Here is a 72089-nt window from a genome sequence, read left to right as displayed (position 1 = left end):
ACAGAAGGCCCGTAGGCCACACACAGTAAGCAGGGCAAGGCAGGTCAGAAGACCCGTAGGCCACACACACATAGAAGGCCCGTAGGCCACACACCGTAAGCAAGGCAAGGCAGAGAAGGCCCGTAGGCCACACACACACAGAAGGCCCGTAGGCCACACACCGTAAGCAGGGAATGGCAGGTCAGAAGGCCCGTAGGCCACACACACACAGAAGGCCCGTAGGCCACACACTGTAAGCAGGGCAAGGCAGGTCAGAAGGCCCGTAGGCCACACACACACAGAAGGCCCGTAGGCCACACACCGTAAGCAGGGCAAGGCAGAGAAGGCCCGTAGGCCACACACACACACACACACAGAAGGCCTGTAGGCCACACACCGTAAGCAAGGCAAGGCAGAGAAGGCCCGTAGGCCACACACACACAGAAGGCCCGTAGGCCACACAAGGCAAGGCAAGACAAGGCAAGGAATAAGGCCCGAAGGCCGCGCAAGGCAAGGCAAGGCAAGGCAAGGAATAAGGCCCGAAGGCCGCGCAAGGCAAGGAATAAGGCCCGAAGGCCGCACAAGGCAAGGGAAGGTCCAGGGACCAAATGCACAGCAAGCAAGGAAGGCTAGAGCAGGGAGCCCAGGCGAGCTCGATGCCGAAGCCCTGAGGGAACTGTCAGGCAGGGTTATAAGGGACAGCCCAGAACATAGAGAGGAGAAGGGAGATGGACTGGGCCTGTCAGGAGATCCAGCTCTAGAGGGACCCCTGGTGGTGAGGCAGTTGCACAGCAGCCATAGCCGTAACAGTACCCCCCCTCAAGGCCTCCCCCTCCTCCTGGATCCCATCTGTGCAGGAGGTAATCAATAATAACGTGAGACCACTCCGGGGGTGATGCGGCAGGTTCAACTCCTTCCCGAGGCAGGAAGGCAGTCCATAACCCCACCTGGGGTGATAAGGCAGACACAACCCCAACCTGGGGCAGCAAAATAATCCATAACCCCTCCTGGGACAAGGCGGCAGGGTTAGACCCCTCCTGGGGTAGCAGAGGCGGTACAGATTTCCATAACCCCTCCTGGGGTGACAAGGGGAACACAAACCCCACCGGGGGCAGAGAAATAGTCCTTAACCCTTCTTGAGGCGACAGTAGGGCTGGTCCGGACCCTTCCAAGGTCGGCATCAGGACCGGTACAGACCCCTCCAAGGGCGGCAGCTGGACCAGTACAGCAGGCTCAGATAGTTGAGTAACAAAGTCAGTTGGTAGGCCCGGTTCGGACCCCTCCGGGGGCAACAGCAGGACCGGTACGGACCCCTCCAGGGGCAGCAGCAGGACCGGTACGGACTCCTCTCGGGGAGGCAGCTGGACCGGTACGGACCCCTCCAGGGGCGGCAGCTGGACCGGTACAGCAGGCTCAGATAGTTGAGTAACAAAGTCAGTTGGTAGGCCCGGTTCGGACCCCTCCGGGGGCAGCAGCAGGACCGGTACGGACCCCTCTCGGGGAGGCAGCTGGACCGGTATGGACCCCTCCAGTGGCGGCAGCTGGACCGGTACAGCAGGCTCAGATAGTTGAGTAACAAAGTCTGTTGGCAGGCCCGGTTCGGACCCCTCCGGGGGCGGCAGCAGGACCAGTATGGACCCCTCCAGGGGTGGCAGCAGGACCGGTTCAGCAGACTCAGATGGCTGAGTCAGGAAGTCTGTCAATAGGACTGGTTTGGACCCCTCCGGGGACGGCAGCAGGCCCGGTTCGGACCTCTCCAGGGACGGCAGCAGGACCGGCTCGAGCCCTTCCAGGGGCGGCAGCAGGACCGGTTCGGACCCCTCCAAGGACGGCAGCAGGACCGGTTAGGCAGGCTCAGATGGCGGAGTCAGAAAGTCTGTCAGTAGGACCGGTTCGGACCCCTCCAGGCAAAGGAGGTCCAAAACCTCCAAGGGACATACCGGCACCAGAGCCAGAGCTGTTAGCCCCTCCGGTGGAGCACCCTGGTCCACGACAGGGCTTGTCACACTGAAGGGCATACAGGTGGCAGAGGGAGTGCATCTTTCATCCATGAAATGCATTGCTGGGGATGCCAGCAGAAAATGTGGTTATGAGGTATGGCCTCAGCTATCACAGGCTATCACAGAATTATATCAAATGTTAGAGGGGATCTGGATCCTGTCACAGAAAGATGCCACACTATACCAGGCCTCACCAAACTATTGTGCGTGCTCCATTTTATGGCATCTGGCTCCTTCCCAACAACAGTCGGGGTCATCAGGGTTATGTCTCAATGTCTTTATCCTGCTGTCTGCTCTAAGTTATAATAACTGTAAGTAATCACATTAATTATTATACAAGATTCCCTCGTGAAAGGCAGGACTTGCTGGACTTGAAGAGCTGTTTTCTTGCCATGCCAACTTTCCAAATGTTCTGGGAGCTATTGAGTGCACTAAAGTTGCCATCATCCCACCCCATGGCAGTGAAGAGATCTACCTCAACAGAAAGGTCTTCCACGCCATCAATGTGAAAGTTGTCTGTGATGCTTAACTGCACATCCTTCACATGGTCTCCAGGAACCTGGGAGCTGTGCATGATTCCTTTATATTGAGGCAAGCTGGCTTGTTTGAACTACTTGAAGACGACCTCTATGATGACAGCTGGCTCATAGGTAAGAGCGGTGCCTCTTACTATAGTCCCTCTCTGGCTATATGTTTACATCAAATGATACTGACACAGACGGCTGCCAGGCATGTGACTGCATCAGTTATATGCAAGTGGCTTGTGCAGTTAGGTCAACTAGCCATAGTGCCAGGTCCCAGCCTTCTCTCATTATGAGGTAGATGCTTACTAATATTATGTGTCCCTAGCAACCACTATCCACTAAAGTCAGTGTGTGTCCAAGCACTATGGACTTTCAACTGATCAGTTCAAAACCTCTCTCTTGGAGCTGTTGAAAAGTAACTTGTCTACCCAAACCTTTTTGGGCACATGATGCAGAGACTCCCAGGTCAGGCATGCCTCATTACTGCTGTTGGCTCTTGGCTAATGGTGCCCATATTGGTATCCTGTAGAGATGTGAATCGTGTGATCGATCGTCTTAACGATCGATTTCGGCTGGGAGGGGGAGGGAATCGGATCGTCGCCATTTGGGTTTTTTAAATATCATGAAAATCGTGAAAATCATGTAAATCGAAAACCGGCACACTAAAACATCCCTAAAACCCACCCCGACCCTTTAAAATAAATCCCCCACCCTCCCGAAACCCCCCCAAATGCCTTAAATTACCTGGGGTCCAGTGGGGGGGAGGGCAGGAAAACCGGCACACTAAAACAACCCTAAAATCCACCCCGACCCTTTAAAATAAATCCCCCACCCTCCCGAACGCCCCCAAAATGCCTTAAATTACCTGGGATCCAGAGGAAGGGTCCCGGTGTGATCTTTTACTCTCGGACCTCCGGTGCTTGTCGAAATGGCGCCGGCGCTACCTTTGCCTTGTCAAAGGTAGCGCCGGCGCTATTTTGTTTTTTGTCCCCCGAGGTCAGGAGCGTAGGAGATCGCTCCCGGACCCCCGCTGGACCCCCAGGAACTTTTGGCCAGCTTGGGGGGGCCTCCTGACCCCGACAAGACTTGCCAAAAGTCCAGCGGGGGTCCAGAACGACCTCCTGCAGTCGAATCGTGTTGTCTACGGCCGGCGCCATTTTGCGCAAAACGATTCGCGGCAGGAGATCGCTCCCGGACCCCCGCTGGACCCCCAGGGACTTTTGGCCAGCTTGGGGGGGCCTCCTGACCCCCACAAGACTTGCCAAAAGTCCAGCGGGGGTCCGGAACGACCTCCAGCAGTCGAATCGTGTTGTCTACGGCCAGTGCCATTTTGCGCCACCATTTTGCGCAAAATGGCGCCGGCCGTAGACAACATTTGACTGCAGGAGGTCATTCTGGACCCCCGCTGGACTTTTGGCAAGTCTTGTGGGGGTCAGGAGCCCCCCCCAAGCTGGCCAAAAGTCCCTGGGGGTCCAGCGGGGGTCCGGGAGCTATCTCCTGCCGCGAATCGTTTTTCCGTACGGAAAAACCAAAGGTAGCGCCGGCGCCATTTCTACAAGCACCGGAGGTCCGAGAGTAAAAGATCACACCGGGACCCTTCCTCTGGACCCCAGGTAATTTAAGGCATTTTGGGGGGGTTCGGGAGGGTGGGGGATTATTTTAAAGGGTCGGGGTGGGTTTTAGGGTTGTTTTAGTGTGCCGGTTTTCCCCGCCCTCCCCCTTCCCCTCCCCCTTCCCCCGATTTACGATTTTTTGACGATAAATCGGGGGAATTGTTATTGTATCGCGGCTCTAACGATTTTTGATGATTTAAAATATATCGGACGATATTTTAAATTGTCAAAAAACGATTCACATCCCTAGTATCCTGTGTGCATCTCTTCAGCTCTGACAGTCAGGATGTCAACCACAGTTTGTCTTCACCATTACAAGGGTATAGGGGTTCAATGGAAACTCTGGGACTTGCCTTTTGGAACAGTCCTATTCAGTGTGTTATTTCTGACAAACGTGTATCTCTGGAGGGCATGCTGCTGAACAGCCAGGGACATAAACAACAATATCACGAGGTTGATGTCTTCTGCAATGAAATGTGTGGCAGCTGTGATGTACAGCTTCAGTGTTACAGGAGTGCTAGAAATAGGTAGAGATTGCTTGCTTGTGAATGACATGTATACCTTTTGAATGCACCCTAGACAGTGACACATGTTTCCATTCATGAAGATCTGACACAGCATAACAAAGTATTTTAGCACATATAGTGTTCACGTAAAGGGTGGCATGGACTAATCATTTGAAAATAGTTTTCTATGCTTCATGTGAACTAGAGCTTTACTTCTGGTGTCTTATAGCATGCTGTGAGTTGGCTGCAAGATAACTAAGTTATGGCAGTTTGAGTGATGTTGCTGTTCTCTCTTTGGTACAGTAGATTCCAGCTATGGTTGCATGAATTGGCTTCTTACACCCATCATGCTTCCAAACACACCAGCAGAGATGAGGTACAATAAGGCATTTTGTTCAACCTGCTGTGTCATAGAATGCTGCTCTTTCAGAGTTCTCAATAGCAGATTTTTCTGTTTGCACAAAATGAAGGGAGTTTTAATGTATGCCCAACCCAGAATTGTTGAGATAGTGCTGTTCTGCTGTGCATTCCATAATCTGTCTCTACAGTATGGCATCCCAGTACGCATAGTTCCAGATTTACATGAAAATCCCCCATATCCCCCAGCAGAAACTGGCGAGACCATACAGACTGGTAGCCAGCTTCAGCAAAGCATTTTATACCATTCCATTGCCTGTTAGTTATCATCTAGTCCTTCTCCTTCCAGGGAAGAAAGCGCAATGGAGTGGTTCTTCAACAGCAGGGGTTCTTCAACAGCAGGGGAAAAGAAAAAACTGTTACTTCACACATCCAGCAGAGCTCTCTGCTTAAACGGCAGGGGAGAAGAAAAAAAGGGTTCGCACTCACAAAGCGGGGAGTAGCTGGCTTGATACGGCGGTTACTACCCCAAACCAAATGTACCTGATACTTCACTCTCGACGCATATCCAGCATGGCTCTCTGCTTCAACGGCATGGGAGAAAGACTGATACATCACAAATTTCCAGCATAGCTCTCTGCTTCAACGGCAGGGGAAAAGAAAAACTGATACTTCACGCATATCCAGCATAACTTCAACGGCAGGGGAGAAGAAAAAAGGATTCACACTCACAAAGCGGGGAGTAGCTGGCTTGTTACGGCGGTTACTACCCCAAACCAAATGTGCCTGATACTTCACTTTCGATGCATATCCAGCATAGCTCTCTGCTTCAACGGCAGGGGAGAAGAAAAAAACTGATACCTCACGCATATCCAGCATAGCTCCCTGCTTCAACGGCAGGGGAGAAGATAAACAACCAATAAGGGCTGTATAACATAATCTGGGTAAAAACAAATAAGCATGGGTGTAGCTTGCTTATTGCGGCGGTTACTACCCCTACTACCTCTAACTAATCAAGCTAGATATTTCACTTGGATGCAGCTCCATCACCGCTCTCTACATTAATGGCGGGGGTGGAAGGGAATTAGAACCAAGAGCTAAGAGAAACAGATAAGTATGGGAGAAGAAATGAGGGAAGCTTGCTGGGCAGACTGGATGGGCCATTTGGTCTTCTTCTGCCGTCATTTCTATGTTTCTATGTTTCTATGTTCTAGTTGGTCTCATCTCTATCTTTCTTATACTCACAGGTCTTCTGTCAGTGTGTAAAAGAAACCAGTTAGGCCTAGTTAGGCAACATGGTGATAATGCAACAATAGGTGCATTAGACAGTAGCAGACAAAGTAGACACAAATTAAACCTAACTCCAGAGGTGTGGTTGTCTTAATGTATTCAGATTATCAGGCCAAAAGAGACATGTCTCACCATAGTATTCATGTAGCTTTGCATACACAGTGTACCACAGCTTGCCATAACTTGTGTCTTCTTGCTTGCCTCTGCCAAGTCTTTGATCCTGTCCTCACTCTTACATGTTGGCAAGATAGTTGCATAGGTATGATGAAACAACACCAGTGCCTATGACATTGAGCAAAGTTCTCTATAAGAACTGTAACTCCTGTCGGTCGCAGACAGCTGCGACCTCTCTTGCTCACCTCTCTCGTTACTTCCCTGAATCCGTGGATTAGACTGGCAGCTGCCGCCAGCTGCAGACGGCCTGCTTACCATTCCCAGGCCCCCTGGGGCGGCCCGGACGCCGCCGACTGCCATCTTGCTGCCAGTATTCCATAGATGTGCGCGCGCGCTCACTGGCCAATCTTAAAGCCATCATAGCGGGAACCTCGGGGGCGTCCCCTCCAGATGACGTCATCCCTCCAGGATATTTAAGCCAGCTGGCCCTGCCTACCGATGACTTGGCAAAGAGTTCCCTTCCTTGCTAAATCCACCTCGCTCTCTGAGGACCTGCATTCCAGTTCCTGCTTCCAAGCACAGACTTCTTGGGTACCCGCTCCTCGGAGACCTTCTCCTCGTCTTGGCTATCCGCTCCTCGGAGGGCCTACCGTTTGGTACTTCTGCCTGCACTGTTCCCTGGGGCTTCCCTGGAACCTCCACTACTCTTCCTGTGAGTACCCAACTTCGCGGACTACTTCCTGCTCTACCGAGGATCCCTTTGGTGTACCCCGCTCTGCGGACCATTACCATCTCTATTGCGGGCCTCGCTGTTGTACCCTGCCCTGCAGACCACTACTATCTCTATGGAGGATATCATCGGTATACCCCGCTCCGCGGGTCATTACCATCACTACTATGGACCTCATCAGCACACCTGCTCTGCGGATCGCTATCATCACTACCGAGGAACCTCTCCGGTGTACCCTGCTCCATGGGCCACTAACATCTCTACGGAAGTCATCATCGGTATACCCTACTCTGTGGGTCAATACCAACGCTACGGAGGTATCTCCTCTGGGTATTCTCCAATCCTTGGACCTTGTGTCTCTGGGTCTGTGAGACCTCTTCTCTGGCATCCCCCGCTCCATGGGTGGTGTCACTCCTTTCTCTTTAATAAAGACTCTAGCCTGATACTGTGTCTGACGTCACTGAGACCTCACCTCCTGACGGTGAGGCTCACGGGGCTCCTCCCTGTGGGCGGTAACATCTCTCACCTTCGTCCAGGGCCCACCCACTAACTAATCCTAACAAAAACTTAGAAATAACAAGCAACTCAGCTGCTTAAAAGCACAGCCTGAAGCTACAGGTTGACAATTAAAACCATCAATCACAGACTCGACATGTTGCAGCCAGATTCCCTAGCTGATATCCATGTGCATCTGAATATATCCACTTGTACATTGGATGCTTTGTGTTATATGAGCTTGCAAGACTGGTGTCAGCACTGCCTCAGCTGTTTCAGAGGCCGTGCTGACAACTTAATGCTCACATAGCAGTCCTTCACTTACAGCTTTTTGGGAAGCACATGTCAAACATCGTGGCAATCCCAAACTTCTCACAGATCATTGCAAGTTAGCATATCTCGTAGGGATTGCACACAACCATGCACAGCTGCACCATGCTACTATCATAAACAGATGGTGAAGGCCTTGGCTCTTGGTTTGTCATGTTGATTATATTAGCTACTAGAGATGTGAATCGTGTGCCAGATCGTCTTAACGATCAGATTCGGCTGGGGGGGGGAAAATCTGATCGTTAAGATATGTGAATTGGAATCGTTTCCGATTCCAACTCACATTGCTAATTTTTTTTTTAGGGAGGCCGGTGCCGCTAAAAAAAAAAAAAACGCACCCGACCCTTTAAATCGACCCCACCCTCCCGACCCCCCCAAAACCTTTTAAAATTACCTGGTGGTCCAGGGGGGCCTCGGGGGGCCTCGGGGAGAGATCCAGGGGGGCCTCGGGGAGAGGAGAGATCCAAGGGGGCCTCGGGGAGAGATTTCCCGTTCCCAGGCATCAGCTGTTCTAAAATAAAATAGGATCCGATGCCCCTTTGCCCTTACCCTGTCACATGGTAAGGGCAAAGGGGCATCGGCACCATTTTTTTTTAGAACAGCTGATGCCTGGGTACGGGAAATCTCTCCCCGAGGCCCCCCTGGAACACCAGGTAATTTTAAAAGGTTTTGGGGGGGGTCGGAAGGGGGGGGGGGTCGATTTAAAGGGTCGGGTGGGGTTTTTTTTTTTAGCGGCGCGGGCCTCCCTAAAAAAAAAGGGTTGGGAGGGTGGGGGGTCAATTTAAAGGGTCGGGTGGGTTTTTTTTTTTTATCGGGCCATCGGCGCCATTTTAATTAGTGGCAGCCAAAATGACGCCGATGGCCCAAGAGCGGGAGATTGCACCGGGACACCCCCCCCCCCCCACTGGACCACCAGGTAATTTAACATTTTGGGGGGTGTTCGGGAGGGTGGGGGAGGGTAAGGAATTGGTTTTAAAGGGTCGGGGTGGGTTTAGGGATTGTTTTGGTGTGCCGGATTTCCCGCCCTCCCCTAAATAATTCCCGTGCCCTATTTAACGATACAATACAAATGCCCCTGATGATAAATCGGGGGCATTTGTATTGTATCATGCACTCTAACGATTTAGGACGATTTTAAAATTATCTGACGATAATTTTAATCGTTCAAAAATGATTCACATCCCTATTAGCTACTCAGGGAGGATGTACAAGGATGCTGGTATGAGTATCTGAATGCTGGATTGGCAATAGGATAGTGTCATGCATTCACCTGTTGTTGAAATTCACCAGTGAATCAGAATTTATTTAGTGATGCCTATAATCATACCCTGATGTCACATAACAAAAGCTTCACCTTATTGAACCCAAGACAAAGCTGTGTTTGAAGCTATTAATCTTGCTTGACCTGTCACAGCTAGCCATTGGGAAATATGGAGATGTCAGGGTGCTGTAAGACCATTGGGCTTGTTTACATATTCGTGTTGCTGCTCAATAAAGAAATCCTGTTTGGACATCTGGCTGCTAATCCTGTTTTGTTGCCCTCACGGCTTTGTTAGACAGCCTTCCTTGCTGTTTCTTCAGTCCTGCTTAATGTAGGTACATAGAAAATCTGCAGAGTAGTTTATTTGTTCTGATTGCCAGTAGTAGTTACAGTCCTTATCCTATCTGTGGCTACCTTAAAGCACATAGGCTAAGGAATTCAGAGGAGACAAGCTTGAGATTGGTAACTTTCCAAGCAGAGCAAGACCATTTGCACTGTTCTGTTCGTACGTCTCACTCTGTATGTAAAAGTGGCCCCTAAGCCCTACACTACTAACTAAAGCTCACCTCGAGTTACTAGGCAGGCCTCCTACAGTAGCATAAATAGCTGCTTGCTATGCTAGTGTTTCAGAGGCTCTCTCTTCTTCCTTCTCTTTGTCCCTTCTTTTCCCCTTACCCAATGCTCTTCCCCAACCTAAAAATACCCAAAACAGCATTTGCAAAAGAAAATCACAAATTGTATCATAGGGATTTCACATAACATTACACAATTAAAAACAAGTTATTTTCAGCATTAAAACTATGCAATATCATGCATTATTGCTTTGCAAAACTAGCCCCCTTTTACAGAATTCCCACCATGTCTCCTCCCCACTCCCTCCCCTTTTAAAAATTTGCATTGGACCATGCATTGTGGTGGTTTTTGCATGCATTAAGGCATTTTGATAAATGACCCTATATGAAAGTTTAGGGGTGAATTTTAAAAATCCTGCACTTACATCAATTGGAGGTGCGAGCTGACTGAATTTTAGAATGACTCTAGAATGAATGACTCTAGAATGAATTTCAAAAAGTTCATTAACGCTACAACCAAAGAATGCTTCTTTAAGCTACAGGTCCTGAAGCAGCTAAGACCGCTCTTACACTTCCAGGATTTCCGTTCAGTGCTTCAAGCCATACTGTTTTCAAAGATCGACTATTGTAACGCTCTACTACTCGGTCTCCCCGCCTCTTCTACTAAACCTCTACAGATGCTGCAAAACGCAGCGGCCAGGATCCTTACAAACACATGTCGTAAGGACCACATCACACCAATCCTAAAAATCCTACACTGGCTACCCATCCAATATAGAATACTCTTCAAGGCTCTCACCATCATCCACAAATCCGTCTACCAACAATCCACACTCCAACTCGCCATCCCTCTCGAACTACATACTTCCGCAAGGCCGATCAGAACCGCCTACAAAGGTTCGCTCAAGACCCCCCCCAAAAAATCCTCGGTCCACAACTCTATTCACAAGCGAGCACTTTCGACAGCAGGTCCGCTCCATTGGAATTCGCTTCCCCCAGATATACGCCAGGAACAATGCCATCTCTCCTTCAGAAAGAAACTGAAACCTGGCTGTTCACACAAGCTTACCGTTGAAGGAACCTCTATCAACCAACATTGACTCTCACCCTTCGACCTCTTCCCTAATCCCTCCCCCCCTCCCCGTTTCCAGTGCCTGCCCTGACTGCTCACCTCCCCATGTCTCCTCCTCCCACAGGATATATTATGTTAATAATCGCCTAGGATAAATCTCTGTTTATGTCTCGCTACTCTATTGTTTTTCGTTGATTATTTTATCACTCTCTAGTTGTTATCATTTAAAATCTTTCCTGTCTTCCATCTCCCATGTTTTCGCTCCCTGTTTAATGTAACTTTACCTTCTACTTAGTTGTTAATTGGTTTCCCCGGTTCTATTGTAAACCGGTACGATAAGACCTCGTCTTGAGTATCGGTATAGTAAAAGAATTTAAATAAATAAATAAAAATAAATAAAAGCTCCTAGATATGCGTGTATCTCGTACTGTACATACATGTCAAACTTCTATAAAAGAGGCAGGAATTGGTAATGGGCTGGGTGAGGTGTGATGTTTCAGGGTGTGGCCTTGAGATGTGTACATAAATAGTTATGTGCCTGAGTGCATGCCTAGATCCAGAATTGTGTAAGGGATGAGGTGTAAGTTAAAAAATAAACAGAAAGAGTCATTTCTCATGAGTTTACAGGGGCTGCAGTAACAGGGGGTAAGGGGGTGCAGACCATGGAGTTGGAGGACCTAACAGCTGAGTGAGCTGGTGGATGAACTGGTGAAACTGGCAATGGTATGGATGTGCGCCCCTTTTATATTTCATGGTTTAAATAGTAGAAGGGATATTTATGTGCATAGTTTCGTGCCCAGTTAAAATTGTATACACATATGCATGCAGTGAGGCTGTTTTTATTACATTCACTCATATACATTGTGATGAAGCGCAGGCTGTCTCCGGGGAGGAAAACCCGGTCCGATCACCTCGGGGAGGGCCCGGAGTAGAGGCAGAGAGCAGAAGCTGTCTGCGAGCCAAACAAAAATTACCCTTTCCAGGTATCTCCCCAACATCCTCTTCAGTAAACACCAAAGCAAAGAAATCATTTAATCTTTCCGCAATGGCCTTTTCTTCTCTAAGTGCCCCTCTAATCCCTCGATCATCTAACGGTCCAATTGACTCCCTCACAGGCTTTCTGCTTCAGATATATTTTAAAAAGTTTTTACTGTGAGTTTTTGCCTTGTGCAAGCCCTGTACATGGACCAGTGGCCCACGTCGGGGTCGGAGGAGCTAATTGCTACTGAGTTTTCAGAAGGGATCCGCCGGGAAAAGAAGCATTGGTGGTCCAGAGCAGCTGTGGATCTTCCTGGGAGTAGAGAACCTTCACAACATGTACAAGATATAAAATGGAGGCGTATCTAGTGCATGATGATGCACACACCCCAAGGAGAGTCCACATGTCAGTTTGAAAGTTACCTTCTTATTATTGAGAAACACAGGTCCAAATCACCCAATGATTTCAATAAATGATAGAAAAGACAAGCCCTAACATTCTTCCTGCCTTCTAAATAATCTAACACAAGATTAAAGTCAAATGTAAGGGAGTTATACTACAGTGCTGCTTGATGACTAAAAGTGGTTTGTTGAGTGGTCTCTAAAGAAATCTTAATAAGTGAAAATTGATTTAAACCCTGTTTGGAAGAAGAATAATCCTTTATCAGATCAGAAAAATATGTTGGCTGACCTGTGTGCAATACTCACAATGGATGTAAATTACATAAATGTACATACTTGGCAGACCCAGAATATCTAAATTTCTTTCATGCATATTCATTGTGGATATTTTGAAACCAATGGGCTGAGGGTCACCATGACAAGTTTAATAAATTCTGGTTTACAGGATCAGAGAGAAAACTGGCTGTGAAGATGGATGAAATGAACGTCAGGATGTAATCCAGCACACACAGGGTCTGAATAAGATTTATCTTTCAGAGATGCCATCAAGCTTTATAAATTTTTAGTGAAGTGTTTGCAATCTCTGGCAGCACTAGATTGGAGGAGATTATATTAATTGTAATTCCTAATGTTCAACTTTACGAGGGGTGATATTTTTAGATCACCTGTCAACCAAGTTCTTTTCTTATTTTCTAGGGCTACTGCTTCAAGCAAAATTATTTTCAGAAAACAGGATTACATTATATAAGCTCTGATATTTATTAACCAATATGCTACAAGGCAATTACTTTGTTTTCTTGAGGCTCCCTGTGGCTTTCCCCATTAGGAATTCCTTGGTGTTCATGTCTGGTCTGATTAGGATGATATAACATTTGGGGAAGAATATACAACCCAACAACCCAGCACTGGAGGACAAAATTGCAAATATTTCCACAGCCACTGTATATTTCCCTGTTGTGCTAAGATAAGCAGGAATGAAAGAGAGCCAGACAGCAATGAATATAAGCATGCTGAAGGTGATGAACTTAGCCTCATTAAAGCTGTCGGGCAACTTTCTAGCTAAAAACGCTACAATGAAGCTGATAGTAGACAACAAGCCCATGTATCCCAGCATGCACCAGAATGCAACCAATGACCCTTCATTACATTCAAGGACTATCTTTCCCATCTGGGATTTCATGTTCATTTGGTAAAATGGGGGAGCCACAATCAGCCAAGTGACACAGATGAGGACCTGGACCAGACTGCAGGCTAATACTAGGATGTTGGGCAATCGTGGTCCCACCCATAACTTTAGGTTGCTGGTTGGCTTGGTGGCCTTGAAGGCTATGACCACCATGATGGTTTTGGCCAGCAGGCAAGAGATGCAGATGGCAAATGCAATGCCAAATGTCATGTGTCTCACCATGCAGGTCAGTGATGTGGGATGGCCTATGAACACTAATGAGCACCCAAAGGACAGAATGAGGGCTAATAACAGGAGGTAGCTGAGTTCACGGTTGTTTGCTTTTACAACTGGGGTGTGGCGGTTTTGGATGAAAACAACAAGGATAGCAGATGGCATCAGGGCACCAAGCCCAGAGGTAACAGCCAGAACCATACCCAAGGGTTCTTGATAGGACAGAAATTCAATGGACTTCTTCTGGCATCCATCTTGTCTCTTAGTGGGCCATTGGTCATCGGGGCACTTCATGCACTCTGTGGCATCTGCAGGAAGAAGAAATGCCAGATGTGGCTTTGAGAGAAATCAGAATGGGAGTATCATTCACCTTTAGAGATTCTTTATCTTTTCCCATTTTCTTTGTATCTAAGATCATGTTGAAATACAAGATATAATCTATGTACCCTGATTGTGGAGGCATTAATGTTTTCTGTATTATTTCTTATGAGTGTACTGATTAGAGATGTGTTTAGTTTTTGCATATCAGCTCTGGCGACCCATGGAAAACTTTATTTTTCAACGGGTCCTTTTTTTTTTGTTCAGTGATTTTCTTAAAAAATGAAAAACCCACCCCAACCCTTATAATTTAGTTTATTGCAATCCATCTACCCTCTGGACCCCCCAAAAATTGCCTACAATCTGTGGTGGTCCAGCGGGGGTCTCGGGAGAGTTCTCCTGCACCCAGGCCGTCGGCGACCCCCACTGGACCACAATGGATTGTAGGCAAGTTTTGGGGGGGTCCGAAGGGTGGGGGGCTGCAATAAACTAAATTGTAAGGGTTGGGGTGGGTTTTTTTTTTTAAATAAAGGTCCCCCCCCCCCCCACGTTAACCTGAACAACGAATTTTCCTCATAGTTCGAGGAAAATCCGTGTCGGGGTTCGGGTTACCCGAACCAGGACGAATTAGGCAATTTTGTTGAAATTGCCTAATTTGTAATAAAAGAATGCACATCTCTAGTACTGATGTTGTATTGTTTTGAATGTAACTTGCTTGTGGAGGCTTTGCTGTTTTGAATCCAACCTTCAATAGTCATTTACAAATTGAAAAAGAGTTTGTAAATCAGTAAATTATATTACACTTTGGCAAGTTAATAAAGGCTTATTGTCCAGCCTGGTGAAATCCATACAATAAAGGCTAAATGAACACATTATTCTTGATCATGAGACTTTTACCATAGCGTTTCACATAAATATGGCTTGCAATAATTCTTCCCTTACCAGTCTCATGAAAGGCAGAATACTTTCAAAGTTATGTTCTATTCACCCATCTAAAGAAACTGTTATAGTTACCTGCTGACACCCTTTGAACATTCAACAGGTAATAATTATGATTGAACCCAGCACTCTTGTCCACCCCCCTATCTGACCCTGAGCAGGCTCTGAGCCTCAGACTCATTCTCTATCTCTCCACATATTTGCAAGTCTGCTGACGTACTCTCTCATGTACCCTTCCAGGCCCCTTTACTCTAGTGGTCATTGCCACTGTGTTTCCTAGGGATGTTCTGTCTTGCATAGTTTGTGTGTCTGATGATGGACATTGCTCCATGATGGCTACCTGTGTATCCATGCACACAACTCAACACTCCCTACCAACAGATAGATAACCCCATGCATATGATAGATATAGATTGTTAGCTTCCAGGTCATCATAGGACTCTTCTTGAAAATTTCACATCATAAATTACTTAAGATCTACGAACCATTGAGGGACTTGAACTTAGGAAAACATCACCAGGGATATAAGTATGATTTTATGCTTTCAAACTCACAGAAAGATAGTATAAACCTTATTTTTCAGGCAAGCTTTAGTCGATGAATAGGGATTAATTTCCAGTTAGTAATTAAGGAATAACACCTTCCTTCAGTCTTCCTTTTACCATCAGGGTATGTAGACTTGGATTCTTTTGATAATGTTGTCTGTGCTTCTTCTAAGTTAGTGTTGCGGTCACCAGCCGCAAACCTCCACAGCCGGATTTCCTCACCCTTTGCAGCAAGACACTTGCTTCCATGCTGGCCAGGCATGCTCCATCCCGCCAACAGCTCCGCGCTCCAGTCACGTGGCAGGGAGCAGCCACCTCCTCCTCTGATGCTGCCACTGCTGTCTCCCTCGCTGGCCTAACTATGCACACACGCGTGCCTCTCTCCCCAATTTAAAGGGCCAGCAGTGGGAAAGTTCCCCATGGCCCCAACTGATGACGTCTGGCTGGAGGACTATTTAAGCCCAGTCGTGCCACTCCTTCCTTGCCTCAGCAGCAAGTCTCACTCTTAGAGAGTAGCTGGTTGTTTCTTGACTTCGTGCTCCTGATTTCTGGATCCTGTTTCCATGTTCCAGGTTCCTGTTCCAGTGCTCCTGGTCCAGTGTTCCCACTCCTATGCATCAGATTGCTTTTCTGGCTCTGACCTCGGTACGTTTTCTGGACCCTGTGTTGTCTGCTTCCTGCCTTGACCATCTGCCTGTTCATTGGATCTCATCGTCTTGCTGCCTGCCATGACCTCTGGCCTCCAACCGTACTTCTCGCCACCGGCCTTGACCTCTGGTATGTCTGACCACGCCTTGCCTTCTGACTCTGTGGGATTCTTCACTGACCGGAGACCAACACCTAAGTCCAGCCAGCCCTGGTGAACAAGGGCACAACCTGCAGGGAATGAGGGCTGGTATTGGTGAAGGTCCTGTTGGGTTTCCACACCAACAGTTTCTGCCTCCCAGTGATGAGGACCTGCAGAGGGGTTACTGCTTGCAGGTAGCACCAACCTTATCTTGGCACAGGGGTTCACCGATAAACAGTTTTCTGAGGCCATGGACCAGGTGGATATTTCCTGACTGCAGGCCATCCCGGGCCTAGCCCAAAGGATACAGCAGCATCAACAGTGCCTGTAGATGCTGGCCAGTACCATGGCAGGTACGCTAAAATAGTGCAGTGCCTCCGTCTATATCACAGATAAAGTATACAATCAGAGGTCCTATACGCAGTACTATATTCTACAAATAAATCTTTTTTATTAAACATATTCAATATAAATCATCCTCCTCTAATACATAGGAACTCCTAACTAGACGATAGTTAATAAAAACCACTCACTCATTCATTACCCCCAATCATACTTTCCGCACACATACCATTCTCTAAAAAATACCCCAACGTGATTAATATGTTGACAAATATCTTATGAACATTTCACATAATATACAACGCTCTCCCTCTCAGTATATACCACATAGAGTATTAAATGTCTATTTATATGTTCAATCACCCGACGACGATCTTGTTTCGTCCGCCGTGGCAGACTTCCTCAGGGATGTGTTCATAAACACGTTAATCCATCACGATGAAGTTGAATATTGCACCTCCCGATCACCATAATAATCACCCTAGTTCTTCTCGTAACCCTACTCCTTAAAGTGCCTTCCCACGCCTAGCAGGAACTCCATATCTAATAGCGAAGTGACCAAATACACTCCTTTCACTTCTGTCTCCGTATGTTCTGTAAAAGCTGTTGGTATTCACAATACTCCCAGTCTTCTTCAATTGTGACTTCCCTTCATCTCCTTTTGCTTAAACCAACAAGCACATCTTCTTCTTATATGCCTCTTAAAACCGACAAGTTGTCTTCTTCCAATTCGGCACGCTAAGCATACGTTTAAGCATAGCGTGCCGAATTGGAAGAAGACAACTTGTCGGTTTTAAGAGGCATATAAGAAGAAGATGTGCTTGTTGGTTTAAGCAAAAGGAGATGAAGGGAAGTCACAATTGAAGAAGACTGGGAGTATTGTGAATACCAACAGCTTTTACAGAACATACGGAGACAGAAGTGAAAGGAGTGTATTTGGTCACTTCGCTATTAGATATGGAGTTCCTGCTAGGCGTGGGAAGGCACTTTAAGGAGTAGGGTTACGAGAAGAACTAGGGTGATTATTATGGTGATCGGGAGGTGCAATATTCAACTTCATCGTGATGGATTAACGTGTTTATGAACACATCCCTGAGGAAGTCTGCCACGGCGGACGAAACAAGATCGTCGTCGGGTGATTGAACATATAAATAGACATTTAATACTCTATGTGGTATATACTGAGAGGGAGAGCGTTGTATATTATGTGAAATGTTCATAAGATATTTGTCAACATATTAATCACGTTGGGGTATTTTTTAGAGAATGGTATGTGTGCGGAAAGTATGATTGGGGGTAATGAATGAGTGAGTGGTTTTTATTAACTATCGTCTAGTTAGGAGTTCCTATGTATTAGAGGAGGATGATTTATATTGAATATGTTTAATAAAAAAGATTTATTTGTAGAATATAGTACTGCGTATAGGGCCAGTACCATGGAGCATCTTGCAGCTCAATTGGACACTACCACCTGGTTCTTCTTCTCTGGCTCCTCTCGCTCCTCCAGCTGCGAATATGACACTCCATCTGCCGGCCCCTCCTTGGTATGATGGAGATCACAAACAGTACCAGGGTTTTCTTAATCTATGCTTTATGCATTTCTCCTTCCAGCCAGCCCAATTCCCCAGTGACACGATCAAGACTACTTTTATCCTCTCTCTGCTGGATGGAAAGGTCTTGGCCTCTCCTCTGTGGGAGTGAGGAGACCCATTGTTGCAGGATCTGCAATGCTTTATGCAGACCTTCAAACAGGTCTTTGATGAGCCTGGACACCTAACCACTGCAGATTTTGACATATTCCATCTACGGCAGGGCTCAAGGACCCTAGTGCAATATGCCATAGAATTCCGCACACTGGCTACAGAGCTGGGCTGGTGGGAGGATAGCCTCTGAAGCATCTTCATGGAGGGCCTATCCCTCAGGTCAAAGAAGAACTCACAGCTCGGGAACTCCCAGAAGACCTGGATGCCCTTATTGACCTTGTGGGGAGAATCGACCATCGACTTCAGCAATGGCTCCGGGAATCCCAAGTGCCCCACCAACCGGTAAACATTACACCTTCCTTCTCATGTCCCCTGATGCAGAACTCTCCCCCAGAATCTGGTCTGCCTCACTTAGAAGAACCCAAGCATTTGGGCTGAAGCTGTCTTATGCCTGAGGTGAGACAGTGGAGGTGCACATTGGGGCTCTGCCTTTACTGTGTTGGGAAAGGTCACCTCCTAGCACAGTGCTCCAAGAGGAAGGGAAACTACCCATCCTTGGTGTCAGTGGGGAAGATGACCCTAGGCTGTGCCACTCCTGCTTCCCAATGTACAATTCCCGTATCCATCATTCTGTCACAACACACCTTTCCTACCCTGGTGCTAATTCACTTCGGCACCGGAGGGAACTTCATCCTGAAGGATTTAGTTACTCAGCTATCCCAACTAACGCTACCTAGGACTCTACTCCCCTTGAGGTCTCTTCCATACTCGGCAACCCTCTCCCTGGACGGATCACACAAATCACTGCACCGGTGTTTCTACATACCGGCGTCTTAAACAAAATGATCATCAGCTTCCGTGTCCTTGAAAAATCTGTGCACATTATTGTTCTGGGGCTTCCATGGCTTCAGCTACACTCTCCCAGTATCGATTGGGGAACTCTGCAGCTAACTTCTTGGGGGTCCCACTGCCAGTCTGCTTGTCTTCTCCCAATTCAATGACCCTCACTCCCTCTGGCCATGGTCTCATAGAAACATAGATATGACGGCAGAAAAAGACCAATCGGCCCATCTCCTCTACCCAGCAAGCTTCCACACTTGTTTTCCCATACTTATCTGTATCATCAACCACCAAGTTCAGGGCCCTTGTTAGTAACTGTTTGATTCAAATTTCCTGCCATCCCCTGTCACTGATGCAGAGAGTAATGTTGGCGTTGCAAAAAAGGTGAGCATAAGGCTTAATGGTTAAGGATAGTAACCGCCACATCAAGCAAGTTACTCCGATGCTTGTTTACCCAGACTGCACAGATCAATGCCTTGTTGGATGTTGACTGAATTTAAATCCTATTTTCCACTTTTCCCCTTGCCATTGAAGCAGAGAGCAATGTTGGAGTTGCATTAACTGTGCAAAGGATTATTGAGTAAGGGTAGTATTACCAGGTATAGTAATCCACTCCCATGCCTCTTCTCTTCATTCCCATCCACTAGCCTTTATGGATCCACAGTGTTTATCCCATGCCCCTTTGAAATCCTTCACAGTTTTAGTCTTTACCACTTCCTCCGGAAGGGCATTCCAGGCATCCACCACGCTTTCCGTGAAGAAATACTTTCTTACATTGGTTCTGAGTCTTCCTCACTGGAGCTTCAAATCGTGGCCCCTAGTTCTACTGATTTTTTTTCCAGCATAAAAGGTTTGTTGTTGATCATGGATCATTAAAACCTTTCAAGTATCTGAAAGTCTGTATCATATCATCCCTGCTCCTCTTCTCCTCCAGGGTGTACATATTTAGGTTCTTTAATCTCTCCTCATAAGTTAATTTATGTAGACCATCCACATTTTTGGTCGCCCATCTCTGGACCGCCTCCATCCTGTCTCTGTCCCTTTGGAGATACGGTCTCCAGAACTGAAGACAGTACTCCAGGTGAGGCCTAACCATGGCCCTGTACAAGGGGATCATCACTTCCTTTCTCTTACTAGATATTCCTCTCTCTATGCAGCCCAGCATTCTTCTGGCTTTAGCTATTGCCTTGTCACATTGTTTCGCCGACTTCAGATTGTTAGACACTATCAGCCCAAGGTCTCTCTCCTGCTCCATGCACATCAGCCCTTCACCCCCCATCAAATACAGTTTTTTTGGATTTCCACACCCCATATACATGACTCTGCATTTTTTGGCATTGAATCTCAGCTGTCATATTGTCGACCACTCTTCCAGTTTCCTTAAATCCCATCTCATTCTCTCCACTCCTTCCGGCGTGTCCACTCTGTTGAAGATCTTAGTATCATCCTCATAAAGACAAACCTTACCTTCTATCCCGTCCACAATGTCGCTCACAAAGATATTGAACAGGACCAGTCCCAACACTGATCCTTGCGGCACTCCTCTTAACACCACTCTCTCTTCAGAGTAAGTTCCATTTACCATCACACATTGTCTTCTGTCCATCAACCAGTTTGCAATCCAGGCCACCACCTTGACACTCACTCCTAAGCTTCTCATTTTATTCACAAGCCTCCTGTGCGGGGCCGTATCAAAAGCTTTGCTGAAATCCAAGTAGATGACATCGAGCACTCTTCCTTGATCTAATTCCCTAGTCACCCAGTCAAAAAAGTCAATCAGACTCTGGTCCAGCAATTCTTCCGACTGTAGATAGTTCACTATTCTTTCTTTCAGCAGTGTCTCAATTACTTTTCCCACCACCGAGGTGAGGCTAACTGGCCTGTAGTTTCCAGCCTCCTCTCTGCTCCCACTCTTGTGAAGCGGGACCACCACCGCTCTTCTCCAATCATTCAGCACCACTCTTGTTTCCAGGGATCTATTGAACAGGTCACGTAGTGGACCTGCCAGCACATCTGAGCTCCTTCAGTATCCTGGGATGAACCTCATCAGGCCCCATGGCTTTGTCCACTTTTAGTTTTCCCAGCTCTTCCCATACATTCTCTTCTGTAAATGGAGTTACATCTACTCCACTCCCCTCCAGTTTCTTGTTAACTAGGGACGGTCCTTCTCCAGGGTCCTTTTGTGAACACCGAACTGAAGTATTCGTTTAATATTTCTGCCATTTCTTTGTCTCTTTCCACACATTGATCCTTTCATACTTTCAATTTCACTACACCACTTTGAACTTTTCTCCTTTCTCTGATGCATCTGCTGCACATTGCTAAACGCCAAAACATGCTTTATGACGCTTACCCAGGGATACAACACCACTTAGATTTTTGCCATCCTGATTACTTTCTTCGTCTCCCTCAGTTCCACCAGATATTCTTCCTTGCGCTCCTCCCTTTGGGATCCTTTATATTTCTTGAATGCTGTTCTTTTAGCTTTTATTTTGTCAGCCAACTCCTTTGAGAACCAGATAGAAAAGTAAAGAAAAGCAAAAGAAGAATGAAACCTAACATATAGATCAGTTGCCTTGGTAATTGCTCCTTTTAGTTTGGTCCATTATTGTTCCACATCTCTCTTGTTCTCCCAGCCTTCTAGTCCAGGTACTTCCCCATTTCATCAAATTCCGTATTTTTGAACTGCAAAACTTGGGTCTTCATGCTTCTTCTCCATATCCTATTTGTGATATGAAACCATACCATTTGATAATCACTGGTGATGAGGTGGGCACCCACCTGGATATCAGAGACATTACCTCCATTAGTGAGCACTAAATTGAGTATAGCTCCCTCCCTCATGGGTTCCATTACCATTTGTTTGAACAGAGCCCCTTTCAGGGCATCCACTATCTCTCTACTATTATTTGATTCTGCAGAAGGGATTCTCCAGTCTCTATCCAGCAGATTAAAATCACCAACAATCACCACTTCTCCCTTCTTTCCCATCTTTTGGATGTCTTCAACCAGATCTCTGTCAAGCTCTTCCATTTGATTTGGAGGCCTGTAAACCACTCCAATAAAAATGGATGCCCCATCATCTTTTTTTAGGTCGGCCCATAGTGCTTCTTCTTTGCCCCATCTTCCTTGCAGCTCAGATGCTTGGATATTGTTTCTGACATAAAGAGCCACTCCTCCCCCTTTCCTGTCCTCTCTGTCCTTCCTTAACAAGTTATAGCTCGGTATTGCCGTATCCCAATCATGAGATTCCGTGAACCACGTCTCCGTGACAGCAACAATGTCCAAGTCCGCCTCTACCATTAGGGCTTGCAGATCTGGGATTTTATTGCCCAAACTATGAGCATTTGTGCTCATAGCTTTCCAGCTTTTCTCTTCAGGTTACTGCTTTCTTGGACTCCTTTTGTGACTTATTTAGTTGAGTTTTGTTCCACTTCACCCTTTTCCATTGCATTTGTATTTCGTGGGTGACATTCTAATTTCTTACTGCCACCCCCGGCATCTACTTTAAATGCCTTATGACTTAGGATTTGAATTTATCTCTTTGGATCCTTTTTCCTGCTACAGACAAATGTAAGCCATCTTTGACAAAGAGCTTTTTACTGTTCCATACACGGCCCCAGCCCCCAATAAATCCAAAACTTTGATCATTACACCAGGATGTAGTGTATTTGGATTTTCAGAAGGTGTTTGACAAAGTCCCTCATGAGAGGCTTCTTCGAAAACTAAAAAGTCATGGGATAGGAGGCAATGTCCTTTCGTGGATTACAAACTGGTTAAAAGACAGGAAACAGAGAGTAGGATTAAATGGTCAATTTTCTCAGTGGAAAAGAGTAAACAGTGGAGTGCCTCAGGGATCTGTACTTGGACCGGTGCTTTTCAATATATATATAAATGATCTGGAAAGGAATACGACGAGTGAGGTTATCAAATTTGCGGATGATACAAAATTATTCAGAGTAGTTAAATCACAAGCAGACTGTGATACATTACAGGAGGACCTTGCAAGACTGGAAGATTGGTCATCCAAATTGCAGATGAAATTTAATGTGGAGAAGTGCAAGGTGTTGCATATAGGGAAAAATAACCCTTGCTGTAGTTACACGATGTTAGTTTCCATATTAGGAGCTACCACCCAGGAAAAAGATCTAGGCATCATAGTGGATAATACTTTAAAATCGTAGGCTCAGTGTGCTGCAGCAGTCAAAAAAGCAAATAGAATGTTAAGAATTATTAGGAAGGGAATGGTTAATAGAACGGAAAATGTCATAATGCCTCTGTATCGCTCCATGGTGAGACCGCACCTTGAATACTGTGTACAATTCTGGTCGCCGCATCTCAAAAAAGATATAGTTACGATGGAGAAGGTACAGAGAAGGGCAACCAAAATGATAAAGGGGATGGAACAGCTCCCCTATGAAGAAAAGCTGAAGAGGTTAGGGCTGTTCAGCTTGGAGAAGAGACGGCTGAGGGGGGATATGATAGAGGTCTTTAAGATCAAGAGAGATCTTGAACGAGTAGATGTGACTCGGTTATTTACACTTTCAAATAATAGAAGGACTAGGGGGCATTCCATGAAGTTAGCAAGTAGCACATTTAAGACTAATCGGAGAAAATTCTTTTTCACTCAACGCACAATAAAGCTCTGGAATTTGTTGCCAGACGATGTGGTTAGTGCAGTTAGTGTAGCTGGGTTCAAAAAAGGTTTGGATAAGTTCTTGGAGGAGAAGTCCATTAATGGCTATTAATCAATTTTACTTAGGGAATAGCCACTGCTTTTAATTGCATCAGTAGCATGGGTTCTTCTTAGTGTTTGGGTAATTGCCAGGTTCTTGTGGCCTGGTTTTAGCCTCTGTTGGAAACAGGATGCTGGGCTTGATGGACCCTTGGTCTGACCCAGCATGGCAATTTCTTATGTTCTTGTGATTTGAGCCATACATTGAAGATACGGCTTAGTCTCTCCTTCTCTTTCCATGAACAGGTAACACTTCTGAAAAGGCAATGGTTGTCGTCATGTGACTAATCTGCTTCGCTAGAGACTGGAAATCTCTCTGTACCTCTTGGATGCTGTTTCTAGCAAGATCCCCCAGTACTCAAAGTTTGAGGACTTGTTATCGAAGAAAATGGCTAAGACACTTCCGGAACACCAACCATTTGATTGTGCTATCAACCTCCTGCCAGGTACCATGCCACCCCGGAGACCAAGGCCATGTTACAGTATATTCATATTCAGGAGAACCTGGAGAGAGGTTTCATCCGGGCTTCCCTCTCTCTAGCAGGAGTCAGGTTCTTCTTTGTTGCCAAGAGGAATGGTACACTCAGGGCTTGCATCAACTATTGGGGCATGAATACCATAACTAAAGGGGACCGGTATCTTTTTTCCCCTTATTCCAGAGCTCCTGGACTGACTGCAGGGAGCCAAGATCTTTACTAAGCTGGACTTCTAGGGGGTGATGGGTGACAAGTGGAAGACCGCATTCAACACAACAGACGGCCACTATGAATACCTAGTCATGCCATTTAGTCTGTGTAATGTCCCCACAGTTTTCTAGCTGTTGCGCCCATCTGTTGTAGGTGGCTGTGACCTTTGCTGCTCACCTCCTTTCTATATGCATCTCCGAGTCTGGGGAGAATGGTGGCCTCCGCTTCCACACTCCGACCCTCATGGCGTGCCTGGGATGGTGTGGACGCTCCTGGCAGCCATCTTAAATCTGGGTTCACCTAAGTCATGTGCATGCGCGACTGCCCTCTTCTTAGTCATGTCATGGCGGGAACCTCGGGGGCATCCAAACCGCATGATGTCATCTGCTTACCATACTTTAACTCAGCTGAACTCTTGCTATACGAGTTAGCAAGGCTATACGAGTTAGCAAGGCTATTTCTGCCACGTTGGGACTTCGTCTCTCTGAGAGTCCTAGGTACCCGCTCCTCGGGGGCCTTGCCGCACTCAGGGCTATCCGCTCCTCAGAGAGCCATTTCTCTCTCACTCATTCCAGTGAGTCCTGCATCATTCCTGGACGACCCTCGCTGTTCCTTAACTGGATCTCCTCGGTGCCTGATCTTCCATCTACGTCTACAGTATCTGTATGAGTACAGAACCTGCTCTACTACCTTTGTGGCACGAATTCTCGGGTTACTCCGCTTGTGGGCCACACCCGGATCCCCTCTGTCTTGTGCACGCCACTGGCTTCCGGCCTGCCCCACACTGCGGACCACTACTGGAGGTGCCAGCACAAGCTACGCCTAGAGAAGGTATTCACCGGACCACTCTGCACTGCAGACTACTATCTGGATTGAATCCATTGATCCACTCCTTGGATCACCATAGGCGGTATAATAGTTATTCCTCTGTTGTCCATTACTGCTGAGACTTTGCCTGTTGTGGTAAGGCCCACAGGGCTCCTCCCTGTGGGCGTAGTCTCCACTCTCCACTACCCAAGGGTCCACTTCTTGTTCAAAGACACACCGAACATAACAGTAGTCTTCAGGGACCTGTTACACACAAGTGTCCTAGTATACCTTGATGACATCCTCATCTACTCTAAGGATCTCCACTCTCATCGGCAGGCATGTACTCCAGCGATTGCAGATCCATAAACTGTACACCAAATTTGAGAAATGTCTGTTTGAGTGCGAATCGCTCCCCTTCCTGGGATATATTATTTCCTGTACTGGATTACACATGGACTCAGAGAAGGCCTCTTGTATCCAAAGGTGGCCCCAACCATCAGGCCTTCAGGCCCTGCAATGATTCCTGGTATTCACGAACTTTTATAGACATTTAATTCCACGGTACTCCCAACTTGTCGCACCACTCACCAATCTCACTAAGGTGGTGATCAATTCCAAGAAGTGGCCTCCTGAAGCAGTTACAGCATTCAATAATTTGAAGCAAGCCTTCTTTCAAGACACTTGCTTCCGTCATCCGGATTCCTCATGTCCACTTATCATGGAGGTGGATGCCTCCTCCAAAGTGGTGGGCTGTGGTGCAGAGTCAACATTCTGACAAGGGAACCCTACGTCCCTGCTTCTTCTTCTCCAGGAAGTTCTCCCCGCAGAAAGGAATGATGTCATTGGTGATAAAGAACTGCTAGCCATCAAGCTGGCTTTTGAAGAGTGGCATCAGTGGTTGGAGGGCACACAGCATACTATTATGGTATACACTAAATCACAAAAACCTAGAGTACCTTCGCCTCACCCAGCACCTGAACACCCGCCAGGCCCGCTGGTCCTTATTCTTCGCCCGCTTCAATTTCGTACTATGCTACTGGCTGGCTTCCAAGAACACCCGGGCAGACGCACTCTCACGAGCATTTGAGACAGGATACAATTGATTCCCCAGGCTACATCATTGACCCAGCTTGGGCACATCTGACCATGGCCCTGCTGGCTCCTCCTGGGAAGACAGTAGTTCCCCTGCCACACTGCCAGAATATATTGGTGTGGGCCCATGACTCATGCATCGCGGGTCATCCAGGAAGGCTGCATGTGGAAAAGGACATCAGGGCATTCATGGACTTGTGTCCTATCTGTGCCCAACAAAAGCCCTTGATAGGATGACCTTGGTGGCTGTTACAGCCGCTGCTGGTCCCCAAAGAACCCTGGACCCAACTGTCCACCGATTATGTGTTGGACCTTCCCCACTCAAGTGGCTGCCATGTCATTTGGGTCATCATAGACTGATTCTCAAAAATGACCCATTTCACTGCTCTCCCTAGCCTACCCTCAGCTCCTGAACTGGTGAAGCTCTTTATCACTCACATTTTTCACCTGCACAGACTTTCACTTCATTTTGTCTCTGATCGAGGGGTTCAATTTACTACCAAATTCTGATGCTCATTTTGCTGCAGGCTTAACATTCAGTTGGACTTCACTACTGCCTATCACCCTCAGGCAGTAGTGGCCAAGTGGAGCAAACTAACCACACCTTGAAGACCTTCCTCCACTCCTTTGTGAGTGACTGCCAAGATGACTGGGCCTCCCTTGGGCTGAATTTTCACAATAGTTGCATATCAACTCAGCCACAGGGTCTTCTCCATTTCTTATAGTGTATGGGAAAAAGTCTGCACCACCACTTCCTATACTGCTCTCAGTACCTTCCCCAGCACCTTAGTTGACTGCCCAAGTACTCAAGGAACTTTGGATTTGAACCAAAAATATGATTCAACCCAGGGGACAGGGTCTGGCTCAGCACTCGCCACATCAGACTCAGGGTGCCGTCCATGAGACTGGCTCCCTGCTATATTGGAGTGAAGGAGTAGCCTAGTGGTTAGAGCAGTGGGCTATGAACCAGGAGACCAGGGTTCATGTCTCACTGTCACTCCATTGCCTCAGGTACAAACTTCACCTATCATACCTGAATGTAATCTGGACATAAAAGTCATGGATGTGAGGCGATGCCATAAGAGATGGGAATACCTGATTTCCTCTGAGGGCTTTGGGCCCAAAGAGAACACCTAGGAACCTGCTTAGACAAAGACCTGCTCAGACACTTGCACAGAGAAGGGGGTGTAGAGGTCGCCTGCTGCAAACCTCCGTCGCTGGCTTCCCTCACCTTTTGCAGCAAGACACTTGCTCCTGTGCTGGCCAGGCACTCTCCATCCCGCTGACAGCTCCATGCTCTAGATGTGCAAAAGGGAGATGCCGCCAGTGCCCTCTCCCTTGCTGGCACTCCTGGGCACATGCCTCTCTCCCCAATTTAAAGGGCCAGCAGCAGGAAAGCTCCCCAACTGATGATGTCTGTCTGGGGGACTATTTAAGCCCAATTGTGCCGCTCCTTCCTTGCCTCAGCAACAGGTCCCACTCTTAGAGAGGATGCTGGTTGTTTCCTGACTCCTGGATTCTGTTTCCAAATTACTGGTTCCTTGGTGGGTCTCCACAGAGACCCAACAAGTTTCCACCTCCTGATGACGAGGACCTGCTGGGGATTACCACCTGCAGGTAGTGCCAACCTCGTCTCAGCACAAGGGTCCACCGACCAACAGCTATGGTTTCAATTAAGTTTGTCTTTTCACTTATTGATATCAATTGGAAGATATATTTCATTTTAATTATGTATGTTTCTTGAACCGTGCCAAGAATAAATAAAACACAAGGCAATTCTTCACTAGGAAATCTACTTTTTAAGATTTTAATATATATGCTGGTATTTGATTGTCTATGAACATTTGCTCAGAACTGTAGCTGCATACCCTGTAATGCTTTTGTCCACTATACTGACCTAGAAGGAATCATTGAATCCTCTAATAGAGATGTGAATCGTGTCCTCGATCGTCTTAACGATCGATTTCGGCTGGGAGGGGGAGGGAATCGTATTGTTGCCGTTTGGGTGTGTAAACTATCGTGAAAATTGTTAAAATTGTGAGCCGACACACTAAAACCCACCCCCGACCCTTTAAATTAAATCCCCCACCCTCCCAAACCCCCCCCAAATGCTTTAAATAACCTGGGGATCCAGCGGTGGTCCAGAACGGCGGCGGTCCAGAACGGCCCCCTCAATTGAATCCTGTTGTCTTCAGCCGGAACCCCCGCTGAACGACCTCCTGCAGTCGATCTCCTGCCGGCGCCATTTTCCGTACGGAAAACGATTCGCGGCAAGAAATCGCTTCCTGAACCCCGCTGGACTCCCAGGAACTTTTGGCCAGCTTGGGGGGGCCTCCTGACCCCCACAAGACTTGCCAAAAGTCCAGCGGGGGTCCGGAACGACCTCCTGCGTCGAATCGTTTTTGTCTATGGCCGCCGCCATTTTGCGGCGGCCATTTTGCAAAATGGCGCCGGCTGAAGACAACAGGATTCAATTGAGGGGGCCGTTCCGGACCGCCGCCGTTCTGGACCACCGCTGGATCCCCAGGTTATTTAAAGCATTTGGGGGGGGGGGTTTGGGAGGGTGGGGGATTTAATTTAAAGGGTCGGGGGTGGGTTTTAGGGGGTTTTAGTGTGCCGGTTTTCCTGCCCTCCCCTTCCCCCGATTTACGATTTTTTAACGATAAATCGGGGGAATTGGTATTGTATCGTGGCCCTAACGATTTTTGACGATTTAAAATATATCGGACGATATTTTAAATCGTCAAAAAACGATTCACATCCCTATCCTCTAATACCAACCCCCCAATGTACAAAGTATGCTCACTACTGAGTGGACTTCATAGCACTCACCGGTTTGGTTACTAAACTCTTCTTTGGAGCAGGGGATGCAGTCAAAGCAGCAGGCAGGTTGCCCTTCCAGAATGGCCTTCTGGAACCCAGGACCACAGCTCTCACTGCAGATAGAGACAGGAGCCTTAACAGAGACAAATGTGGAGGGGGACAGAGCAAATTTATCTATTAATAATGTACCAAGAGTCTATTTCAGGCAAGAGAGGTGCATAAGGTAAGACACACTGGGAAAGGTTAAAAAAAATGAATACTGGTAAAGAGATCTGAGGGGATGGAAGCAGCAGAGAAAAGGACTACTAAAATGATAAACTCTACAAAGAGGGGCTTAAGACATGCAAAATGGATGTGCTGGAGGAAAGAGGGCTTATGCTAGAAACATCAAATATTTGTCAGGTTTCAATAGTACAGGATGGTGAAATGTTGCATAGAAAAAGAGCTTCAAGATTAATCTCCCTCCTTTGTGTGTGGCAACCCTCCCGCTTTCCATGGCTGAGTATGACAATTAAATCTTTTCGGATGTTTCAGCTTGAGTACCACTGAATGTTTCACACAAGGATGGGCAGTAAAGAGGAAAACTCTCCTTCCAGTTGGGGCAACTATCCAGCACTAAAGTATGAAAACCCACCCTAACGTCCCTCAGGGGTAGAGGGGGAAGGCAGAGGTTTAATAAGAAGTAATCAGATGATAACACAAGTATTGTAGGGTAGATTTTCAAAGACGCGTGTCTGTCCATCTGCGTGTGGTTCCCGGCACGTGCACGCATCGCTGTGCACATATTATAAAATAGGATTCCCGCGCACACATGCGCACCAGATTTTTATATCGGCGCACTCATGTGCAGGGGGGTCGCAGCTCACGTGTGCAAGGGGGGGTGATTTTAGTTAAAAATGTGTGGCAACATGATCAGGCCTACACCAGTTGCCTCCCAGTCCTTCCAATTAAGGAGCAGACTGGGAGGGATCTTTCCTTACCCCCTACCTTACCTTCCTCTCTCTTCCCCTCCCCTCCCCAACCCCTAAACCTATCCTAACTAACCTCTTTAATTTTTATTTTTGAACTTAGCTGCTCCTTCGAGCAACAGGAGGTTTTGAGCTCCAGCCGGCTCCCAGTGCAGGCTTCCCCGGGACAGGGCCTAATGGTTCCTGTCCCGGTCAATCTCCACTCCATCCCGCCCCCGACCTGCCTGTTTTACAAAGCCTGGCACTTCTGCACATATCAAGCTGTTGCAGGGGGGCCCAGCCATGCGCGTACTTCCCATTATTTGCGCTTGCCAGACTTTTAAAGTTTGTCCTTGTCTGAATTTTTCTTTTTTCAACAAACAATACATTTTTCTAATCATATTTTCAAACAATACATTTTTCTAATCTAATCAATCGTCGGCCTCTATGACATAGTGAGGGCAAAGGTAGCGCCGGCGCCATTTTGAATACTGGCAATACGGCCTGAGTGCTGGAGGTCGCTCCCGGACCCCCGCTGGACTTTTGGCAAGTCTTGTGGGGGTCAGGAGGCCCCCCAAGCTGGCCAAAAGTCCCTGGTGGTCCAGCGGGGGTCCGGGAACGATCTCCTGCACTCGGGCCGTATTGCCAATATTCAAAATAGCGCCGGTGCTACCTTTGCCCTGTCACATGGTAAGGGTAAAAGGCCATCGGCGCCATTTTTTTTAGCGCAGCTGATGGCCTGGGAACAGGAGATCGCTGCCCGCGGCCCCCTGGACCACCAGGTATGTGTAAAAAGTTTTTTTGTGGGGGTCGGGAGAGTGGGGGAGGCTAAGGGGGTAATTTTAAAGGGTCGGGTGGGGTTTTTTTTTATCGGGCCATCGGCGTCATTTATATTAGTGGCAGCCAAAATGGTGCCGATGGCCCGAGAGTGGGAGATTGCGCCGGGACCACCCCACTGGACCACCAGGTAATTTAAAACATTTTTGGGGGGTTCGGGAGGGTGGGGGATTTGTTTTAAAGGGTTGGGGTGGGTTTAGGGGTTGTTTTGGTGTGCCAGTTTTCCCGCTCTCCCCCCTCCCCCGATTTACCATTTTCACGATATATCGGGGGAATTTCTATTGTATCGCGACTCTAACGATTTTTGACGATTTAAAAATTATCTGACGGTTTTTTTTAAATCGTCAAAAAACGATTCACATCCCTATTAAATAGTATTATGGAGAGAGTAGTAAGGCCTAGGAATTGCGTCAGGGGAGAGGTGAGGATGGGGATTAGGGATTTGCGTAAGGTGGGGGGATAGTGGGCATGGAGGGGAGGTAGTCTGGCGAAAGGATGGTGGATGCGAGGGATAGGGTATGTTGCCATTTGAGGAAGCAGGTAGTACTGGTGGGGGCAGACAAGGGAGGATGTCTCGGGGGAAAGTAGCTGAGTAGGAGATGTTGAATACAGAGAGAGAGCTGTGGATAGAGTATAAGATGGTACAAGAAGGTACAGCAAATACAAGATTTATTTATTTATTTATTTCGGTGCTTTTATTTACCGAGGTATAGCAGTTAGCCTTCACCCCGGTTTACAGTAGAACAACTTATTACATCGAAACCAGGACATGGAACAATGAGAGGTAGAGAATACATCGAACTGGTAACAGAGAAACATAGAACAAAACTTAAATGCTTGAACAGGGGTGCGGCGTGTTTAACTTAAACTTTGCATTGCAGGAAAGCACTGGGAAATGGGTTCATAGAGAACAAAAGTACAAGGTACAAAGTACAAAACTCTTGTGTAGCTTATTGAGTTCATCTAGGAAGGGAAGTTCTGGTGGAGGGAGAATAACATTTAGCCCACGCTGTCTCTGAAAGTTTGGCTAAATAACCAGGTTTTCAGTTCTTTTTTGAAGGGTTTGCAGTCGGATATCAATCTTAGGTATTGGGGGTAAGGTGTTCCTTAAGAATGGGCCAGTAATAGAGAAGGCTCTGTTTCTTGTACTCGTGAGTTTCGATGTCGGGAGTGATGGTATGTCGAGAAATAGTTTGCTTGCCGATCTGGTGTGACGTTGAGTTTTTTGTTGGTGTATCATGTTGCTGAGTGTGTTGTTATCCGTTTTGTATAAGGCGTTATGTACTAAAGTTAGGGTCTTGAATTCGATCCGTTGTTTGATTGGGAGCCAGTGAAGACTTTTTAGTACAGGGGTGATGTGTTCCGTCTTTTTTTTGCCTGTTAGGATTCTGGCTGCGGCATTTTGTAGTAGCTGGAGTGGTTTTAGTGTAGATTTGGGAAGACCTAATAAAAGCGAGTTGCAGTAGTCAGTGCTGTTGAAAATTAGTGATTGAAGAATTGTGCGGAATTCCTGATGATGGAGAAGTGGCTTTAGATTTTTCAGGACATGCAGTTTATAGAATCCTTCTTTGGTTTTGGTAGCGATGGTTTTTTTTAGGTTGAGATCTTTGTCAATCCAGATGCCGAGGTTCTTTGTATCATTTTTTATCGGGATGTTAATGTTTTCAATTGTTAGGGAGTGTGTATTGAAGGTAAGATCTGTAAGATTTCTTCCTATGAGGATGCATTCCGTTTTGGACATGTTTAGGCATAGTTTCAGATTGTTTAGCGTGTTACTAATTGAGGTTAGGTGGTTTGCTGTAGTGGCGAGAGCCTCTTCTAGTGTGTTGGAGATTGGGATGATGAACTGGATGTCATCGGCGTATATATAGTAAGAAATTCCGAGGCTTGAGATGAGGTGGCATAGAGGGAGAAGATATATGTTGAAGAGGGTTGCAGATAGTGCGGACCCTTGAGGTACACCGGTCTCGAGAGGAAGGGGGTTAGATGAATTGTTGTCCATGGATGGTACAAAATGGTAGGGATGGTACAAAATGGTAGGGATGTGCATTCATTTCATTCGTTTAATTCATTTCATACGTTTCCCATTACATGTCAATTAGATGTGCATCCGTTTCATCCGTTTCATATTACATGCTTGTATAGGAAACGTATGAAATGGATGAAACGAATTCACATCCCTACAAAATGGTGCAGCAAATAATACTGTGAGAGCTCTTGGCATTGAATTAGCGAGGAAGGAGAGTCTGCGTAGAGAGCCAAAATTAGATACAAGTAGTTACAGATTGGTAGTGGGTAAGTCCAGTTGCGATGACGTCCAGTTGGTCGATGCTGGGCTTGTCGTAGGTTCTGAGGTAAGGAATGGCACACTAAGTGCTCACTAAGGGGTGCAACAAGGGGCAGGCCCCTTTGTCGCGCACCTTCGGCATGCGACGCCAGGCGCGGGGCGCCTGCGTCCAGCCTTTTATAGGCCTGTTCTTTCCAGGGAGAAGTTGGAAGTGCCATGGGTGGCTCTCTCAGTGGCAGTGCGGGCGGCCTGGTACCTGCGGGGAGTTGGCGGCAGCAGCGTTGGGTAGTGGCGAGGCAAGGCTGGCTGGATAGAGGCAAGGCAGGAGGGCTGTCTGGCAGGTAAGCCCGGGACCCCGGCGAGTCAGCACCGAATGCGTGGGGCCGAGACGGGGTGAGAGCGGAGGCAGAAATCTGTTAGGAAGTGCTAGGAGAGCGGTTCCACTTTCCAGGGGTTTGTGTGTTCTTGGACCATGTCTCGACCCCAGAGGAACTCCGAAGAGGTGCCGAGGCAGGCGAGGCATGCCCGAGCATGGGCTGGATAGGAGCAAGGTTGGACTGAAGACAGACAATGGAATCCGGAGCAGGAACAAGTCTGGAATGAAGACAATGATGACCGAAGGTACTGACCCTCCACTGGACCTGCATGCTTCGGAAAGACCAACAATGCAATGGTGGTCCCTTGAACAGTCCTTCGACCCTTCCAAGCCCTTTCAGACCTGCCACTGGGTAACAGCAAGAAGCGGCAGGCCGGACGGAGGCCAGGGCAAATGAAGAACTTGGATGAAGACTCAGGCGAAGATGTGGGTACTTGGATGAAGACTCAGGTGAAGTCATTTGGACAAAGACGAAGGATCATGGTACTGTAGACAAGGTGTCAGGAGTGAGGTTCAGTAGATAAGGAGTCAAGAGTGAGGTTCTGTAGACAAGGAGTCAGGATCAAGAGCTGGGTTGAGACTGCGACGCAGCGCGCCCTACACAGCCCACCCACAGGGCTGGTCACAGAACACGCTGGAACCAATGTAGACTCTAGATGAGAAAATGGAATAACTGAGAAGAGCATGTTGCAGAAACTGTAGAGGCCTGCACCGGGGTGCACCCTACTCAGCCGCCAGTGGCTGGTTGCGGACCACGCTGGAATGGAGCAGGTTCAAACAGAGTCTTAGACATGGACGGGCGCAAATGCAAGGGGCTCCGAAGACCAGGACAGGATTCAAGCTCAGGATACAAGATACATGATTCTCAGACAACTCGGGGTTCAAGACATAGGAGGAGAATATGGCCTTGTACCCTGAGGCGCCCTACATAGCCCATGGTATGCCAGGAAAGGTGGCGATGAGGAACCAGGGGTTCAGGACATCTGGACTGGAGGATGGACATCTAGACTGGAGGATGGACATCAGGGATTTTTATTAGCAAAGTTATCATACATTCAGCCACAAGTATCTGTGAATCAATTAACATTTTTTTTTACAGTTGATTGACTTTTACGGGTTTGGAGAACATCATGGTGGCAGAGCCTGTGGTCACCGAGTGTCTCTCTTTCAAGCATGACTTTAGATCCCTGTTGCTCACATTACCCACCTCCATGGTGGGCATGTTGAGTTCAGCCAGTCTTCACATGAACTCTTCTAGCCTTTGGGTATCTTCTGGTGCAACAGAGCTCGAGTCTACGTAGCCTCACAAACCAGGATGAGCAGGATAGAGTCATCGACGGGTGTTCCCTTGCACACATCCTGGTGTTACCCTGCCAGGATGCCACATTCTTATGCCATGACAGTTTATGAAGCATCCTTGAAGGCCTCAAGAAAGAATCGTGACTTACTGGGGTAAATCTGTTTGGATTATATAGTTATTTGTAGTTTATCTCTAGGATTCTTAAAAAGCACTATGTATTTAGTGTTTAAAGTGATAGTATGGCTTGTTTTGCCTTAATAGAACATTTTCTGGACAATATGTATAATACTCAAGTTTTTCTGATGCACGTACCTGGTAAATGCTTTCTCAATTTCATCACTTTTATAAGCAGAGTCCATCAAATCTTCTACAATAGCCATGTTTATGTTATTGATTTGAAACAGACAATCATCATTAAAAGTTTCAGGTAAAGAATTCATGAGGAGGGTTCCATGATGACGCGAAAAGGAACGGCCGTTTAAGATCTTTGCTCCTCGGAGGTTGATTTTAATATTAATAAGTACGGCAGTTTTAAAAAATATTTTTCATCTTTAAAATAGCTGCAATAATAACTATTGAATATCACTAGAAAATTAATGTGAAAAAAATGGCTGGAAAAGGCAAGAAATCAACAAATGAAAAGACTTTACTGCTGGATCCAACGGAAACTGTTTCAGAGCCGTTACTGCGGGAGCTTACAAAAGCTGTTTCAGAGGCAGTGTCTGTGACTATACAAGATAAGCTTCAAAAAATACATACTTCTCTTGAAGAATTACATGAAAAGTTATTGAATCAAAATTTACTGGTGACAGAAATTGATCACAAAATGGAAAAACATGAGGAAACTTTAGAGCTTCTTAAAACAGATTTAATAACTTTGAAAAATAAAAATAGAATCCTTGAAGAAAAAATTGAGGATCTTGAAAATAATAACAGAATTAATAACTGACGTATTTTGGGATTACCAGAGAGTGTGAATGGTGAAGCTTTACTGCAGTGGTGTGAGAAAGATCTTCCGGGACTACTAGATATTGAATCACATGATCGGCACTTGTGGGTGGAGAGAGTTTATCGGCTGGGTCCTTTATTGCAATCAGCTCAAAAACCAAGACCAGTAATTGTTAAATATACTACATTTTTTAACAAATTGAAGATATTAAATGCTTATAAAAAGAAACAAAATGCATTAAAGTATGGGAATAGTAAAATTTTGATGTTCCCAGATTTTTCTAATAAAGTTATTGCAGCACGAAGAGAATTAACCCCTTATTGTTCACAACTGTTTAAGATGGGCATAAAGTTTTCATTACAGTTTCCAGCGAGGATGAAAGTTTATTATAAGGGAGAAACTAAGGGCCTCGTTTTCTAAAGTATCGCAGTCCTGCGATACTATAGGGAATGAGGGGTGGGGGGCCAAAATGGGGGGCGGGTCTGTGCTAGCCGGCAGCAATCGCACTGTCGAGGTGTGATCGCTGCCGGTTTCGCACCCAATAGCGCCACCATAGAAGGTGTAGCTATTGGGCGCGAACTCTGACGCAAAAAGGGCTTTACCTTTTCATCGTCTGTGGCGTCTTCGCGGAGTCGGCCCCGGTGACGCCCCGACTCCTCCTCTTCCGGGGCCGACTCCGCCCCCATTTTGGTATCGCAAGCGATAAGGGACTTTTCGCGTGCGAAATGTCCCTTATCGCGTGCGATCCGTTTAGATAATAAGGCCCAATGTGTTTTTATTTATTAAAATAGCAACTACTCTCTGTCTATTTGTATATGATGCAAAATAACATTGACCTACCCATTCTCTACACAATTTTTGATGTTCAATATCTTATAAAAGTACAATGTTTTTTAGAAAAAATGTTAAATACCAGTATTGAATGGTCAGGTAAATTATTGTATTTACACTTATGTGGAACACATTAGTACAATGTCCAATGGGGAAAAAAATGTTGGGGTAGATTTTATAAATAAACGCCCGCGCGTACTTTTGTTCGCTGACCAGGCGCAAATAAAAGTACACTGGATTTTATAAGATACGCGCGTAGCCGCGCGTATATTATAAAATCTTGGGTTGGCGCGCGCAAGGGGGTGCATATTTGTGCACTTTGCATGCGCCGAGCCCTGCACGCGCTGCCCGTTCCCTCCAAGGCCACTCCGAAATCGAAGCGGCCTCGGAGGGAACTTTCCTTCCACCCCCACCCCCCCGCACCTTCCCCTCCCTTCCCCTCCCTAACCCACTCCACCGGCCCTATCTAGACCTCCCCTACCTTTATTCGAAAAGTTACTACTGCCTCCGGGCAGTAGTAACTTACGCGCGCCGGCTGTCTGCTGGCATGGCAGGCCCCGACACAGGCCGCTGTGTTGGGGCACTCAGCCACGCCCCCGGACCTCCCACATGCCCCCCGAACACGCCCCTGAGCCGACACCACACCACCTGGCCACTCCCTCAACCGCCCCTTTTTGCAAGCCCCGGGACTTACACGCGTCCCGGGGCTTGCTCGCGCCACTGAGCCTATGCAAAATAGGCTCAGCGCGCGCAGGAGCGTTTTAAAAGGGTTACGAGCGTACCTTATGGGCCGGATTTTAAAAGGGTTACGCACATAAGGTACGCGCGTAACCCTTTTTAAAAACCCCTGCGCGCGCCGAGCCTATATTGCATAGGCTTCCGGCACTCACAAAGTCCCGGGACACGCATAAGTCCCGGGGCTTTCCTAGGGTGGGCGTGTCGGGGGCGTGATGCGGCCGGCACCTCATGGGAGGGCATGTCGGAGGGCGTGACACGGTTGGCGCATCATCCGGGGGCGGTGCCGCGGGCGTGGTTTCGGCCTAGAGTCATTCCGGGGGCATGGCTGTGGCCTCCGGACCAGCCCCTGGACCGGAACATGGAGCACGGCACCCGGCCAGTTGCGCACAAAGTTACGCCTGCTTCGAGCAGGCATAACTTTCGTGATAGAGCTGGGGGGGGGGTTTTAGATAGGGCCAGGGGGGTGGGTTAGGAAGAGGAAGGGAGGGGAAGGTGGGGGGAGGGTGAAGGAAAGTTCTCTCCGAGGCCGCTCCAATTTCGGAGCAGCCTTGGAGGGAAAGAGGCAGGCTGTGCGGCTCAGCGCACGCAGGCTGCCGATTTTGGGCAGCCTTGCGCGCGCCGAGCCCGGATTTTAATCGATACGCGTGGCTATGCGTGTATCTATTGAAATCCTGCGTACTGGTGCGCAAACAAAAGTACGCATGTGCGCAGATTTATAAAATCTGCCCCTATGCGCATAACCCTTTAAAAATCCGGCCCTTTATGTTTATAACTTTTATTGGCTAAAAAAAATATATTAATGTCTTGGAAAGAAGAAATACCATTATATGAAACATGGATAAAATTATTACACCATACTGCATTATATGAAATTCAAAGAAGAAAAGATATTCAAAATCCTCGTCAAAAAATAAAACTTAAAAAATATTTCCAATTATGGAAAAATGTTATGCTATGTGTTACTTAAATATATTTAAAGGAGAATGTTTATAATAATTTATACATTGTTTAGAATAGAAAAATATATTGATGTTATTTATTTAGAACCAATTCTTTAATATAAATATAAGGAAAAGTATTTAGGGAAAGTAGATGGGAGGATTTAGTAATAAAGGGGGGAAATAGTTGGGTGGAATTAGTAATAAAAGGGGAATAATAGTTGGGAGAATTAATAATTGAGAAAGAATTACAAATTATATTTTAATTGTAAATTTTAAAGAAAATTGTTATTAATTGTATTTATATGTAATTTGTATATTATGAAAATTTCAATAAAAACATTAATCACAAAAAAAAAGAATTCATGAAGGTAATACAAGAATATTTAGACATTTCATTATACAAAGGTTGCCAGCAGCTACAACACCAAATGATGTTGTTGGGGTGGCGGTCAGCATACAGTCAGCATGTTCTAAGAGTTTTTTGACAAAGAAACTCTTTCTGTTATTAAAAGACCCCACTAGAATACAGGAAAAATGACGCTGCCTGTACAATTCGATTGGGGTCAGTAACCATAAGTTAGCATAAGGTAGCCGGAACACAACATCCTTTTATCATAAATGACTCTTTGGGTTTTCTTGAGCTCTTAGGTCATAACTGCCACACCACATTGTTCCTCATAATCCCCTTTAGCTGTGTAGTTATACAGGGAGATTTACTTGAAAGAGGCCCCAAATATTCTGTAATAACTCTCACTAGGATGAAGCAATCTGAACGAAACAACATGCAATGTGCTCATCAGTATATGAAGCTTCAAACAAGCTGGGATGCCCCCACGTTGGGCACCAGACAGCTGTCGCAACGTTTAACCTCCATTTGCAAGATGGAGCAGCGTATCACACATCGTCAAATAGCATAGAAGAAATTGAGTCCTTTCTTGGCAACAGGGTAATTTCAAAGGGGCTTTGGGCACTACGGTCGCTGGTTCTGACACCACCAGACTTCTTCCTTTGGGGTATGCTCAAGGGAAAACTCTATCGGAACAAGCCTCGCATTGTGGAAGATTTCAAGGAAAACATCCTGTTGCGGTTCTGGCTGAGAGCGCCGCGACCAGACCCTTACCTCCGTGCTCCTGGACCTACTCCCGCTTCTGGAGGCCTGGTTTGCGCCCTGTTCGGCACCCCTGAAGGTGAAAGCTTCCCATGGACGCCCTGCTTCTAGGCACGCGTGCGCCACTTGGACGCTTTTCTAGGCCGTTTCCCGCCAGTGGTGACTCCGTCCAGTTCCTGACGTCAGACACCGCGGCCTTGATAAGCCGACCACGGACACTCAGTCTTTGCCTTGCAACGGACTTACCTCCTGGTTCCCTGTTGCGTCGTGCCCCGGAGTGAGTTGACTTGCTGCTCGCTCCGTTCCTGCTTGCCTGCTACAGTACCTGCTTGGTTCCTGCTTGCCTGCTACAGTTCCTGCCTGGTTCCGGTACCCGAGTCCTGCTACAGTTCCTGCCTGGTTCCAGTACCCGAGTCTTGCTACAGTTCCTGCCTGGTTCCAGTACCCGAGCCCTGCTACAGTTCCTGCCTGGTTCCAGATCCCGAGCCTTGTTACAGTACTTATCTACTGTCCTAGTCTGGTTCCAGTTCTCAGTCCTGATCAACAAACCGCCTAAGTCCCAGTGGCCGGGCCCCTATGGGCTCCTCCCGGGGGGGCTTCAGCTTCCAAGGGTGAAGCCGCCTAAGTCCCAGCGGTTGGGCTCCTACGGGCTCTTCCCGGGGTAATACCAGCTTCCAGGGTGAAGAGCACCTCTACGTCCTGCCTGAACATCTGCCTCCCGGCCTGCCACATACTAGAGACATTGACTACCTTTCCCAGTCTCTTGCAGGTCGGCCTAAGGGTCCACTAAACTGAGACACCATAACAGACTGCAAGGCCATGGACTCTGCGGATGTGCCCGCTCCCTCGGATCTGCCCGGGATGGCCTGACAGATGCTACAGCACCAGAGCTGCATTGATACTCTGGCAGCCACGATGGAATGGCTATCCTCTCGCCTGGAGTCCTTGCCTCCTGCTGGCGGGGTCCCCGAGGGACACAGCTCTTCTGTGATTCAGCTACCGACACCCTCCCGCTATGCTGGAGATTTAAGGACCTGCTGCGGCTTTCTGAACCAATGTTTCATACGGTTCTCTCTGTTGCCTCGGCAGTTCCCCTCGGATGCAGTGAAAGTGGCGTATATCCTGTCCCTGCTTGATGGGAAAGCCTTAATATGGGCTTCTCCCCTTTGGGAAAACAATGATCCTTCGCTAACGAACTTACAACAGTTAATCTCGAACTTCCGACAGGCCTTTGATGAGCCCGCCCGAGTAGCCACGGCTACATCTGATCTGCTGCAACTCCGTCAGGGGGCTCGCTCCTTGGCAGATTATGCTATGGAATTCCAGACTTTAGCCCAGGAAGTAGGTTGGCAGGATGGTAGTCTTAAGGCCATCTTCTTGGAGGGTCTCTCCGGATGCATAAAGGATGATATTTCTGCTCGAGATCTGCCGGAGGACCTCAACGCCTTGTTAGAGATGGCTGTCCACATTGACCGCCGCCTACAACAATGGGCCAAGGAGCAGCGCTCCTCTCGCCACAGTCCTGCTGCCGTGTCGGCGAGACCTGTGCCTTCTCCTAAGACTTCTCGTCCAGATGCTTCCACCTGCGAACCCATGCAGCTAGGTCGGGCCCCGCTCTCTGCTGAAGAGAGGCATCATCGCCGTTCATTGAAGTTGTGTTTGTATTGTGGTCAGAAGGGCGACTTCTTGGCACGCTGCCAGGAGCGTGCGGAAAATGCCAAAGCCTAGGAGGTCGGGAGGAGCTCCTCCTAGGCTGTGCTAGAGCTCCTCAATGTACCGTGCCTGTTACCCTGGAATACCCTGGAGGGTCCATTGAGACGATTGCGCTCCTGGATTCTGGAGCCGGAGGTAATTTCATCCTGCAGGACTTAGTCTCCCAGTTGTGAATCCCTATGCATATACGGGAGGTCCCGTTACACATTACCTCTATCCAGGGGATGCTCCTTCCAGGACCTGTCCTGATGTCCACGGCACCCATTACTGTCCGTACCGGGGTGAGCCATTCGGAGGAGATAGCCTTCTTAGTGTTGGATAAGGCTGTCCACCATGTGGTGCTAGGGTTGCCGTGGTTACAGAAGCACTCGCCCATGATTCAGTGGGATACTCTACAGATTATCGAGTGGAGCCCTTTCTGCCTAGCTAACTGTATGAAAGTGCCTAGGTCTCCCGCACTACCGTTGATGCACTCTGCCCTAGGTCCTCCTGCACCTTATTAGGAATTTACGGACGTATTTTCTAAGGCCAAGGCGGAGATCCTTCCTCAGCATCGTCCGTATGACTGCGCTATAGACCTGTTACCTGGTATTATGCCCCCCGAGGAAGGGTGTATCCCTTATCATTACCTGAAACCCAGGCCATGTCCGAGTATATTTCAGAGAATTTGGCCAAGGGGTTCATTTGCCCGTCCAAGTCGCCTGCAGGGGCAGGCTTCTTCTTTGTCAGCAAGAAGGATGGCTTGCTGAGACCGTGCATAGACTATTGAGGCCTAATTTCCATTACTAAGCGAGACCATTACCCGCTCCCGTTAAACCCGGAGGTCCTCGATAGGCTCCAGGGAGCGAAGATTTTCACAAAGTTGGACTTACAAGGTGCTTACAACTTAGTCAGAATTCATCCCGCAGATGAGTGGAAAACCGCTTTTAATATCAGAGACGGGCATTACGAGTATCTTGTGATGCTTTTCGGCTTATGTAATGCTCCGGCAGTGTTCCAGCACCTTATGAATGAGGTGTTACGGGACCTTCTGAACACCTGCGTAATCATTTACCTCGACAATGTGCTACTCTACTCCCAGGACCTGCCTTCACACCGTCAGCATGTCCGTCAAGTGCTCCAAATACTTAGGGTGCATGGTCTGTATGTGAAACTGGAAAAATGTAGTTTCGAGAAGACGTCCCTGCCATTCCTGGGCTACATAATCTCTGCAACTGGCTTCCATATGGATCCTGAGAAAGTGGCGGCAATTAAGAATTTGCCCCGGCTGAAGGGCCTTAAAGCGTTGCAACACTTCCTCAGCTTTTCCAATTTCTACCGTCACTTTATTCCTAACTATTCCCGTATTGTGGACCCCTTTGACTGCCCTCACCCGAAAGGGGGCCAACGCGGTGGATTGGCCTGTTCCCGCCTGCTAAGCCTTCAAGGCCCTTAAGGAAGCATTCTTGTTAGACACCTGCCTTCGTCATCCGGATCCCAGCCGGCCCTTTGTGGTGGAGGTCGATGCCTCCAATGTGGCCGTGGGGGCTGTGCTGAGCCAGTACTCTGATTCTGGTCAATTGTTACCCTGTTCATATTTCATGAAGAAATTCTCCCCAGGAGAGAGCAACTACTGTGTTGGTGATAAAGAGTTGCTAGCCATGAAACTTGCCCTGGAGGAATGGAGACAGTGGTTGGAGGTAGCTAACCATCTGGTTATGATTTACACCGACCACAAAAACTTAGCATTCTTGAAGCAAGCCCAACGCCTGAACCCAAGGCAAGCCCGGTGGTCACTGTTTTTTGATCGGTTCGACTTTACCTTACGCTATCGACCTGACTCTAAGAATGTTCGAGCCGACGCGATCTCACGCTCCTCTGAGGTCAAAGAGACTCCTGACTTGTTGAACCAATTCTACTGGTGGCCGACAGTGAGACAGGACGTCCAAGCTTTTGTGGGCTCTTGCCCTACCTGCGCCATTCAAAAGCCGCTCATCGGAAGGCCCAGGGGCCTGTTGCAACCATTGCCCATCCCGGTGGAGCCTTAGACACACATCTCCACCGATTTTGTCATGGATATTCCCGTCTCAGGAGGTAATTTGGTCATTTGGGTGACCGTAGACCTATTCTCCAAGATGGCGCACTTTGTCCCCTTGCCAAAGTTGCCTTCTGCACCTGATCTAGCTAACCTCTTCACTCAGCATATCTTTAGACTTCACGGTCTCCTGCAGGATATAGTCTCTGATCGAGGACCACAGTTTACTGCTCGATATTGGAAAGCACTTTGCAAACGCTTCAATGTGCAACTTAGTCTTTCGTCTGCGTTCCATCCCCAGAGTAATGGGCAAACGGAATGGACTAACTGAACCTTGCAGACTTTTCTCCGTTCGTTCGTGAATGAACGACAAGATAATTGGGCCAAGTTACTCCCATGGGCGGAGTTCTCGTATAATAATCACACGCATGCTGCTACTGGAAGTTCGCCTTTCCTTGTCGTCTATGGGAAACAACTTTGACCGCCCTTGCCTTCGCCTGTACCTAGTGCACTCCCGGCAGTGCAACTTTCAGCCAGCCAGCTTCTTTCCTTATGGACGTCTATCCAGGGAAAGATCCGTAAAGCCGCCCAGTCCACCAAGAAATGGGCGGCTAGGCATCATCAGCCAGCACCCATCTTCCTCCCAGGAGACCGCGTCTGGCTTAGTACAAAAAATCTACAGCTACGTATTCCGTCTCGAAGACTAGCTCCGAGATTCTGTGGGCCTTTTCGAGTTGCCGAACGAGTGGGAGCAGTCTCATACCGATTACGCCTACCCTCCTCCATGCGTATACATGACGTGTTCCATGTATCATTGCTGAAGCCTCTTGTTTTATCCAGATACCACTCCCGGGCTCCTGAACCATCGGACCCTTCAGTACCGGATGAGGTTACGTACCAAGTACGTGAGGTTTTGGATGTCTGGTTCCATCAACGCCGCTGGGAATACTTGCTTGCCTGGGAGGGTTGCGGACCCGAGGATAATTCTTGGGAACCAGCCCGTAACCTCCTCGACAAGGACTTATTACGGAAGTTCCATCTGGACCACCCAAGTAAACCCGGACCGACTAAGAGGGGGCGTAAGAGGGGAGGTGCTGTTGCGGTTCTGGCTGCGAGCACCGCGACCAGAACCTTACCTCCGTGCACCTGGACCTACTCCCACTTCTGGAGGCCTGGTTTGCGCCTTGTTTGGTGGGGCCCCCGCGGGGGCCGCGCCGCTGGGAAGCTTCCCATGGACGCCCTGCTTCTAGGCGCGCGCGCCACTTGGACGCTTTTCTAGGCCGTTTCCCTCCAGTGGTGACTCCGCCCAGTTCCTGACGTCAGACACCGCGGCCTTGATAAGCCGGCTGCAGACACTCAGTCTTTGCCTTGCAACGGGCTTACCTCCTGGTTCCCTGTTGCGTCATGCCCCGGAGTGAGTTGCCTTGCTACTCACTCCGTTCCTGCTTTCCTGCTACAGTACCTGCTTGGTTCATGCTTGCCTGCTACAGTACCTGCTTGGTTCCTGCTTGCCTGCTACAGTACCTGCTGGTTCCAGTACCCGAGTCCTGCTACAGTTCCTGCCTGGTTCCAGTACCTGAGTCTTGCTACAGTTCCTGCCTGGTTCCAGTACCCGAGCCTTGCTACAGTTCCTGCCTGGTTCCAGAACCCGAGCCTTGTTACAGTACTTATCTACTGTCCTAGTCTGGTTCCAGTTCTCAGTCCTTATCAACAACCCGCCTAAGTCCCAGCGGCCGGGCCCCTACGGGCTCCTCCCAGGGGGGCTTCGGCTTCCAAGGGTGAAGCCACCTAAGTCCCAGTGGTTGGGCTCCTAAGGGCTCCTCCCGGGGGAGTACCAGCTTCCAGGGTGAAGAGCACCTCTACTTCCTGCCTCAACATCTGCCTCCTGGCCTGCCACATACTAGAGACATTGACCACCTTTCCCAGTCTCCTGCAGGTCAGCCTAAGGGTCCACTAAACTGAGACTCCATAACACATCCAACGTGAAATTGCTCCTATTCCCCTCGATATGCTCGCAGACACGTTCAGGAACATGAAGTGCCACATCGAAATGTGTCTGGTGGAAAATGGGGATCACTTCTAACATTGCATGTAATGCAAAAGATTACACATACATCAAGGTATGTAGCATACTTTTTTGGTTCAGTTTGCTTCATCCTAACGGAAGTTGAAACATAATATTTGGGGCCTCTATCGAGTGAATCTCCCTGTATTTTTCTTCTGCTCTTCGGGGCCCTCAGGGTCATAGTCCAGCACCAGCTTTTTCAAACTGCAAAAGTTGATCTTTTTACAGTTTTCTGAGTTATAGAGTTATCCCCTTCACTTTCATATGAGTCTCATTATTTGACATCCTGTAGCCATAGGTTTTCGGCACCACCAACACAAACTTTAGTGATGTACTCATCTGCAGATAGTTTGCTGGTGAGCTCTCCTAAATAATCCCATAAGAGGGGGTCCATTCATCTTTACTGCTGATGAATACCATGGAGTCTGTGTCACTATACAAGCAACACATTTGCAAACCGTCTAGCAGCCGGTACAGCTCTAAACTTGCATAAGCTGTGGTAAAGCAGGCTATGAAGATATGTACTGTTCCTTGGAACATCTGCAGGATACACAAGCATTATCGTCATTGATACTATCACAAGATGACACCTCGTATTTTGGGGAAGACAGTATATATTGAGCTCATCGGGATCTTTCATGATGGTTGCGGTGGGCAGATTTGTTCTTTGGCCAAATTTTCCCCACATGTGATTGAAAAACAGCTTGGCAAGTTGGCATTTAGCGGAGTTCATGGCAATCTGGTCCACATGTAAATGCATGCCTTCATTTTTGTAGAAATCCTCCACGTACTGTGTTTTATTTCAATGTCGCTACACCAGTATGGAAACCCAGACGCTTCCCGCTTTTGATGCAGGTGTATATTTTTGTATTCTGAAAATAGGCAATCAGATTTTTCTTCAGTGCCATATTTCAAAGATTTGTGCAACTATGTACCCTTTGGTGGTGACATCATTCATTTCTATGGTACACCATGTCGCAGTCAGGGCCCTATTCTCATCCGTGTGGGTGCACTTTCCCCTCTGAAGCATTTGTGGTCCAATGGAAACATGAGTTTTCATGAGATATCAATGGTAACACCAGGAAAAAGCACCCACAGGGAGGGTAAACTTTGGCTTTAACAATACCGAAATAATCCTTGAGGGATCTGAATTGATTTTAAATGATTCAGAGGTGGCCTATCCGATACACTTTTGTTTTATAGACAAAAGGATATAGGCTAGCAAAATCATAATAATACATTTTCTCACTGGGTTTTGCTTTGTAGATAAAGCATATAGCATTTCTCCTTCCCCTGAAAAGGATGTCTTGAGGCACCAGAGGCTCTGGTAATGTGGCGACAGTGAGGAAAGCCACACAGGAACTGTCTGTTTTTATCATCCTGTTTCATTCATATTCACAGATGCTTACAACCTTAAATCCTTCTTTCTTTAGGAAATCCGCCTTGATTTGTGTCTTGTAGTAGTTCATAAACCCTAAGTTGTTGGTGTTAGGGGGGGGTTCTGCACTCTTTCCTTATAACAAAAGGTACAACCATGATAGAAACACCCATTGAATTCAATCACTGTGTGCACTCTGTCAATACAAGCCTATCCATCAAGAAAACAGAGGCCTCAAGTAGTTTGTCACCTTGTGCAGTTTGTCTGATTTGCATGTTATCCTTGACTGCTGTATACGTCAGCTACTGGATGCTGGAGGTCAAATATCTCTTGGTCTGCCTATGATAATTATCCAGCGGGGGTAGCACTATGGTGTTGGGTTTTAAAATCATTAGACTGTAAATGGCCATGCATACGGATGCTTGTTTTATATACTGGAAGAAGTCTATACAACTTTTTCCTACATTAATGTTGTTCCCCTCTCCCCCCCAGTATTTCTACTTCTTCTGTGACCAGCTCTCTCTCTATCTTTTACGTTAGGCGGCCCATAGGCTATCCCAAAGGACCGCCGCACTCACCTCCGGCCTTGCAAGGCGGGCACATCATGTTCCGGTAAGGGGACTGGCGTTCAGCGCGCTGCGCTGCCAGACACGTTGGAGCCATTGCGGTGTGGAGCTCCTCACATCGAGGCATCCCTTGGCGGGCCACCCTCAGCTCTCTCTGCTCCTCCCCTCTTTTGGCGCTTGTGCACGGGAAAGCCTGGCCTCTTAAAAGGCCAACAACAGGGGAGACTGGTCCTGAAGCCCCATGGCCCTTACTGATGACCTCATCAGCCAGGGCCTATTTAAGTCTAGGCCCTTCCTTCAATCTGGGCCTCAGCAATGGGTCCTGCTCTGCTTCAGAGTGCATAGTCTGGGTTGTCTTCTGATCCTGTGTTCTAGCCTTGCCTTCTGATCCTGCGTTCCAGTCCTGCCTCCTGATCCAGCATTCCAGTCCTGACTCCTGTTCCTGCGTTCCTGCCTTGCCCCCTGCTTCCTGATTCTAGCCCTTCGGACTGACTTCTGGGTTATGGACTTGCCTGGTTCACCGACTCTGCCTTACCTTCGCCTGCCTGATCTCTGCTTGGTAACCTGACTCTGCCGGACCTCCACCTGCCCTGACCTCCTGCCTTTTTCTCCGTATTTGCCTCTCTGCTGCCAGTCCTGATCTTTGGCCTGCTCCTGGTTATGTCTGTCTTCCACTTGCCCTGACTTCTGCCTGTCCGACACTGCTTCAGACTCCTCCCCTGGTTTCATGCCGTGAGAGACCCGCACCTTAGTTCTGCCGGCCCTGGTACCCAAGGACTCAACCTGCAGTTAACGTGGGCTGGTAAAGGTGAAGCTCCAGTTGAATCTTCTCAGCCTGCACTGCCTCCTGATGATGAGGACCACCAGGGGCCTTCTCCTGGTGGTAGCTCCAACTTCGTCTCAGCTCAAGGGTCCACATTCACCACAGGTTGCTGAGGCCACGGATCCGGCAGATCTTGCTGCCCTCAAAGCCATTCCTGGCCTCGCACAGAAACTGCAAACCCTTCAGTCAGCCTTAGAACTTGTTGTGGTGGATATGAACTGCCTTGCCACATGTTTGGACTCCTTGACCCTTCCCGCTGCCCCACTGCTGCCTGCCGTCATTCCAGTGCCAGGTAAAGTTCCACATTCCCATCAGGTGGCAATCTCCTTGCTCGCACCACCCCGGTATGAGGGAGATTCCAGACGGTGTCGTGGATTTTTGAACCATTGCTTTTGCATATTTCTCTTCAGCCAACACTTTCCCTAAATAATTCAGTACGGAGAACATTCATCTTCTCCTTTCTTGATGGGGGAGCTGTGGCCTGGGCCTCCCTGCTTCTCTCTAATCTCCAGCAATTTGCCTCGGCATTCAAGCAGGTCCTTGAGCCCAGTCGGCTACCTATGTTGGGGTCTGACCTTCTACACCTGCGCCAGGATAATCGGTCGCTGATGGAATAAGCAATCAAATTCTGAACCCTGGCCACAGAGCTGAACTGACAGGGCGACTGCCTGCGTACTATATTCCTGGAGAGTTTAGTCCCCATGATTAAGGATGAGCTAGCGGCATGAGAATTGCCTATCTCTCTCAAGGGCCTCATTGATCTCATGGGGAAGATCAACATATTCCTCTAGCAGCGAGCTCAGGAGCACTGCTCACTTCAAAGGGGGCCCCTCCAGAACGCCGTCATCTTCCACGATCATTCTCATTCCCCTTTAGGGGATTCCCAGAAGAACCCATGCAACCAGATAATGTCCACCTTACTAATGAAGACAAGACCCAATGTCATCAATTAGGTCTCTGTCTGTATTGCAGAACAAGTGGTCATCTGTTAGCCCAGTGCCCAGAGAGAAAGGGACCTTCCCTACACTGTGAAGCGACAGAGAAGACGATGCACAGGCTAACCACCCCTTTGCCCCAGTTTCTACTGTCTGTGTCCCTGGAACAACCCTCCGCATGCTTCTCTACCCAAGCCCTGGTGGACTCTGGGGCTGGGGAAAATTTCATAAGACAAGAGGTTATAGACCGGTATCAAATCCCCACGAAACCCTAATACCAATGTTGGCAATTTCCTCGGCCTTTAAGGATCCCCGTCCCGGGCTAGTGACTCGAACCACTGTACCGCTCACAGTGAAGACAGGATTCAAACACACGGAGCTCGTTTCCTTCCATGTGCTTCCTAGGGCAGTAAGTCCCATCATTTTGGGTCTACCGTGGTTGCAGAGGCACCAACCTCAATTTAATTGGTCCACGATGGAACTCATCCATAGAGGGCTAGCATGCATGGATTGCTGTTTAAAATCGGAAGAGCCTCCCAGTTCTCTGCTCGTTACCACCATCCTGCCAAACATTCACACCCCTGACAAGAGGTCGCAAGGGACTCAAACCACCTCCAGGGCTTCCAGAAGGATATATTACAACTAGTCTTTGCTCAGTTGAAGGACCAGTTGGTCCAAGAGAGATTGGAATATGAGGATTAGAAGAAGGAACGCAACTGAGCAATGGAAAAGATTACATTTATTTATTTATTTATTTTATTTAACAGATTTTCTATACCGACATTAAAATACACATCATGTCGGTTTACATTGTAACAGCAGGTAGAAAATACATAAAACGGGGAAGTGGGGGTGGATACATCTCTACTAAGCGAGAAAGATGAATAAATACAAACTTTGAATACCCTTCTGTTTCAGGAAAAGGGCAAGAGACAGTGACCCACTTCTGCCTGTATGGCCTCTGAGGGAATGGAGGGCCTTCATTCCACAACAGTAGGGCCAGACCTCCCTTCCTGCTATTGGAAGAGTTGCTCCCCCTCGACAGGGAGGGTTCAGTCCCCGGAATTGCATGAACTATGGGACAAAACCAATCCTTTGGTTGCAGAAACCTCCACTCAAATCTTCCTTGGAGCTGGTACCCCCACTAACTCAGGGTCTTGAGTGGGGTGCCTTGGAGGAGGGTACTGTTACGTTCGGTGGCCCGTGGGCTATCCTGCTATGACCTCATCAGCCAGGGACAATTTAAGGCCAGGCCCTGCCTTCAATCAGGGCCTCAGCAATGGGTCCTGCTCTGCTTCAGAGTGCATAGTCTGCGTTGTCGTCTGATCTTGTGTTCCAGCATTGCCTCCTGATCCAGAATTCCGGTCCTGACTCCTGTTTCTGTGTTCCTGCCTTGCCCCCTGCTTCCTGCTCCTAGCCCTTACGACTGACTTCCTGGCTTTGGACTTGCTTGGTTCACCGATTCTACCTGACCTCTGCCTGCCTAACCTCTGTCTGGTAACCCAATTCTGCTTGACCTCCGCCTGCCCTGACCTCCAGCCTGTTTCTCCGTATTCGCCTCTCCACTGCCCGTCCTGATCTTTGGCCTACTCCTGGTTCCATCTGTCTGCCTCCTGCCCTGATTTCTGCTTGCCTGATGCCGCTTCAGCTTCCTCCTCTGGTTTCATGCTGTGAGAGACCCGCACCTAAGTCCTGCCGGCCCCGGTACCCAAGGGCTCAATCTGCAGGGAACGGGAGCTGGTAAAGGTGAAGCTCCAGTTGGGTCTTCTCAGCTTGCACTGCCTCCCGATGATGAGGACCACCAGGGGCCCTCTCCTGGTGGTAGTGCCAACCTCATCTCGGCTCAAGGGTCCACATTCGGCACACTATCATTTTCATGATTTTTAATCTGTACAGGATTCAGGCCTGATGCAAAATGTACACATCCTGTTGACAATAATAGGCCAATTCTTTCTGAAAGTCGAACATTTTATCCTTGTTCTTGTTATACCATTTTGAAAAGGCCTCTTTCTCATCTGGTAGCATGCTCTTAATCCCTTAATATTTTTTCCTCAAGCATCATGACCACGTAATATCGTTTTTTCTTGGTTTTAAATTAATCAGGGAAATAACCCTTGCAACCTTCAGAAACCATGGCTTGCAGAAGCTTGCTCAGTTTCATGGGGAAGAAGTTCAAAAAATCTATAAATCAAATTCCCAGGGCTTAGACAAGATTTGTAAAAGTTTACTGCTCTGAGCTAGGAAATCCATCTCCATCTTTTACTTTATCAGCTAGCTTTGTAACGTTTGGAATTTTAAGCTATTAAGGTGTACTCTGAAATTCTTGGCAATAAAAATCCTAATAAAGCCAAAGGGGTAGATTTACAAAAAATGCGCGTTCGCGTACTTTTGTTGGCGCACCAGTCGCAAACAAACGTACGCTGGATTTTAGTAGATACGCACGTAGCCGTGCGGATCTGCTAAAATCCAGAATCGGCGCGCGCAAGGCTGCCGATTTTGTGCAGCCGGCGTGTGCCAAGCCAAGCAGCCTGCCTCCGTTCCCTCCAAGGCCGCTCTGAAATCGGAGCGGCCTCGGAGGGAACTCGCTTTCGCCCTCCCCTCACCTTCCGCTCACTTCCTCTATCTAACCCACCCCCCCGGCCCTATCTAAACCTCCCCCCTAGCTTTGTCCGGGGATTTACGCCTCCCGGAGGGAGAAGTAAATCCCCGCGCGCCAGCGGGCCGCTAGCGTGCCGAGACACGACCTGGGGGCGGTTCTGGAGGGCGCGGCCACGCCCCCGGACCGCCCCGGGCCAAAACACCGCGTCCCGCCCCCAAAACGCCGCGCCGATCAGCCCCGCCCCCGACACGCCCCCGACACACCCCCGACTGAAAATCCCGGGACTTACGCGAGTCCCGGGGATCTGCGCGTGACGGCGGCCTCTCGAAAATAGGCGCGCCAGCGCGCAAGGCCCTGCTCCCGTAAATCCGGGCGGATTTACGGGAGCAGGGCTTTTAAAATCCGCCCCAAAGAGCCTATCCGTACCCATAAATTCCCAATTCTTTTCTTGGTAAAGATCCGAGGCAAAGATGTAATTGGGCTTGTACACCCCCGTTTCTTGTATACATTAGCAGTCGTAAAATATGTACTTTTCTGAATTTTTTGAATTGTCTATCATTGTCATGAAAAACACAAAAGATCCAGCTCAATGAATAGGAGTGTTTGTAGAAGCTCTGGGAATACCTCATATAGGGCCACTGAGGGCTATAAACTAGTGCATACAGCTCTAGAAGGTGCTAGGGCTTTTTAATCATTGGAATCCCAGAGTTAATGATTTTTCGAAAAGCTATCATATAAGTGTTACCAGTTCTGTGGATGTCAATACTGAAGCTGCCGGTGTGTGATAGCATAGAACTTCTTATGCATGCTACATGTTATCCAACATTTCAATGTTTCGGGTAGTCCTTCTTCAGGGAAGCCGAATGATTAGATGCCGGCGGGTGCGACTGGTAAGCAACTTGTAGTTGTAAAGCGGTCAATTCATCTGTGCAGTAAGACCTTTAAATATGGCGTGCAGTGCAATCCTACTGCATACTTCAAAAAAGAATGTTTTGAATGAAGCGAGCACCACGGCTTTGAAAAGAACGGCTTGAAACAGACATGTAATTCCGACGGCTTAACATCACATATATATCCCCTGAGGAAAGACCCCTTGCCGGGTCGGAAACAAGGCCTTGTTGGGTGGACAATGACATTCATCAAGATAAGTCGGTTTTGTGTTATATTTGAGTTGTAAGCGGAGTCCAGTTGGACAACGAGAGCTATTAAGACAAGACGATTCTGTTTTAATACTCTGCAAGTAGAGCATTTGTAATAATTGGTTGTTGCCGTCTAAAAAAAGACTGTCTTGCAAATCAGTTGGCCAATTTTTTGGCACTTGATGTGGATAAACTGAAAAAAATACTAAAAAAAATTCATTTTAATTCACACTTGCGCACATTTCAGAAACCAAAAAATACCAAGGACGGAGGTGGATTGTTCATGATTAAAAACTGATACATTACATGGCGGTAATGATACAAAAAAATTGATGAAACGTTCCACCTTCTCCTTAAAAAATTGTTTTGGTATTTTGAAACATATGTTTCTTTTAACAAATCATGTGCGATATAACAAAAGGGAACCACGTGTTTCACAGTGAGAAATTAATAAAGTTATAATTAAGAATTCTAATATGGGATATTTTTTGAGTTGGGATTGCTTTTATCCTTAGGCTTTCTATATGGAGCCTGCTGATGTTCGGTCATTTTTGGCAAATTTATTCATCAGCTATCAGGTAAAACAGAAAAACAAATCAAGATTATTGCAGTGATAAAAGCAAACAAACATTAAGGGGTAGATTTTCAAAGGGTTACGTGCGTAAGATATGTGCGTAACCCCCGAAAACCTACCCTTGCGTGTGCCAAGCCTATTTTGCATAGGCTCGGCAGCACGCGCATATGTCCCAGGGCTTCGAAAAATGGGTGGTCCGTGGGCGGGGCCACAGATGGGGCGTGCTGGGGGCATGGCTGCAGTCCGGGGGCGTGGCCGAGTGCCCCGACACAGCGGCCTGTGTCGGGGCCTGGGCAGCCAGCGCGTGCAAGTTACGCCTGCCAGAGGCGAAGAAGGTAGGGGGAATTTAGGTAGGGCTGAGGGGTGGGTTAGATAGGGGTGGGTTAGATAGGGGAAGGGAGGGAAAGGTGGGGGGGATCCAAAAAAAAGTTCCCTCCAAGGCCGCTCCGATTTCGGAGCGGCCTTGATGGGAACGGAGAAAGCCATTGGGGCTCCCCTTGGGCTTGGCGCGTGCAAGGTGCACAAGTGTGCACCCCCTTGTGTGTGCCGACCCCGGATTTTATAACATGCGTACGCCGGGTAGCGCGCACAAATGTACCCCGCGTGCGTAAAATTTAAAATCGGCCCCAAAGTGTATTGCAATAATGAAAGCATAAATGTAGGGGTGCACATTAAGCAAAAGATTCAAACCACTTTAATGTACTGGCTCTTGATGTGTATCTGTGTCTGTAGACTCGCTATGTTTTCTTTTGCATTGCTTGCTTTTATCCTTTGTCTTCGTGTAAGAATTTTTGAATGTGCTTATTTCTTGAGCTGTATTGGTGAAGACAGAAAAAAGTATATTACAAAGTTCACATACAAACATTTTGGCAGACAAAAAAAAAACGCTCCAACATTATTTTGTCATCTTTTATTCAAGTCACAATGTACAAGTTTTAAGACCTGAGGTTGCAATATTGTGCAAAACACAATGGGGTAGATTTTAATAAAGTACGCCCGCGCGTACTTTTGTTCGCGCACCAGGCACAAACAAGAGTACGCCGAATTTTAATAGATACGTGTGTAGCCGCGCGTATCCTTTAAAGTCCGGGATCGGTGCGCGCAAGGCTGCCCAAAATCGGCAGGATGTGCACACTGAGCCATGCAGCCTGCCTCCGTTCCCTCCGAGGCCGCTCCAAAATTGGAGCGGCCTCAGAGGGAACTTTCCTTCCACCCCCCCCCCGCACCTTCCCCTCCCTAAGCCACCCTTCCAGCCCTATCTAAACCCCCTACCTTTGTTAGAAAAATTACACCAGCTGGCCGGCGTGCGATTCCCCAGCCAGGGAGCAGTTTCAGAGGCCTCGGCCATGCCCCCGAAACACCCCCGGGTCGGAACAATGCCCGCGGCCCTGCCCCCAGATGATGCGCCACGGCGGCACGCCCCCGACATGTCCCCCCTCCCAGAAAGCCCCGGGGCTTGCACGCGCCGCCAAGCCTATTAAACATAGGCTCGGCGTGCGAAGGGGAAACTTGGGGCAGGTTTTCGGGGGGTACGCGCGTATCTTACGCGCGTACCCCTTTGAAAAACTGCCCCAATATTTTTTTTCACTTATTGACTCTATTGGTCTCTTATTAGGACATCCTGATTCTTTTCTTTGTACTGGCTCAAAAATTTTGGATGTACCCTATTGAGATATGTGTTGTACCAGCTCAGGTTTTTGAGTGGCCCCCTGCTCTTGAGCAATGTAGTAAAACAGATAAAGGCCTTTTAACAAAACACAAATAGTAATGCCTTAAAAATAAAATATGCTACAGTTTTTATCTGAAAAAAGCTCCATCTAAGGCTCTAAAATGAATACCACTTTCTCTGACTGAGAGCATTTTCACCTTCTTGATAAACATTTTTGCGCATATATTTAGTCTTTATGTAACACATTTCTTGCTAAGGGGCACATTTTAAAAGACTTATGTGCGTAGGGGGGTTATGCGCGCCGGGCCTATTTTGAATAGGCCCGGCGGCGCGTGTAAAGCTCTGGGACATGTGTATGTCCCATGGCTTGAAAAAAGGGGTGGGGCATGGTTGGGCAGGGGCAGGGCAGGTGCATGGCCAGACGCCTCCCTACGGCCGCTTGGCCGGGGGATCGTGCGCCGACAGTTGGCCACCGCGCGCAACCTATGTCTGCCCAGAGGCAGGCACAACTTTATGAAATAAAGTTTTGGGGGGGGTTAGGTAGGGCTGGGGGGTGCGTGAGGTAGGGGAAGGAAGGGGAACAGGGAAAGCCATTGGGGCTTTCCTAGGGCTCGGCGAGCACAAGTTGCACTAGTGTGCACCCCCTTGCGTGCGCCGGCCCCGGATTTTATAACATTCCGGGTTGCGTGCAGAAATCTACGCCCGCGCGTAGGTATTAAAATCTGCCCCTAACTGAATATACTTTCTTTTTTGTCTCTTTAATCTGCTTTTCCTGTAATAGGCATGTTCTCTTAGAATGTGGAAACATTTCTTTTCTTTCACTGTTATAGAATAAAAACATAGGGGCTGATTTTAAATGCCCTGCGCGCGTAAATCCGGCCGGATTTACGCGCGCAGGGCCCTCGCACGCCGGCGCACCTATTTTGCATAGGCCGCTGGCGCGCGCAGAGCCCTGGGACGCGCGAAAGTCCCGGGGCTTCGTAAAAGGGGCGTGTCGGGGATGTGTCGGGGGGTGTTGCGGAATGATGCGGTGTTTCGGGGGCATGACGCGGCATTTCGGGGGCGGGCCCGGGGGCGTGGTGCCGACCCGGGGGTGTGGTCGAGGCCTCCGGACCAGCCCCCGAGTCGGGTGATGGCGCGCCGCCTTCAGCAGGCGTAAATCTGCCAACAAAGGTAAGGGGGGGGTTTAGATAGGGCCGGGGGGGGTGGGTTAGGTAGGGGAAGGGAGGGAAAGGTGGGGGGAGGGCGAAGGAGAGTTTCCTCCGAGGACGCTCCGAAATCGGAGCGACCTCGGAGGGAACAGGCAGCTCGCGCTGGGCTCGGTGCGCGCAGGTTGCACAAATGTGCACCCCCTTGCGCGCACCGACCCCGGATTTTATAAGATACGCGCGGCTACACGCGTATCTTATAAAATCCAGCGTACTTTTGTTCGCGCGCATATGTTTTTAAATCTACCTCATATATTGGTATAAAAACCCATTAACCATGGCCTTTTTTTTTTTTTTATACCTCAAAATAATAATAAAACCAAGAGCACTTACATTGTTGGATTAATTTTTGGACCGCATTTATTTCATAGGGGGTGTGATCATCAGCCTTTGTCCCTATTCCTCCTGCATTCTGATCCTGTTTTTCCATAAAAATCATACAATCTCTGATCAATATTAAAAATAGTGGCAGGTGCTGGTTAATGTCATAGTGTAAGTTTTTCTAAAAGTTTAAAACTCACCGCTTATTCAAAAGAAGAAGATGACTGTGGTTCCATATTTTTGTTGTGACATGCACTTTTTACATTGGAGCACTGGCCACTGACCTCATAGGTCAAATAAATTCATCACAAGACACAGATTTTTACTTGAAAACACTTTATATATTTTTTTTATTATCCATGTATTTATATCATTCTTTATGACAAAAGGCATAAATGCTAATGTTTTTAAATAGTGGACAAACAAAACACATCTTATTTTCCTTAGGCATAGTTCTTCCCATAAAATTTCCTGTTAAGAACTGTTATTGTTCTAATTATTGTCACCATTAATACCAAACAAATAGTGCTTTTTGTTTTCCTCCTGCTTTTCCCACTTCTTGCAAAAGGCATCTCCAGGCATGTCTTGGATTTCCTGTAATGTCCACAACTTTCAACAACACTATCACCTCCTCTAGATATACTTGATAGATCAATATCAATTAAATTATATTTTTCCTCTCATTCATGCTGTTTCATATTTCTATGTAATTGAAATGTGAATACAAATTTCTAAAAAATTATTTGGGAAGGAATGGAAAGTTTCATATAATGTACTTTAGCTACCACCAATTGGTAGACTTATGATTTTGTAATCATAAACAATCTACCACCGACCTCATGTTTTTTTTTCTTTTTTTTATCAAAGCGTGCTATGTGAATTAAAAATTTTTTCAAAAATTCAATATTTACTTAATGCAGCAGTCCAGCTATAATAAAGTAAATTTTTACATTGAAATATGAAAAAGCACGAATCAGAGGAAAAATATAATTTAAATTACATTGATCTATCAAGTATATCTAGAGGAGGTGATAGTGTTGTTGACACTTTTGGACATTATAGATAATATATCCCTCCAGAACTTGTATCGTGTGTTGATACTTTGGATTTCATGTGACCTCACATACCCCACTTTATTTTCACAAGTTTTCTCATATACCTGTATAAACCAAAAATAAAGTAAAACAAAGGAAGGAAGGAAGTGTGGTTTGTGGCTGGGTGCTGCAGTAAGGCTTCTGGCCTCTGGATGGCGAAAAGCAGAACAGCAGTTGGGGGGTTACCTTGGTAACTACCCAGGATGCATTGCTTTTCCCCAATATTTCTTGCATATTCCATGGTGGTTGGCCATATAGGTATGACTGTGTAGTCTCTTTTTTTCTTTTCTATTTTTCACAGCTTATAAACTGTTTCACTTACTTTGATAAGCAGCACTGCTTTAAAAAAATAACTTTTCTCTATGTGCTTGTTCACAGTGTGCTTTGCACAAGCTGTCAAAACAGAAAACTCTGCCTGAATTAAAGCAGCAGAACTCTAGTGGAAAAAGGAGGGTGGTCAGAAGGAGTGTTCTGGAATATTGAAGGAAAACAATAAATTAATTTACAACTTGCTTTTAACAAGTAAAACAGGTTCTTTGCTGGCTTGCTTTTTACAAAAAAATGGTCTGGCTTCTACTCATTTTTTAGAACTATACATTTTGAACATTTTTAAAACTAAAAAAACAGTGAGCGATAAAATGCATTTCCTTTCTAACTTCTGTCTGTGCTATCTGCAGCTAGTATGGGGGAAGGAAGGTGAGGGCAGTGTGGGTGGGAGTTGTTACTTTTCTCTCTGCTACAGAAATGTGCTCTTGAGATTAAATTACAACTGGAGATGAGAGCTTTTGTTTAAAAAATGCTTTGTTCTCTTTTCTCAAGCAGCCTGAGTTCAGAGGAAGGAGTGGAAATTTGAAAAAAACAAAAAGAAAACACTGGCACAAAAATTTATGGCTTGTGGCAAAAAGAAAAGAAAACAATTTTTATTTTTTTTATTTTAATGATAGAAAGCAGTAGGATTTTAATGACTGATATCGACTACCCTTTAAACCCCATGGCTGCTTACTGAGCATGCTCATTCCTTCCTTCCAACATATCTGCACTCTGTGCTGTCTCCTAGTAAGCAAAAAGGTCTGAGCATGTGCAGGGATGATGTCATTCCAAGATCGCTGCCTGCAGCATGGTTTTACGGTATCTCAATTCAAAACTGCTTTGTTTTGGCTTTTCTGCACAAGTGCGGGGCTAGGATGGAGAAAGGGGCGGGGCTTAACAGGGAAGAGAATGCTGATTGGTTGAGGGGGTCAATGGGCATGGCTTAACCCAAAAAGTGGGCATGTCTACCTGTCAAAACAAAGGGTTGACATTTGCTGTACCCTATAACTACTTATATTGTTATCTCTAATTAGAATTTCCTAAAGGGAAGGATCATTGAAAATATAACTTCAGAGAATTTTTTTTCCATCTTTTTTCAAAAATTTTGAAAATTTTTCTCTGTCTGGAATGCACTCCTCTCAGAATAAATATTGCTTGAAATTTTCTTTTGAATGAGGAGTCTTTATGAATGTTGTGTGATTTTCTGAGATTTTTCACTCACATTCATAAACAGTTTTTCTAAAATATTTATCCCTTTCATATTAACTTTGAACATTGACACTAATTCACCATGGGTCAGCTGCCATGACACTTAAGGTTCACTACTCTAAACCTTACCTTTGCAATGTTTTTTATATAACCATTCAATCACAACCCCATTCATTCCACAGTGCATGCTATTGTTCCTGCCAGGTTTTAACATGTATGAGCCTCCTTTTCACTTTCAGACAGAAGTACTAGTGTAGCACTCCCTCTCTGTGTCACTTCAGCTCAGCTCTCCCAGATTCTAAACTGACTATAGATTTTCTAGCTTCTCTATATCCAAGCTCCAATGATTTCCTGGGTCTTAAATTTCCTTGCGTTGTTTGCCATTTCCTTATGAAGTGTCAACTAGTGATGCTACACCTGCCATTACACCATTTACAGGTGAAACTGTTACTATGCAATCCCTGAATATGGCTTTGAAATTACCTCACTGTTCAGTGATGCTTAAGGATGGATCATTGACTTTAGGTGGTGGATGGATGCTACCATCTTCTTGAAAAACTTTTATTTTCACATTATTGTGAACTCAAAAAGCATATTTCCTCTCAGGAAATATATTTCCCTAGTCCATGCATTTTCTCTTATGCCACTAATAGACTTAAAAGGGTGTATAAGCCTCTTATTGGTGCTAACATTTCTCTTTTAAAACCTATTCTTCTAACAATTCTTTCATTAGCTGGATCAGAGTTCTTAGGCTATTGCAGGCCTCCTCTCAGTGCCGTAGCCCAGCTGGCATTCTCTACCTGAGCCCCCACCACGACTGGCAACCCAGGACCAGCACCACCACTAATTCTTCTCTCACAGGCCATGGCTCTGCAAACCAAGACCCAGGTAATCATTTATTATTTTAAATTTAATTTTACTATTTTATTTACTTAGGGGTACCTATTACATTAGGACAAGTGTTCTGGGTTCAAACCATGCACACTGGCATTCTGCCCACGGGCTTTGACCTGGGGGGCTAATCTTACTGAGGACTACACTGGGGCTACCTGAAGGGCTTATCACCTGCATGCACCCAGGACTATCCCAGGGGCTTACCCAGTATAAACCCACACACTTACTGGGATTATACCTGGTGGCTTGAATCCAAGAGCTTATTCCCTACACAAATAGCCACATAAACTGATTCAGTACATCACAGTTCCAGGTTATTAGGAAAGTATGTTTACTTGAGCAATTGGAGGATAGAACAAATAAAGAAGAAGTAATGGTAGATAATAACACACAGCACAGGCTGATCATTAGGGAACATGTAAGCTTTATATATATATATTTCTCCTTATACACTAAGAGGTAGATTTTCAAAGGGTCACATGCGTAGGTTACGTGCGTAACCCCCGAAAACCTACCCCAAACCCCCCCGCGCGCTCTGAGCCTATCTTGCATAGGCTCGGCGGCGCGTACAAGCCCCGGGATGCGCGTAAGTCCCGGGGCTTTCCTAGGGGAGCATGTCGGGGGATGTCGGGGGGGCATGTTGCGGCAGCGTGTCATCCGGGGGCATTCCGGGCGCTGGGCCGCTGGAATGGTTCCAGCCCAGGGGCGTTCCAGGGGGCATGGCCGTGGCCTCCGAACCAGCCCCCGGACCAAAACATGGCGCGCCGGCAGCCGGCCCGCGCGCATGAGTTACGCCTGCCTCGAGCAGGCGTAACTTCTGGAATAAAGGTAGGGGGAGTTAGATAGGGCTGGGGGGGGGGGGGGGTGAGGAAGGTGGGGGGAGGTGGAAGGAAAGTTCCCTCCGAGGCCGCTCTGATTTCGGAGTGGCCTCGGAGGGAACGGAGGCCGGCTGCACGGATCAGCGCATGCAGGCTGCCGATTTTGCTGAGCCTTGCGCTCCAATCCCAGATTTTAACAGATACCCACGGCTACGTGCGTATCTATTAAAATCCCGCATACTCTTGTTTGCGCCTGGTGTGCGAACAAAAGTACGCCTGTGCGTAATTTTGTAAAATCTACTCCTAAGGGCCGGATTTCAAAAGGTTACGCGCACCGGGTCTATTTACAAAAGCCCCGGCGATGCGCGTAAAGCCACAGGACGTATGTAAGTCCCTGGTCTTTACTAAAGGGGCAGGGAGGGAGTGGGGTGTGTGCGGGGCGGGGCAGGGGTGGGGTCAGAGGCTCCAGGCCCAGCGACCATTTGCCACTGTGTCTGGAATTGCCCGCTGGCAGTTTGCCGGCGCATGCAACTTACTTCAGCCCCAGTTTTGCGATAACAAAAAGAAGTCATCAAAGGTAGGGTTGAAAGGGCACGGGAGGTAGGGGAAGGGAAGGTGGGGTGGGGGGTAGGGAAGTTCCCTACCCCACCTCTCTGATTTCAAATCAGACGTACATGTGCACGTGCCAAGTAGCGCATGCACATGTACGCCCACGTGCTCCTTTCTAAAATCAACCCCTTAATGCTTGGGAAAAGCAATGATGTTCCCTCCCTCTGAGTTCTTATCAGCTTCAGGCACAGCTGTGTGGCCTTCAGTCTCTCAGACTTTAGTTTAAGTTAATTGCTTGCTTTCTTATCATATTCCTACTGAAATAATTAAAATAAAGAGACTCATGCCTGTTCATAAGCATATCATAGTGCAAAGCAGTAAATATGAGTTCACTCAGAGGTTGGCCTGTGGCCTTAAAACTAGTCTTTGTCTGGGTGAGAACTCTGAATGACACAACCTCCATACACATCCTCAGCCAAAGTAACAAAAAGTATCTCCAGCAACAAGGAGTTATAAAATGAAGCAGGAGGGAGGAAGATTCAGAGGAAAAACGAAAGATTATTTTTTTAGGGAGAGAGTGTAAGATGACTGGAATAAGTCACCAACAGAGGTAGGGAAACCAGCACTTTGACTGAATTCATTCATGCTTGGGACAGAAAGAGAGGTAGAATTAAGAACAGGGTAGGGATGTTGCAGTATTGCAAGAAAACCACCATTCACTCTCTTGAGAGCAGAGGCAAAGGGAAGGGTGCTAATTAAAAACAAAGGCTGGATAGAAGGAGCACAGCCTAATGACTCCACAGGCCATAATGTAGCATCGTTGCAACCAGCAGGGTAGAGCTCTCCAGAACCCAACCAGGTTGATACTGGCAGATTGATAGTGGTAAGGAAGCATCCAGCAAGGTTAGAGGATCAAAGTAGACAAATATTTTAGGAACATTTTCAATAATATGTGGGCAACAGTCTTCCTAGTTTTGGTTGCTGTTTAGATTTCTGCAAGGCTTGGCAGTATGACACACTGGAATGGGTATCAAATTAAGAATGCAAACTTGTATACTCATTTATCCACGATGGTAGTGAAGCAAAGAGAATACAATAAAACTGACTTGGATAAGGCACATTATCTTACAAGTGATCAGACTAATCTGGTGGGCACTGTGATGTCTCATTATCACAGTTGACCACATTAGCCAAGGTGACTGAATGGCCAACTTGTCTATCTTCCATCATCTACTGTGTTACTATTTTTTGGAGACTACTGGACAAAGGACATGAGCTGAGGAATGATAGGAAGAAGCAGATTGATTGTTCTTACTATTGTGAAGGCTTGACGCTGTCATGGTACTGGTCCACCACTCCTCCCAATCCAGTCCACCTCTGTATCTGACCGCTGGGCTCCTTTGCACCATCCTGTAGTCTTTTAAAGTCCCAGGCCTTGTTACTGGCCTCAGCTGCCCTAGCCTGGCTTGGGCCCCTCTTTGATCTGGGCTGGTGAAAAGAACCAGCCAAGCTCCCCCCAATATAACACAAAAATACAAGTTATTCAGTTTGTATTGTGACAGGAAAGTCATTTTTCTACTCCTCACAGTCCAACACCTTGGCAAGAGTGATCATAACATGATCACATTTAAACTAATAAAAGGAAGGGGACCAATAAGTAAATCTGCAGCTCTAACACTAAACTTTCAAAAGGGAAACTTTGATAAAATGAGGAAAATAGAGAAAAACTGAAAGGTTCAGCTGCAAAAGTTAAAAGTGTTCAACAGGCATGGACATTGTTTAAAAATACAATCCTAGAGGCGCAGTCCATATGTATTCCACACATTAAGAAAGGTGGAAGGAAGGCAAAATGATTACCGTCATGGTTAAAAGGTGAGGTGAAAGAGGCTATTTTAACCAAAAAAACATCCATCAAAAATTGGAAGAAGGATCCATCTGAAGAAAATAGGATAAAACATAAGCATTGTCAAGTTAAGTGTAAAACATTGATAAGACTGGCGAAAAGAGAATTTGAAATGAAGTTGGCCATAGAGGGAAAAACTCATAATAAAAACTTTTTTAAATATATCGAAGCAAGAAACCTGTGAGGGAGTCGGTTGGACAATTAGATGACTGAGGGGTTAAAGGGGATCTTATGAAAGATAAGGCCATTGCAGAAAGACTAAATGAATTCTTTTCTTCCATGTTTACTAATGAGGATGTTGGGGAGATACCAGTTCTGGAGATGGTTTTCAGGGGTGATGAGTCAGATGAACTGAACAAAATCACTATGAACCTGGAAGATGTAGTAGGCCAGATTGACAAACTAAAGAGTAGCAAATCACCTGGACAAGATGGTATTCATCCTAGGGTACTGAAGGAAATGAAAAATGAAATTCCTGATCTATTAGTTAAAATGTGTAAACTATCATTAAAATCATCCATTGTACCTGAAGACTGGAGGGTGGCCAATGTAACCACAATATTTCAAAAATGCTCCAGGGGCGATCCAGGTAACTATAGACCAGTGAGCCTGACTTCAGTGCTGGGAAAAATAGTGGAAACTATTCTCAAGATCAAAAGCATAGAGCAAATAGAAAGATATGGCTTAATGGAACACCAAAATGGATTTACCAAAGGGAAGTCTTGCCTAACAAATCTGCTTCATTTTTTTGAAGGGGTTAATAAACATGTGGATAAAGTTGAACCGGTAGATGTAGTGTATTTGGATTTTCAGAAGGCGTTTGACAAAGTCCCTCATGAGAGGATTCTAAGAAAACTAAAAAGTCGTGGGATAGGAGGCGATGTCCTTTCATGGATTACAAACTGTTTAAAAGACAGGAAATAGAGAGTAGGATTAAATGGTCAATTTTCTCAGTGGAAAAGGGTAAAGAATGGAGTGCCTCGGGGATCTGTACTTGGACTGGTTTTTTTCAATATATTTATAAATGATCTGCAAAGGAATACGACAAGTGAGGTTATCAAATTTGTGGATGATAGAAAATTATTCAGAGTAATTAAATCACAAACGGATTGTGATACATTACAGGTTACCTTGCAAGACTGGAAGACTGGACATCCAAATGGCAGATGAAATTTAATGTGGACGTGCAAGGTGTTGCATATAGGGAAAAATAACCCTTGCTGTAGTTACACAATGTTAGGTTCTATATTAGGAGCTATCACCCAGGAAAAAGATTTAGGCATCATAGTCGATAATACTTTAAAATCGTCAGTTCAGTGTGCTGCAGCAGTCAAAAAAGCAAACAGAATCTTAGGGATTATTAGGTAGGGAATGGTTAATAAAACAGAAAATGTCATAATGCCTCTGTATCGCTCCATGGTGAGACCGCACCTTGAATACTGTGTACAGTTCTGGTCGCTGCATCTCAAAGAAGATATAGTTGCGATGGAGAAGGTACAGAGAAGGGCAACCAAAATGAAAAAGGGGATGGAACAGCTCCCCTATGAGGAAAGGCTGACGAGGTTCGGGCTGTTTCGCTTGGAGAAGAGACGGCTGAGGTGGGATATGATAGAGGTCTTTATGATCATGAGAGGTCTTGAATGAGTAGATGTGAATTGGTTATTTACACTTTCAAATAATAGAAGGACTAGGGGGCATTCCATGAAGTTAGCAAGTAGCACATTTAAGACTAATCGGAGAAAATTCTTTTTCACTCAACGAACAATAAAGCTCTGGAATTTGTTGCCAGAGGATGCGGTTAGTGCAGTTAGTGTAGCTGGGTTCAAAAAAGGTTTGGATAAGTTCTTGGAGGAAAAGTCCATTAGCTGCTATGAATCAAATTTACTTAGGGGCGGATTTTAAAAGGATTACGCATGTAAGTTAGTCGCGTAACCCTTAAATTCGCCCCCTGTGCGTGCTGAGCCTATTTTGCATAGGCTCGGTGGCGCACGCAAGCCCCGGGATCCCCGTATGTCCCGGGGCTTGCAAAAAGGGGTGGGGACAGGGTAAGGCGGGGTTCTAGGTAGGGCTGGGGGGCGGTTTACGTAGGGGAAGGGAGGGGAAGGTGCAGGGGGGCGGAAGGAAAGTTCCCTCCGAGGCAAGCTGCGCGGCTCGGCGCGTGCAAGTTGTACAATTGTGCACCCCCTTGCGCGTGCCGACCCTGGATTTTATAACTCGCGCGTGTGTTATAAAATTGGGCATAGATTTGTTCGCGCCACGCGAAGGTTTTAAAATCTGCCTCTTAGGGAATAGCCACTGTTATTAATTGCATCAGTAGCTTGGATTTTCTTAGTGTTTGGGTAATGCCAGGTTCTTGTGGCCTGGTTTGGCCTATGTTGGAAACAGGATGCTGGGCTTGATGGACCCTTGGTCTGACCCAGCATGGCAATTTCTTATGTTCTTATGTATTGGTTAGGCTTTTTAGCCAGCTTCTGCAGCCTCGCTGGGCAATTGTTCAACTCTTCCCAACTCCTCTATATTGTGCTGCAGTCAGCAGTCTTCCCAAATGAAAATCATGTTACACACAATAGGTTTCCTTAACTTATAAACAAAAGCATTCTTTTATATTATAAGGGATACCCCATCCCCCAACCAGGTCGCTTACACCATCTCCATAGCAGAATCCTAGAACTCCCTCATCAGCGAGTCTACCTCCATGTCCTGTTGCTGCTCTTCTGAGGAGCTGGGCTTTTAAGCCCATCTCCACCAGCCCAGCACACCCTCCTCCTCTATGGCCATGGACTCAGCTGTGTCTGATTCACTACTACATGATTCAAAAACCTGTTCCCCTTCATCCCGGGCAAATAGATCAGGTGGTGCCTCTAAAAACCTGGGAGTTGTAGTTCTCCTTGTCCCCTTCAGCACCCTCTGTGGTTTAACCGGGTTCTGAGTTACATTTTTCCTAGTCTAACTCCACTGTTTTGGCCTCTGTTTCTCACACTGCGTTTAGTGGATATGAGATGAAGAATGACAGAATGTTTTAGATAGTTAGTAATGGTTAGTGAGGACATGGGGTGAAAAAGTGTAGAAGGGGAGTTTTGATGGTTATTATTATGAGTTGAGAAGACATGGGTGTGTGGAATAATAGGAGGAGGAAAATTGGTGGTTATAACTATGAGATAAGAAGTTGTTGGGTTGAGAAAAATTAGTAGGGGACAGTTTAATGGCATTACAGTGAGTTGAGAAGTCATGGGAGTGAGGAATAGAAGTGTTGATGGTTATTACAATGAGAAAAGAAAAAAACTGGTATGTGCATTGATAGGAGGAGAAGTTTAATGATATTTCTGGGTGTTGAGAAGTCATGAGAGTGAGAAATGCTAGGAGGGGTCAGGTTGATGTTTATTATTATGGATGTAAAGGACATCAGAAAAGTTAGGAGAAGAAGGGGATGATAAATATTTATTTTCACATTATAATATAATACTTGGTTGCCACTTCTGCTGATCTCTTTGCAAATTTCCTTGAACAAGTAATAAAACATTCAAAAGATCAAAATGATTTCCTGTAGCCCAAGATGCTTTACACAACATCTAGAGGTTCTAGAGACACCCAAACCATCTCTGAGGTTTGCATCAGTATTGCCTGAATTTTCAAACCCAGGAGTGCTCAAATCCCAGCATATTCCCATGTGGCTAGGTCGAGCGTGTGCCGAGAGCTTTTTAAAAATGGCCCGGCCACACGCAAACCTGCCGGTATGGGCGGAAGTCTTGGCAGATCAAAAAGGGGTGGGCTGGGGGTGGGGTATGGGCGGGCCCAAGGGAGAGGCAGGGGCCGGCTGGGACAGAGCCATTAGACGATGTCCCGGGGAAGCTCGCACCGGCAGTCAGCTGGCGAGCGGAATTTACTTCTGCACCAAAGGAGCGGAATTTACTTCTGCACCAAAGGGATAGATAGGGGTTACTTCCATAACCCCTATCTATCCCAAAAAAAATTGGGATAGATAGGGGTTATGGAAGAGAGGGGGAAAGGGTGGAAGGGTAGGGTGGGATATAGGAAAGTTCCCTCCCAGTCTGCTCCTTTATTGAAGTGGACTGGGAGGGAACTGGGCAAAGGCTCGATCTCGTCGCCACGCATACTTTACAAAATTCCCCCCAATTGCGCGAGTTTCGACCTGCCTGCAAATACGTGCAGGAATCGTATTTTATAGCATGCGCGTGCTGACGTACGCATGTTATCAAATAGCCCCATCCATGTGCATGCGACGGGAACTGCTTGCATGTGAACGCACGTTTGCGGATTTTAAAATTGAACCCTTTAGAAGGGAGCGTGGTCTGGTTCTAAGAATGACGGCTCAGACCTACAAAGACACACAAATGAGCAGGAGATCCATGAAATTGCTATTAGAATAATAAGTCCTTTCTTTTCTTTTAAATAGCACAGAACAGTTGAGTTTGCAGAGAAAAGAAATGCATTAACCTTATTTAGAGGTTCCTTCAGTTAAACAAAAGAATGATTTTAAGCAAACAACATTCTCCCACCCCTGACCCCCAGCAGTTATTGCAAAGATTTCAGAGGAAATGGTTTGATGTGGATCTCCAAATTCCCCTGAGTTAGATACATTTATGGAATATTAGAGCACAATACAGAGAAGCAATCTCCCACAAGAGAGACAAGTCTAAAAACCAGCAGATAGATAGTAAGGAATACACAATAACCGATAAATATATATGTCTAAAACATTGTGGACAATGAACCGATAAAATCATAAATATATATATATATTTATGACATAATTATGTGCAATAAAATGTATCTAAGGTAAGTATATAAACCATAAATTTATAACAGAGTGACTACTGCACAGTCTGCTATTCCAAATCTTAATAGATCAGCTGATAGGCACAAAGACAGAAAAGTACAAATTCAGGAAACATCCTGACGTGGCCATGTTTCAGTGTTAGGGTTGCCAACCAGCTCCAGATTTTCAGGACAAGTTGTTCCAGTCCTGGCTTTACTCATTGATGCTGGGACTTATTCTGATTTTCCTATTACACTCCCTCAGAAAATCAAGACTATAAGTACCTGCATGCAGGGGAGTAAAACCAGGACTGGATGAACCTGTCCTGAAAATACGGAGCCGGTTGGCAACCCTGTTCAGTATTCATCAGCAGTATTATGAAATTCACTTGATAGGGGCAGCCCGGACTATTTTGAAAAATGTCTACTGCCGGGCCCAGAGCTTAGGAGGCACTCTGGACACCTAATACACCATCAGTACTTCTATCATAGTCCAGGAAAGATCCAGATGATGGGCTTGGATGGAGAGCTAGCATCCAAAGGGGGAGGGGAGGGGAGGGGGTGATTTTTAAGTCAAAGTGGTAGGATTGTGGCAGGGCCTGTACCCAGAGGTTTAAACCTTTAAATATGTTTTTAATTACTTATCGGCTGCCTTCATGGGCAACAGGAGGTGTATAGAGATCCCAGAGACTTTTACACATCTGGGAGGGTGTTAGTATGAGCTGATCTGTCCCTTTCAGATATGTCAGCTCCCAAATTCTTGGGGCCACCTTTGTGTGACATTTTGGGGTCAAGTAATGCAAAAGTATTTTTCCCAACAGTATTTTACTGCCGGGGAAAATACTGCAGGATATACAAAGCAGCAGGAAGTTGCTTAGTAAATGACTTCCTTAATTTGTAAGCCCTATGGGGCTAAGGAAATATCTACAATACCTAAAAGTAATCCACTCTGAAGTATAATGCAAGGAGGAAAATAAATAAATAAAAATTAGTTCAGATTATTGTAATGTTTCTCCCATAGAAGCCTTCCCAAGATACAGACTGGTGAACCCTGGATTCTGGGGTGGTGACTCTACTACTGAGCTAAAGGTCCCAGACAGCTTCTAATTAATGAAGAATAAATCAGAGTCAGATACAAGGGAATCTGAAGCTGGATTTGATTGACTGAAAAGATCCAAGTCAAATATTAATGTTTCTGAAATTGGACTTCAATCACTTCAAAGAAGATTCCTCCCATCACTACTTCTGAGCACCTTGTTAATCAGTTTTCTATGAAGACAGGGGAGTCATCTAACCTGTGCATAGTCTTCATTCCATGTAATGGCACTGGTGTTGATTTTGATGTCCCAGCCGCTGGCAGCTCCAGAGTCATAGTGGCCAATGTTTACACTGGCAAAGGAGCCACTTGAAGTCAGGTACCAGTTATAAATGTCATAAGCAGCTGGAGGGTTTCCATTTTTGTCAAAGAAAATCTCCTGGCCCATGGTGTTCTGGAATCGCACCTTCCATACATAATGCAGGAGCTGTGCGGAGAAAAGAACATAAGAACATGCCATACTGGGTCAGACCAAGGGTCTATCAAGCCCAGCATCCTGTTTCCAACAGTGGCCAATCCAGGCCATAAGAACCTGGCAAGTACCCAAAAACTAAGTCTATTGCAGGTTACCGTTGCTAGTAATTGCAGTGGCTATTTTCTAAGTCAACTTAATTAATAGCAGGTTCTTTCCAGATCATTTATAAATACATTGAAAAGTAAGGGTCCCAATACAGATCCCTGAGGCACTCCACTGGCTACTCCCTTACACTGAAAAAATTGTCCATTTAATCCTACTCTCTGTTTCCTGTCTTTTAGCCAGTTTACAATCCACGAAAGGACATCACCACCTATCCCATGACTTTCTACTTTTCCTAGAAGCCTTTCATGAGGAACTTTGTCAAACGCCTTCTGAAAATCCAAGTATACTACATCTACCGGTTCACCTTTATCCATGTGTTTATTAACTCCTTCAAAAAAGTGAAGCAGATTTGTGAGACAAGACTTGCCTTGGGTAAAGCCATGCTGACTTTGTTCCATTAAACCATGTCTTTCTATATGTTCTGTGATTTTGATGTTTAGAACACTTTCCACTATTTTTCCTGGCACTGAAGTCAGGCTAACCAATCTGTAGTTTCCAGGACGCCCCTGGAGCCCTTTTTAAATATTATGGTTACATTTGCTATCCTCCAGTCTTCAGGTACAATGGATGATTTTAATGATAGGTTACAAATTTTTACTAATAGGTCTGAAATTTCATTTTTTAGTTCCTTCAGAACTCTGGGGTGCATACCATCCGGTCCAGGTGATTTACTACTCTTCAGTTTGTCAATCAGGTCTACCACATCTTCTAGGTTCTCCATGATTTGATTCAGTCCATCTGAATCATTACCCATGAAAACCTTCTCCAGTACGGGTACCTCTCCAACATCCTCTTCAGTAAATACCGAAGCAAAGAAATCATTTAATCTTTCCATGATGGCCTTATCTTCTCTAAGTGCCCCTTTAACCCCTCGATCATCTAATGGTCCAACTGACTCCCTCACAGGCTGTCTGCTTTTGATATATTTAAAAAAGGTTTTTACTGTGAGTTTTTGCCTCTATGGCCAACTTCTTTTCAAATTCTCTCTTAGCCTGTCTTATCAATGTCTTATAATTAACTTGTCAACATTTAAGCATTATCCTATTTTCTTCTGTTGGATCCTTCTTCCAATTTTTGAATGATGATCTTTTGGCTAAAATAGCTTCTTTCACCTCCCCTTTTAACCATGCCAGTAATTGTTTTGCCTTCTTTCCACCTTTCTTAATGTGTGGAATACATCTGGACTGTGCTTCTAGAATGGTATTTTTTAACAATGACCACGCCTCTTGGACATTTTTTACTTTTGTAGCTGCTCCTTTCAGTTTTTTTCTAACAATTTTTCTCATTTTATCAAAGTTTCCCTTTTGAAAGTTTAGCACGAGAGCCGTGGATTTGCATAATGTTCCTCTTCCAGTCATTAATTCAAATTTGATCATATTATGATTACTATTACCAACCGCCCCCACCACCGTTACCTCTCTCACCAAGTCCTGTGCTCCACTGAGAATTTGATCTAAAATTGCTCCCTCTCTCGTCTGTTCCTGAAACAATTGCTCCATAAAGCTATCATTTATTCCATCCAGGAACATTATCTGTCCCGATGATACATTTACCCAGTCAATATTGGGGTAATTGAAGTCTAAACACCACACAGGCTGGTACTGCACTTTGAACAGGAAATCGGAAAGAACAACAAGTGAAGTGCAGATCAACTTCTTGGATCCAAATATTTATTCAGTGTAGACAGATTCAATGGCAACTCCACTGTCAAATTTATTGTATTATTCCAATCACAGGTAGGGGTCCCACAACACGGACCCCGTGTTTCGCCCACTGGCTGCGTCGGGAGGGACAGCACCATATAATCAATATTCTGAAATAATAAAGTTCAAACATTTACCATGGATCCCAAAGAACAAAGGGTACATACCGGCACATATTTTAATATTAATATAACTTACAACATACCTTCAAAAAGTTCAACATCAAGGTTACAGGGAGTGCATCTAAGGTATAACACAACCGGCATTTAAACGCCAAGGCACATTTTGGCGCGAATACAATCAGCCAATCAGAATCCGAGAATGGGAAGCCAATCAGATCGAAGCAGGTAAGTACTCAAGGAAACCTTTCAGGTGAAGAAACTCCACTCCAAATCACAGTTAAGACCATTAGGGGTCACCATATCGAGAAGGTAAATCCATTTCTGTTCCCTCCGAATTAGCAAATCGGAAAAATCCCCCCCCCCCCCGCATCGGGGGATGGACCACATCCAGTACAAAAAATCTTAAGTCTGTCAATTCATGGGACTGTTGTATCCAATGTTCAATTAATGGTTCATTATCCCTTCGATTTTTAATA

General features: G+C 46.6%; 1 protein-coding gene across 1 annotated transcript; it reads right to left on the bottom strand.

The window, feature by feature from the left end:
* Nucleotides 1-13007: 13007 nt before the first annotated feature.
* Nucleotides 13008-69596, bottom strand: LOC115081152 (vomeronasal type-2 receptor 26-like). The gene is made up of 3 exons (XM_029585658.1): nucleotides 69408-69596; nucleotides 29252-29375; nucleotides 13008-13930 (listed from the first exon to the last, which is right to left on the bottom strand). Exons 1-3 carry the CDS (start codon nucleotides 69594-69596, stop codon nucleotides 13008-13010), a joined length of 1236 nt encoding a protein of 411 aa, XP_029441518.1.
* Between the last annotated feature and the right edge of the window lie 2493 nt (nucleotides 69597-72089).

The sequence above is a fragment of the Rhinatrema bivittatum genome, chromosome 19, assembly GCF_901001135.1.
Source record: "Rhinatrema bivittatum chromosome 19, aRhiBiv1.1, whole genome shotgun sequence".
NCBI classification, from domain to species: Eukaryota; Metazoa; Chordata; class Amphibia; order Gymnophiona; family Rhinatrematidae; genus Rhinatrema; species Rhinatrema bivittatum.
This window is presented reverse-complemented; position numbering and strand designations above follow the sequence as displayed.

What these genes read in the sequence shown, in the direction of transcription:
- LOC115081152 (XM_029585658.1), bottom strand. Translation starts at nt 69,596, where the DNA reads ATGGGCCAGGAGATTTTCTTTGACAAAAATGGAAACCCTCCAGCTGCT. An exon ending in GGAATGAAGACTATGCACAG is followed by an intron (nt 29,376 to 69,407) that starts GTTAGATGACTC and finishes GTCTCTGTTAAG; the next exon opens with GCTCCTGTCTCTATCTGCAG. An exon ending in AGAGTTTAGTAACCAAACCG is followed by an intron (nt 13,931 to 29,251) that starts GTGAGTGCTATG and finishes TTCTTCCTGCAG; the next exon opens with ATGCCACAGAGTGCATGAAG.